The sequence below is a fragment of the Saccostrea cucullata genome, unplaced genomic scaffold (genome assembly GCF_032062105.1).
Source record: "Saccostrea cucullata isolate Sc308-1 unplaced genomic scaffold, CSIRO_AGI_Scuc_v1 ctg6805, whole genome shotgun sequence".
Lineage (NCBI taxonomy): Eukaryota > Metazoa > Mollusca > Bivalvia > Ostreida > Ostreidae > Saccostrea > Saccostrea cuccullata.
This window is the reverse complement of record NW_026933302.1, coordinates 1-55808: the sequence shown is the minus strand read 5'-3', so window position 1 is coordinate 55808 and position 55808 is coordinate 1. Positions and strand designations below refer to the sequence as shown.

Here is a 55808-nt window from a genome sequence, read left to right as displayed (position 1 = left end):
GGCCAAACTTTTGGATTCAAACTTTTCAATAGTTAACCAATTACTACTTTTTCCTAGCCACAATGCTCGGGTGAGCGATGTGGCCCATGGGCCTCTTGTTCTGCATCTCCCCTGCTTAATTGGTGTACAGTGTACATGTAAGTAGAGATAGCTAAAGTACTATTAACCTCCAACTGTCCCCCAGGAAAAGGGATATTTATACCCTACACAACAATTTGCGGGAGGTATAATGTTTTTGACCTGTCAGTCAGTTAGTCTGTCAGTCCTGTTTTTTGTCAGCACTACTCCTCATAAACCACTGCACAGAATTTCGTCAAACTTAAAACACATTTAGGACACAATGTGTAGATGTGTATATTACCAGAAAATTCTGATTCCATGACTTTTTCCGGGATTTTTGGTACTTTTCAACTTAGATTTTTGGCCATATCTTGATTATAGAGATGAACAGTTTGTCAGCGCAACTCCTCTTAAACCGCTGCACAGAATTTCGTCAAACTTTGCAGATATTTAAGACACAAGGTGTAGATGTGCACATTACCAGAAAATTCCGATTCCTTTCTCTGTGAATTTCGGCAGTACACAGTACATGTATGTAGATGTGCATATTGCAAGGAAATTCCAGTTCCTTTAATTTTTCCAGGAATTTCGACAATTTTCAACGTAGATGTTTGGCCATATCTTGAATATAGAGATGAACAGTTTGTCTTCGCAATTCCTCATAAGCCGCTGCACAGAATTTCTTCAAACTTTGCAGACGTTTAGAACACAATATGCAGATGTGCATGCAACCAGGAAATTCCAATACCTTTATTTTTTCCGGGCATTTTGGCACTTTGAGTTTTTGGGGGAGCGTGGGGTATTTGAGCTTGCTCTCTTTTTCTTTCATTAAATTTCAAATACCTATATTTACAAAGGAAAGAATATATTTTGCACAAGCAGGATCAATGTAATTGACGACGATTTTTCCGTATTTCCCGAACATGACAAGGAGCCCACGATGGATGTGACCGGTCGGCAGGGGATGCTTACTCCTCCATGGCACCTGATCCCACCTTCGATGTATATGTTAAAAGGTTTGAAAATTACATTAATTCTGCTTGACTTAAATGTTCTTTATTAAAAAGAGTAAAACTGTTAAACCCTAAAAAATTTTATAAGAAAGATTTATTTACTACGGAATGTATACCATGATATAAGAAATTAGTATTTGTTTCGGTTACTTCAACCAGGGCATTTAGTTTTTCAAAACGTATACATTTACAAGGGTTGATCCAAAAGTAATACCGCAGCTGCTATTAAAAAACACTTTGATAATGGAAAGTTTTCAGTAATACTTCTAACTGTTTTAACTTTTGCCTTCGATTTCATCTCTAATAGGTATATCCAATACTTTATAAACTATCAAAATTAACATTGATGGTCTCCTAGATTGGAGCATGACAAGATTATTTCGAAAAATGTTGTCTTTGGTTTAATCTTACACTTTAACCACTCGGTAGTATCCTCTGTAAACCTTAAAAATGCCATGAGGTTAATTTTCAAGATATAAATGATTGGTTTATAATAACAAATGAATAAAAAAAAGGTCGACGGAGGAAGTGTTGAATTGTTTTTTTAGAAAACTAAAAATGATTTTGAAGTGAATTTCGTCTTGTTAAAGTAGTTAAATGATTTACAAATTAGTGATAAATAGATAAAATACCAGTTTGAAGTGGGGGTATCTGAAATCAAGAAAGGTGCAATGTAAAGAGAGAAAAAGAAGGGAGTGTCCTGTAAAGAAACGAGTGTCTGTTTCATACTGAGCATATATTTGTATTAGTACAAAAAGATATATTTTTTTGAAGTTATAGATCATCCACAAATCTAAATCAGGCTTCCATATGATTTACATTTTTGAGTCAACAAAGATCTAAGAATACATGTAAGTGCATGTATTGATATACTGTACAAGAATAAGGTGACGCACTTCTTAAATCTTCACAGATCATCTTATGAAATCTGTCATTTAAGTTAAGAAACAATATTATTAGATATAGTTCTTTTTAGAGAATTTTCTCTGAACATTACATGTCCTTTAAAAAATGGTCACTGAAATTCTTGCCGTAACAAAAAAAAAATTAGTCGGAAATCTTCACACCGTCGGAGGATTTAGAAGCTGACAATCCAGCACGATTGTGACATCTAATTGTAGAGAAGATGGTTCTATTTTCGAGTACACTGTAGTTGAAATCTTTTACCATGAAGGTTTCCCTATATGGCAATTTTTCGAATGTCTGTAAATCTGTTCCGTATGGGTGATATCCTAAAAAAAAAGACCAACGATAAATAGAAAAAACGAATTTGAAAAAATAAAACAGAATTTGAAACTGAATTTTTATTTACCAATTGCCCATTCGCAAAAATGAATTCCCGATTCCTCGTCGTTTCTCGCAAAATTTACGATAACTTTATTATCTTTCCATGTATCTTCATCATCATCTGAAGCAAAATTGTAAAATTTATTAAAGTTGGCTTTTATTTAAATTCTAATAATACGAATTCTATAAACATTGAGGTATAAACCTACACCACAATCTGCCGTCATAAACGTTATAAAATACCGGTGGCGTCAAGTCAATATAAACAGGAGTAGAGACTAAGCCACTAAGGCCGACAGCATTCGTGGCGACCACTGTCACGTGTATATACGAGTTGTGGACAAGGGTAACATTTGTATTTATTCCAAAATTGTTCAGCCCCACACTGGTAAAACCCTGGATCTCTGTTCCACCTTCTGTATATCCTAGTAAAGAAAAAAAGTTTTGTATCAACAACATTTTTTGGAAGGTCAATCAACAAAGATAATGAATGAATGTATGCTAAAAGGTTTCATTACCTATTGCCCATTGATATTCTACAATAGGACTGACATCTTCGAAGAAACTCCAGGCTCCATGTATGGAACCCCATTGGTGTGTATAAACGATATGAGCAGACACGTGAGAGTCATTACTGTTCTTAAGGATCCTATTTACACTTTGCAGTGTAACGTTGTCAATTAAGAGACCAGTCTTGATGTCTGTGCTGCCAATTTCTAAATCAGTGTTCTCATTTTCTGCTGTAAAATAGAAGCTATGTTTTTGCCAAGAAACAATTTCACGAGTTGCCGATACTTCCTGTTCGTCATGTCTGGAAACCTTTGAATACAAAAGAAACACTTGTTTCTTTTTACCAATGTTAAGAAACACTTCTTTATTGGCCAAGGTTTCCACTTGCGTTGGAAAGTGGCTAGTATAGAAGATGACGCGATAAATTTCTCCAATTGTAAGACCATAAATAACTTGCTTAACGCTTCCTCTTACAAATAGAAATGATTTTCCATCTCTAGCAAAAATCTTCAGGGATGAAACAACAGTAGCACAACTGCCATGCGTCAGATTCCAGTAATCAGGAACGAAGTCATCACCAAGTGTGCATATGTTTTGGTCGTGGATATTCTCAAATGCTAATGATTTTTTGGATATTTCAAAGGACGGATTCAGCAGGAGGTTTTTATCAATGTGATAAAGGTACTCAGGTTCTGGAGGAGTGGTGTCGATCGTGACTCCATCGGAAACTGCGATGTCAGATTTATATCCCACATTGTCCACGGCATAGACTTTGCTGTAGTAGATTTTTCCTGAATAAAAGCAAAGATTTTACTAAGGTATAAATTTGATATGGTAAAATCAAAACAGAGGGATGTACACAATGATTCTATAAAAATGAAAAGAAATATTGAATATTGCCCCTGAAAATTATCGAAATATTCATCATGGCAAATACAAAGAAAACATTTTAAAGTTGTTTGTTTCGAAATGTCAGATGGTATATAGAAATCAAATAATTGTAAATCTAGTTGTTCTATGAACAATGTAGAGAATGCATCACGTTAGCAAATTGAATCATACCATTAGCCAATTCTTCAGAAAGTATTTTGGAAATTGAAGTTTCATTTCCAACATTTTCCCAGACCCAAATATTACACTCGGTATTGGAGTGTATTGGTGATACTGTGGTTGTGTTGCCTACACACCAAAAGTAATTCCTTATTCCAGAGACTGTGTCTAAAAATCCTTGCCAGCTAGCATGAATTGAGGTCGAGGAATTTTGATATTCCAGATCATATAAACCTGTGGAATGAATATGTTACATCCATAATACTTTTAATAGAGAAAAACATATATTAAGGAAAGATATAACATACATCTGAAAAATATGTCTTAAATCAAAATGTATTTTAAGACATCTACATAATGCATACCTATTCCATCCCAAACTACACCGGATCCTGGTTTATCGTCATCAATTATAAATCCGTCAGAAGATTCCGTATGGTGGACACCCGAGAAGCCGTAGACGATGACATTTGTAAAATACTGGATTCCTGAGGGCAAAGAGAGTCCACTTATCATGTATGTGGTCTCCGTATTAGGTAAATCTTCTGTTTCCCAAACAGCATGGCCTGGTATACAGAGGAAAGAATAATAAATACAATTCTGGCTATTTGTAAGAATGAAGATAATTGCATTTCTTATACCATTTGTTGCAGAATAGCTGACAAATTTATTACAGGCACTTGAAGTAGAAATTTATCCTATACCGCGTAAAAAAATCCATGACTAGCTATAATGCTATTACTCTTATCTGCATGTAAAGTGATTTATCTTGTGTATAGTAGCATCTTGAATAGGTTTTCGGACTTTTTAAAAATATTCACAGGTAACTGCCAACCTTTGCTGTCATTTTACTAATTTTATCAGTTATTTTATTACCTCCTGGTGTTGTACTTATGTAAACTTGGTAGGATCTTATAGAATCTTGGTTGTCTGCAAACTTATCTGTCCAATTCAACAATAATGCAGTGCCACTCTTCACAAAATCATCATCTTCTATAGTACTTTCGATCATTTTTTCAGTTATCTACAACATGCATTTCGATAATTTAAAAGCTTGAAAATAGGCACAAACAAATCTTCACTATGTGAACGGTTCCGTAGGAGCTCAAAACTTTGATACACACTCTCTTTTTTTGTACAGCAATGTTTTTGTCGCAGCAAAACATAATTTTGTATGTAAAAGGTAAAAGAGTATCAACTAAGCACAAAAGCAAAACATATCAATACGAACTCAAATTGAATATGAATTTGACTTTCTGAGTTTAAATTTTTTTACTTTAATGTTTTTTCCTAAATAGCATGGAAAGATGAAATACTTTTAAAAAAAATCTGGTTTCAACGAAAACTGTTTTTTGCTTCTGAGAATTTGTAATTACCAAATGGATTCCCATGTTTAGAACAGAAAAACACTCACTCTGCCTTGTGAAATATTGAAGACTACAAGTTCTGCCGACTGGACAGTGACTCCCTTTGATTTGAAGACGGCATATGTAGTTTTGTTATACCAGGCTCTTACAAATACAGAATAGGAGACACTCTCTATTAAAGACTGGCCTATCGTAACAAAGAAGAAAGTACACGTAGTAACTCTAAATGCATCGTATTTAAATTATTATTTCCTTAGCATGCAAATTATATCTTTAAGTTTCGAGATTGTCTTTTTCTTGCTAATTTCTTCCGAGAGAAAATTTTATGTATTTCATATGCATGTGTACAATGTTTACACTTCCCAAATATGAATTTCAAACTGAAGAATATCCCAGATAAAAGTTTTTGGGAACAAGAGTACAAGTATTTTAAAGTCTACCAAGGAATATTTTACTGAAAAGTCTTTATTAAGGAACATATATGATGCCAGTTATCAAATCTCGTCCTATTACACAAAAATTTTGATGTTTTGCACAAAAAGGAATTTCTTTTCAAAAAGTTGCATTGCTTCTTATTTGAACACATTTGATGCATATTAAAAATCTCTCCAGATAATATTATCTGTATAAAGAAAATAATAAATCTATAAATATGATCATTTTTGTACGGCGCCGCTGGAGGGCCAGGTAAAAAAAAATATATTTTATTTGTTCGGACAAATTAGAAATTCGTTCGGACGAATTAGATATTCGTTCGGACAAATTAGAAATCGTTCGGACGAATTAGATATTCGTTCGGACAAATTAGATGTTTGCACACAAATTATCTTGTAAAGAGAGATATACAATTTATATATTCAGGAGGATTCATCCCTTTTTAATACATATAAATAGCTCTTTGGACCATGACATACACACGTTGCAACTAGACATGTGCTATTAAAGTCGGGTATTTTGATTGTAAATATTCTGAAATAATGGTTCTATATCGGTATATATTATAGGCCTAAAGTCTGCCATTCTGAAAGTATATTATCTGAAAGCCCACTAGTAAATTCAAAAGGTCAGTTACTTCTTATCAAACATCTTTTCACTCCCATCCCTGACACACTCATAAGATTTGTCATAAATAAACAATCTGGTTCTACCAGACCAACTTTTGCTGGTGGTGTTTAATTGGTAACACTGTGATGTCAGTGGTCAATTACCGCTTCTTTGAAAAGATGAGATCCACTCCTTAAGGTTTTATTCATACTGCAGGTACGGGAAAAAAGTGGCATTGAAAAAGTAAGCCCCCCCTCTCCACGAAATAGGACTGTCAACTTCCTGTGTCCCCCCCTTTTTTTTTGCTTGTCAACTTTTCAGGTAAGTAGTTTTTTTTCTCAGCCCCCCCCTCCCCCCAATTTCAAAAACGCTGCTACGTGGCTGTATTGTATTATATTAAATAAACTTCAGACTCAAAATATGAAGCCTCTCATTCGATGGGTCTTAATCTTTTAAGGTGGGGCTTACTAGCTAGAACATCTATACCGCTGTTCCCACATTTAAGTATTTTGTGATAAAGGAACAAAAAGAGGGAATCTCATAAGTCCATCTCCAATGGATTCTTTCTAAGATCGTTAAAAACTAGTATTAAGTATCTATATAAATTTTATTTTATATTTAAATATCAGAAAAGCGCATGAATTAAAACATGCAGGTATAATATTGACCAAATTAAACACACGCCCTTTTCCGGGAAAAGGATTTTAAAAAAAATAGATGAATACATGTACGTTCCTAGAAAGTGCAGTAAAAATTAAAAACACATCATAATTTAATGCAAGTTAAGCTTCTCAATGATTAAGACAGTCGATCGTTTTTAAATAGAGGAGGGGGGGGGGGGTACTTGAAAATATTTTGACATTCATTCATTCATGATTTATCTTCCACATAAAAGGGGTTGGTTTCATAATTCCCCTTTCTAGTGAGTCATTGGCCTATCAAACCTTCGAACTGGTGTTCAACTGTAAAAGCGTATAAACAAAATTAAGAAATGCTGAAAGTGAAATTAAATAGTTTGTTCGACATGTACCTCTCCAATAAGGGGAGGGGGCTATAATTTTGCTCTGTAAATCAATGGACTAGGGAATATACCAGATTGACCGGTTGACATCGTAATTCACCAGCTCGCGAGTCATAGGAGCAACCTGAGATCAATACGAACAGGTTCATTTTTGTGAAGTTTTTTTAATTCACAAACAGGAATATTTAATTAAAAACTCATTGAGGACCTTTTTTAATTTTATACACCGCATATGTACCAGATTGATAGATTGAATGTTTTACGCCGAATCGGCATTTCAGCTACATATCGGCGACATATGTATCAGAAATGTATTTCAAAAATTATTTACATGTCATTATTAATAAATTGCAGGGTAGTGAATATGTATATAAAAATTATAAGAAATACATCAACATTAAAATGACTTATCTTCAAAATATTTATTGATAATGTTGTTCTTTAAAGTTATTTTGCAAAGAATCAAATTAAAATGAACCATCTTGGTGCAAATCGCACATTAATCGCGGTGTCCTGACAGTTGTTCACATTTTCTCTAATTCGTCCGAACAAATAACTAATTCGATGGAACGAATTTCTAATTCGTCCGTACAAATAACTAATTTGTCCGTACAAATAACTAATTTGTCCGAACGAATATCTAATTCGTCCGAACAAATAACTAGTTCGTCCGAACAAATACTAATTCGTCCGAACGAATTTCTGATTTGTCCGAACAAATATCTAATTTGTCCGAACGAATATCTAATTTGTCCGAACGAATATCTAATTCGTCCGAACGAATATCTAATTTATTAATAAATTGCAGGGTAGTGAATATGTACATAAAAATTATAAGAAATACCTCAACATTAAAACTACTTATCTTCAAAATATTTATTGATAATGTTGTTCATTAAAGTTATTTTGCAAAGAATCAAATTAAAATAACCACTTGGTGCAAATCTACGGCGCCGCTGGAGGGCCAGGTAAAAAAATATTTTTATTTGTTCGGACAAAATAGAAATTCGTTCGGACGAATTAGTTATTTGTTCGGACGAATTAGATATTCGTTCGGACAAATTAGAAATTCGTTCGGACGAATTAGTTATTTGTTCGGACGAATTAGATATCCGTTCGGACAAATTAGAAATTCGTTCGGACGAATTAGTTATTTGTTCGGACGAATTAGATATTCGTTCGGACAAATTAGAAATTCGTTCGGACAAATTAAAAATGTGTTCGGACAAATAAGTTATTTGTTCGGACAAATTAGATATTTGTTCGGACAAATTAGATATTCGTTCGGACAAATTAGAAATTCGTTCGGACGAATAAGTTATTTGTTCTGACGAATTAGATATTCGTTCGGACGAATTAGTTATTTGTTCGGACGAATTAGATATTCGTTCGGAAAAATTAGAAATTCGTTCGGACGAATTAGAAATTTGTTCGGACAAATAAGTTATTTGTTCGGACAAATTAGATATTCGTTCGGACAAATTAGAAATTTGTTCGGACAAATAAGTTATTTGTTCGGACAAATTAGATATTTGTTCGGACAAATTAGAAATTCGGACGGACAAATAAGTTATTTGTTCGGACAAATTAGATATTCGTTCGGACAAATTAGAAATTTGTTCGGACAAATTAGATGTTAGCATAAAATAATTATCTTGTATAGAGAGATATACAATTTGTCTATTCAGGATGATTCATCCCTTTTTAATACATAAATAGCTCTTTGGACCATGACATACACACACGTTGCAACTAGACATGTGCTATTAATTTCTGGTATGTTGATTGTAAATAGTCGGAAATAATGGTTCTATACCGGTATATATTATAGGCCTAAAGTCTGTCATTCTAAAAGTATATTATCTGAGAGCCCACTAGTAAATTCAAAGGGTCAGTTACTTCTTATCAACCATCTTTTCACTCCCATCCCTGACACACTCACACGATTTGTCATAAATAAACATCATCTGGTTCTACCAGACCAACTTACCGCTTCTTTGAAAAGATGAGATCCACTCCTTAAGGTTTTATTCATACTGCAGGCAATTGGTATGGGAAAAAAATGGCACTGAAAAAGCCCCCCCCCCCCCCCCCCCCCCCACGAAATAGGACTGTCAACTTTGGACAACTTTTCCTGTGCCCCCCCTTTTTTTTGCTTGTCAACTTTTTAGGTAAGTATGTTTTTTTCTCAGCCCCCCCCCCACTTTCAAAAACGATGCTACGTGGCTGTATTGTATTATATTAAATAAACTTCGGACTCAAAATATCGAGCCTCTTATTCGATGGGTCTTAATTTTCTTAAGATGGGGCTTACTAGCTAGGACATTTGTAGTTTTGCTTCTATACCGCTGTTCCCACATTGAAGTATTTTGTGATGAAGGAACAATAGAGGGAATCTCATATGTCCATCTCCAATGGATTCTTTCTAAGAACGTTAAAAACTATTATTAAGTATCTATATAAATTTTATTTTATATTTAAATATCAGAAAAGCGCATGAATTAAAACATGTAGGTATAATATTGACCAAATTAAACACATGCCCCTTTCCGGGAAAAGGATAAAAAATAGATGAATACATGTACGTTCCTAGAAAGTGCAGTAAAATTTAAAAACACATCATAATTTCATGCAAGTTAAGCTTCTCAATGATTAAGACAATCGATCGGTTTTAAATAGAGGAGGAGAGGGGGTATTACTTGAAAATATTTTGACATTCATTTATTCATGATTTATTTTCCCCATAAAAGGGGTTGGTTTCATAATTCCCCTTTCTAGTGAGTCATTGGCCTATCAAACCTTCGAACTGGTACTCAACTGTGAAAGCGTTTAAACAAAATTAAGAAATGCTGAAAGTGAAATTTAATAGTTTGTTCGACTACATGTACCTCTCCAATAAGGGGTGGGGGTTATAATTATGCTCTGTAAATCAATGGAATAGGGAATATACCAGGTTGACCGGTTGACATCTTAATTCACCGGCTCGCGAGTCATAGGAACAACCCAGAGGCGTAGTCACAAACTTAAAAGGGGGCGGGGGGCTCAACTCCGGAAATTCTTTGACAAGCAAAAAAAAAAAAGGTCATCAGACGGCTTTAATGAGGGGGCACCAGCATACAGTACCTAAGTTTTCTGTAGTATTCTATATATTGCCAACCCTCCAACCCCCCAATGCCAAAGTCTTAGGGCCATGTGTGTTAAATAAAAAAATATTAAGATGTACAACATGTAATAACCATGGGCGAATACAGGACATGTAATACGGGGTATGGCATGAAATAATATTAGTCATATCACACTTTGAATGGTGGGGCCTAGGGGGCGAAGCCCCTGGAAGCTCCTGAGTTTTCGTGTAATCTAATAGTAAAATCAGAAACAAAAATAGTGGCATTGGTTAGATATGTATCAAAGTATGGCATTAATAATATTAGTCATATCATACTTAAAAAATTTGAAGGGTGTGCGTCCCTCACGCCCCCTTAAACCAGCTAGCCAAAGTGATATCAAACCCCTGTCTAAGTTGAATGAGAGGATTTCAAATAGTGTTTTTAAAGTTGGTTGACATTCATCACAGGTATACCGAAATCAGAATCTCCAATACTGCAGCTATCTTATAGAAATTACTTATTTTGATGAGATTTGGATTGACTAGAATTATCTAGTACCTATATGTAAAAATAAAAGAGTGCTAATAATCAGCAAAATTAAATAATTAAAAATCCGGAGGTTTGACAAAACTTATTTTGTGACTGTGTTTTACAAGAAATGGGATGCAGCAAATAAATAATGACTTTCAGATGTCAACACAAGGGGTAGCTTGTGATTCTCATTTAATTTTGTTAGATAACAGATGCTGAGTGAAACAGAAACGTCTAAACTTAAATTTATGACCCGCACTCCCTATCCCAAACTTGCGAACACAAGAGGTCTTGACAGATTTACTTACTATATTGCATTACTATATTATACAGCAATTACTTGAAGAGAAATGCTTACTCAATTGTTGCAAATAAAAAAATTGCCATAAATGAGGTTTAATATTATTTCAACATAGCTATGATTTTGTTCTTCATTAAAAAGTGGGGAGTGGGCACAGGCATACTCTTGCCCCCCCCCCCCCGATCTGAAAGTGGGGGAGCTAGTGCCCCCGCTGCCCCCCGTGACTACGCCTATGCAACCTGATATCAATACGAACAGGTTCATTTTTGTGAAGTTTTCTAAAAATTCACAAACAGGAATATTTAATTAAAAACTGAGGATTTTTTTTTTCATTTTATACACCGCATATGTACCAGATTGATTGATTGCATGTTTTACGCCGAATCGGCAATATTTCAGCCACATATCGGCGACGTATGTATCAGAAATGTATTTCAAGAATCATTCATATGTCATGATTAATAAATGCAGGGTAGTGAATATGTACATAAAATTTATAAGAAAGAGATCAACATTAAAAGGACTTATCTTTAAAATATTTATTGATAATGTTGTTCATTAAAGTTATTTTGCAAAGAATCAAAATAAAATGAAACGTCTTGGTGCAAATCGCACATTAATCGCGGTGTCCTGACAGTTGTTCACATTTTCTCTAATTTGTCCGAACAAATAACTAATTCGTCCGAACGAATTTCTAATTTGTCCGAACAAATATCTTATTCGTCCGAACAAATAACTAATTCGTCCGAACGAATTTCTAATTTGTCCGAACAAATAACTTATATGTCCGAATAAATAACTAATTCGTCCGAACGAATTTCTAATTTGTCCAAACAAATATCTAATTTGTCCGAACGAATATCTAATTCGTCCGAACAAATAACTAATTCGTCCGAACGAATTTCTAATTTGTCCGAACAAATATCTAATTTGTCCGAACAAATAACTTATTTGTCCGAACGAATTTCTAATTCGTCCGAACAAATAACTAATTCGTCCGAACGAATTTCTAATTTGTCCGAACAATTATCTATTTCGTCCGAACGAATTTCTAATTTGTCCGAACGAATAAACATATTTTTTTACTTGGCCCTCCAGCGGCGCCGTACAAATCGCACATTAATCGCGGTGTCCTGGCAGTTGTTCACATTTTCTCTAATTTGTCCGAACAAATAACTAATTCGTCCGTACAAATAACTAACTTGTCCGAACGAATTTCTAATTTGTCCGAACGAATATCTAATTCGTCCGAACAAATAACTAATTCGTCCGAACAAATAACTAATTCGTCCGAACGAATTTCTAATTTTTCCGAACAAATATCTAATTTGTCCGAACGAATATCTAATTCGTCCGAACGAATTTTTAATTCGTCTGAACGAATATCTAATGCGTCCGAACAAATAACTAATTCGTCCGAACGAATTTCTAATTTGTCCGAACAAATAAAAATATTTTTTTTACCTGGCCCTCCAGCGGCGCCGTATTTTTTGCCACACGCAAGCCTAATATTTATTCAATTTCATTACCTGAAGTTGTAATATAAGTAATAAATTTGTTCTGTCCTGCATCGTTCCACACAATATCGTTCTGTGGATCAAGCACTCCAAAAGGAACTTCATGGTTTGTAATACCAACACTCCACTGGTATCTGAAGGAAACCAAAATATTAGGACAAATCATTTATCATTTATCTGTACAAGAACGTGTTCGTCATATGCTTAGGCCTAAATTTCTGGTATATCTGAGGTAACATATAAAATGCTAGTGTCAAAAGAAAAATAAGTCTAGCTATTCGAAGACGAAGAAAAAATATTTTAATTCTAGTTTGCTATTTCGATTATGAGACGATTTCTCAAAACTTTAAAGGTAATTATACATATCCATTCAAGGAAAATTTTTATGGTCATCTGAAAGTCCATTTGTCCCCTTTGCATGAACGCATTTTCTTAATCAACGTACAGTGTATATGTTTTTAGTTTACAGTCTGTACAATTTTTTTTATAAACAGATAGGTGGTGGTAAATAGTTATTTACATATGAAAAAAATCTTTTATTTTTCCATTCTTTAACAACACATAGATAGGTCACAATATCTACATGAAGAAGCCTTACATAAATGGCTGACTGCCTTGTCCATCGACTATGGTCCAACGACCTTGCAACACATTATTACTGGGTGTAAAATTTAAATCTGATTTACCAAACGTCAGGTCGGATACATGTATTAGGTTGTTGGTATTTCCTAAAGAAAAATATAACTTTTTTGATATTGCATGTCAAACAATAATTCATTAAAAATTACATTCATACAGATACATGTACAAGTACTCATAAATATCAAAGCAATAAAAATTGAATTGCATAGGTAAGTAAACTTAAAATTTTTAAACAAATATCATTATTCTCTGAAAAAAGTTAATTCATATTACCAATTGTGACGTCATTACAGAGGGACTCATTATGGTGGCAAACTTCGTCTTGAGGAGAACACAGACATTGTCCTCCACATTCCTCAGCCTCACACCGCCTCACTAATGACAGAACTCCACCGGGCAACTTCTTGAATTTTGAGTGAATTATAGGGCTCGATAGTCCTACCTTGAAAATGGGAAAAAGTTTTTGATTTTACAGTATCATTATTTCTTGGTAGTTGTTGAAAAAATACATGTAACACTAAAACCTACCTTATTTACGGCCCACAAACATATGTATAATTTGTCATATGCAGATAGATTCTGAGTAGAAATTCTGTATGCCTGAACTCTTCCTTCGTCGTATTTATCGGCCCCTGTTGTGCTATGGTTAACTCTCAGTGGAACACCAGGCACCTGAAATGATTTTCTCTTTTTTAAAATTCAAATATGACGGATGAATGCATGTATTGGAACTGATCTTGATATTATCCTACGAATTTGATACAAAACACAAAGAGAAGATTAGGTTCTTACAGCGTTTAGGTCGTCTCCCATGTAAGTTGAACCAACATTGACAAAGTAGTGCGAGATATCCGAGTGAGCATCAGAAAATCCCAACCACGCAAGGTTCACCTCACATTCTGACCAGGTCATAAAGCCAGATACATGGCGACTCAATTCTACGTCAACAGCATGGTCGGTCTGTATCGCAAACGTACCTAGCAGAAATGTCATAGTAGCAGTATGATTTTAATCATATTGAATGAATCGTCATATTCAAATAAGATATAAGAAAAATAAATCTGACATTACCTTCACTTGGAGGGGTACTATCCATTTGAATCCCAGGAGAGGTACTCGAAGAACACAAATGAGCTTCATTACAAGATATTAATGTGATAAAGTATGTGACTCCGTCATGCAGTTTAAGTCCATTTAGAATAAAATCCCGTGCAATACCATTTACCTGTAAACAGAGTATTCAAAAACATTATCCTGCATATTGCTACTTAGAATATGGTTCTTGAAAATAGTTACAACATGTTTTAGATCCTTTTATTCTTGCCTTGGTGGAAGACAAGTTAAAGTCACCACCAATATGAGCTCTCAGAGACAGGTACTGCCTTTCAATATGTGACTCTGGATCTGCTACAGTCCACTCAATCTTTACAAGTGATCTGTATATCTGTGTATTTTCAACCAATGCGGAACCATTTGTGAGTTTAGGCCCATTTGATATTACAGGAGGTGTTTCATCAACAAGAAATCCATTAGATATTCCATCAACAAATAATCCTACAGATAAAATGACTGATTTGTAAATAACAGATGAAAACCTAATTATTTTAAAAGCCATGCAGGTTACATTTTATTTTAAAAATACTACTATATACCACCCGATAAAAATGAAAAAGCAATTAATAAAATATTATTGTGCTTCAACACTTCGAAGTGAACATTTCTAGTCATTTGGATGAGACATTTAACGCCTAGAAAAGCACGTCGAATACAGTTATTACTATGAACCCCTTCTCTTGCATACAGTGAAATCTCATGTGGGTAGATTAATCTTGCAAGGGCTGTTAAACTACAAATATCTAATTGATATATGCGCGAAAATATATAGTATACATACGTACCCGCTTTGTTATAAGCTCTAACTGTTACATAAATACGCTTTGATAATGGTATTTCTTGTGAGAAATTATACGCAGTTGCCTCTTCAACCAAGTAGACTTCTTTTGCCGGAAGAATATCGTTACCCCCCGGCGTGGTCCCTACCCACCAAACGTAATGAGATATCCCAGACTGTGGGTCAGTAAAACCATGCCATGTGGCACCAATCCAATTTCTGTCATCAGAGAAAATTAAAAGAAAAAGATGTATATATTTCATTGTATGCATTGAACATGTTGAAGGTTTCTTTTTTATCATTAAAATTATTTTAGATAAGGACAATTTGTCAAATATAATACTAGTATATAACCTTTCAATGTTGACCATTCCATTTCGTATACATCAATTAAATGCTTTTTTTAATCAAATTATTTCAATTATTAATTTAATTTAAGTTCACTCATTGCACAAACAAGATAGGATTGAAAGAAAATAATTGTGCGTTTATTTAATATTTCATAGAAACAACCTAAATGACAAATAGGATATCATCGACGAAAAAATACATTTATGATGATCATCTTAAAGGTGCATAGACAAAAATTTGAAGTTAATATTTTCTCAAATTTTCTGTATATTATCACGACTTATATATTGTATTATTATGCTTCCTGTCAGTTTGTCTCTATATAACCCATACCCTACTATTCTTGCATAGTGTTCTAGGGATTTATATAGCGTAAGCATACTATGCTGAAATAGTGCACGGCTTCCATTTTTGAGGAAAATCCGACAATGCCCATACCAGGGAGCGAACTCACGACCCTGAAATTGTCAGTCCGACGCGCTACCGATTACGCCACAGACGCCGTTATCTATAGTATTGTACTATAATATATATAAACTTAGTTTCAAATATTTTGTAATTGAAATTAAAAATAAACAAAATAATTCTTCTGAAATACTTTCTTGCAACCCCCCTTCCTTCACTCAAATACTATTATCTAAAACTATCTGTAGATTATACCTAAAGCATGGAACGTTCAAAATAAAAGAAAAAGATTATGGCGTACATGTTGCATAAGGTGACGTCATAATAGAGTAGACGAATGTTACAGGTGATGAAACATTGGGAATGAAGAAAATATTGCCATTTTTATACAGTAACAACAGTCAGCATAATAATAACAATAGTGTTGTGTTTTGCGTGCACTATGCCTAAATAGTAGTCAGGGTTTGACACATAGTGCACTCGCCTCCGGCTCGTGCACCATGTGACAAACCCTGACTACTATTTAGGAATAGTGCACGCAAAACACAACACTATTATATAAATAGCATTTCAATTGAAAATACAGTAAAACTTCTCTAAACCGGTCAGCTGCCGGACTGAATAAAACGGCCGGACTAGAGGGGTGGCCGGTTTCCCGAGAATCTAACATACTGAAGAAATGCAGAACTATGTGACAGATGCTAGGAAAAATATGTAATTAATGTCTACATGTTATTAATTATCGGCAGACACGAAATGTATTCTTAAGGTCTGATTAAATGAAAATTATTATTAGTGAGGATAAATTCTACATACATGTTGATTTTTATGAAAAGAAATTTAAAAAAATAAGAACAGAAAAAACATGGAAAGTTACTTTATTAACCATATGCGAAGAAATAAACCAGGTCCTTTACCTTAACTGAAGTCTATACAGAGTACTACATGTGTATTTGTGTATAGCTTACGTCATTTAAAAAATTGTTTGTACTTCAGTTAAAAGTAAATAATTAAAACATTTCTGATCAAAACTTCTGTTATTCTCATTATGAAATTTATGTTTTGATAAACATTTTATTTTATATTGTTTAAACAGTGCCCAATTTTAAGGCCGCTTATGTATATTTTAAAAGATGATGCAATATGGCGTGCAATAATTTGTTGATTCATTCTGTGATTTAAATTTATTAGTTGCTTGATATTTTATTAATTCAAGTTTAATTGATGTTAATCATATGTACACAGCTTAGACCGGCCATTTAGGTAGTCTGGAACGATGACTCCCTTCAAGACGGCTAAACAATAGAAAACCTATTGAGGCCATATTCAGTTTTTCACACCTCTGACTTCTCGTGGGTAGGTTTCTTTTCACACCTCCGGCCAGTAATTATAACCCCTCCGGCCAGTAATTATAACCCCTCCGGCCAATGACAGTTAAATTTCTTGCAATCAAAAAGTGGCCGGTATGGTGAGGGGAAATTTCCTATGTTTCTTAACTTTTGTTCTTGGAAAAGTGGCCGGTGTCCGGTTTTCAGGGGTGGCCGGTTTTATGAGAGTTTATGTGTAAAGAAATGTTAAGAATTTTGCCGGGACTTATAAATTTGGCCGATGTTCAGGGAAAACCGGTTTCCAGGGGGCCGGTTTGGAGAAGTTTCACTGTATATAAAAAAAAAATCTTATTTCATCTAAAAGTTATTGAAACTTCAAAACTTTTGGATGGGTTTGATTGACACATCTTTGAAAATTCACAAATTTTAATTTTATTCTTAATACTTAGGAAAATTGCGATCTTGTTGCGTATTAATGAAAAATATTAAAAATATTATCCAGAAAATTCAGAGTATAAAACATACAGACAATATATTGTCAGCCCGTGCAGTTGTGGTGCTCAGACTTTAACAATTGAACACGTTCAACACACCCAGTGAATCGTAAACTTTAGCAATAACAGAGCTCGTGCCCTGTTTACAAAAAATGTGTACGTTTCACGGGTGTGTTCAATTTGCTAAACTCTGTACACAACACTAAGCCCGGACTGACAATACTTGTGAAGAGGTTTTGCTTTCGAACATTTCTACTTTGAATATAATTATTCTGGGTTAAAGTTTTAATGTTTTCATTTATACACAACAAGATTGCAACTTTTCCTAAGTATTTTAAGAATGAAATTTAAATTTGTGATAGTGGAGGATGTGTCAATCAAACTCATCCAAAAATTTGAAGCTTCAATAACTTTTAAATGAAATAAGATTTTTAATATCTTTTCGTGTTAAATGCTATAATATTATTACAATATATAAGTCGTAATATTATACAGAAAATATTAACCTCAAATATGTGTCTATGCACCTTTAAGATAATATAATTACACGATTGACTTTTCAGGTGAAAAATTTGGTTTTATCAAAATATGTTCCTTTACCCTTCCTTGTAAGGTGTCTTCATAAGTACGTGTATACTTTAAATGATTTAATCACCTGATTGACTGGTGTTCTTTGTCGTTTGAGGATGTCCCATCTGTAACCACGCCCACATTTGGAGGACTATTGTCCATGATGACGCCATCAGAGTAAGCTGTGGTACAAAACTCTGCAGTGTTACAGGCTGTTACTGACGTGTAGTAGGTTAAACCCGAACCAAAGTGGACATAATCCACCGTCATTTCTGCAATGATGTACATGAAAAAGTATTGCTGGATGTGTATACTTTCATATATGACAGAATACCATTTAATAAAAGACGTCTTAATATTATGAAGTCGAATGTTGACTTATGTTTTAAATATATTTTGTTAGGAAATTATTTTCACATTGAAAGTCAATTATATTTTAGTTTGCACGATCATGACAAGGATTTGTGACCGGTCGACAGGGATTTATTATTTATCCATGGCACCTGATCCCATTTCGATGTTTTTAATGGTCTGTGCTTGTTCTACTCTGTATTTCTCGAATTGACTTAAGGGCGTCCTAACGGTTTTGATTGCTTGTTCGTTATTTAACGTCACTCTTGATAATTTTTCACTCATCTGAAGACGCAACCATGCACTTATCGGCTGAGAACTGACCTATGCTCGGCAGGCACTCATGGTTATTAAGCAGAAAGATATCTTTTTCGTGACAGCACATACTGCGATACGGAACCTCAGTTTATGCCTTAGTCACATTTCCCAGCCGGTGGACTTAGACCGGTGGTAATCGGTGGTAATCCGTGGTGTGAGCAATGCCCAAACATCGGTCCTCATCGGCCTAGTAGTCCTTAAAGCGTCAGTCACATTATCCAGCGATGGAGAGTATACGATGGGCAACCAATGCGTTTTTTGATAAAAATGGCGTGGTTGCCGGCCGGACTTACAAAGGCCCAGCGATGCATTGCTAATCATAAAATAATGTTCCAGGGTAATCGACCGATCTCCATTACATCGCTCTTACATTGGTGAACATTGTTCGTACGTTGGTCGAATATGGGCCAATGTTTAGTCGAACATCGACCGATGATCGGCCACTGTTTGTTGCCCACTACTCAAACCCCCGATGACCTCAGATTCAACAGACACTTGATGATGCTCGGCCATACATCGGCCAATCCTTGAAAGAGGTGTTAATGATGGGTTGCTGATGAGGAGCGATTTGGGGCTTCGGTGGAGACGTCGCTGTTCGTTATCTTAAAAGTTTCATTCCATGAAGCAGTCTTTACGGTCAGTTTAAAAGAATAAGGTACAGTCAAAACAACAATCGTTAAAAAAGATTTTCTTACCTTTCACGAGACCTACGCTCTGACGTCTGATGACGTCATCACAGCGACGACAAGTTCCAACAGTCACAAAGAATTCTTTGATTGAAGAATGTGGGTCATAAAATCCCTCCCAGAATATCATCAATTTGTTTATATCAGTTTGGTAATCGATGTCCAATTTACTGTTTCCTGAAGGCGAAAGTTCAAGCACGTAACCTTCTGAAGGAGGGGAAAAGTCTACTGTGTAGGCCCAAGAGGTCGCTGATGTCACAAGGCGGGCTTTATTGAAGGCCTAAACAAGATGTGTTTGTGAAACACTATGCGCCCGGCAGCAACAAAGTTCGAAAAAGCTATTTCTAACATATAGATCACAGTCAAAGTCATAAGGTCATAGACCTTGGTGTCATTTGTAAGAACTTAGTTAGTGGAATAGGCATATTAAATTTAAAGTCTCTATCTCCTATGCTTCAAAAGTTATGGCGGCAGTTTGAAAAAGCTATTTTAGCATATAGATCACAGTCAAAGTAACAAGGTCATTGATCTTGGTGTTATTTGAAAGATCTTAATTAGTGGCATATTAAATATGAAGTCTCTATCTTTTCTGGTTCAAAAGTTATGGCGAAAATTTGAAAAGCTATTTTCAGCATATAGGTCACAGTCAAGGTCACAAGGTCATTGACCTTGGTGTCATTTAAAAGAGCTTAAAAGTATGCATACCAAACATGAAGTCTCTATCTCTCATGGTTCAAAAATTATGGCGAATGTTAAAGTTGACAACAAACAAACAGACACAGACAGGACAAAAGCAATATACGACCCGGATCTATCGATCTGGGCGCATGAAAGAACAACGAAATTCACTTTGAATCTCTGTTGCTAGACATACCTTGACATTAATATAATATGCGTGGCCTTCCTTGATATCAAGTCTGTAATTTTTATCATTTGCTCCACATTCAGTATCCTCACGGGTGTAATCCATGATGTCAGAATACCCGGGCTCGGAACCAACAGACCACATGTAGAAGTCTATACCACTCTCCGGGTCACTGAATATATTCTTCCAACTTACCAGTACATTAAAAAAATAAAATAATCCTGTCTTTATCATATTCACTGTCATTTATACAATTCAATATTTATTTCCAGAAAGCTTAAATGAAAATAATTTAACTCCAAATTCATTGTTCATAATAGAGGATATTTAGGTAAATATTTTTTAAATGCTGAAAGGAAAATAATTTAGCTCCAAAACCATTTATGATTTATCATCAATGAATGTCTTTTTTGAAGTTTATTATTTGAAACTTTTTAGCAGGTTATTTGAAATTAATATTCATATCTTTACCATGCTTCTATTTCCGAGACAGATGTAATATGTCGTCCAGTTAAAGTGATAGGATTGTCAGATTTTGAGGGAGGGCTGGTATCAACAATAATTGGTGACGATGTTTGAGTAGTAGTTCGATTGACAAAATCAGTTGCTGAAATTTGAAGTCTAGAGTAACAAAGTTATTGCACGTAAAAAGGACAATTAAATAAATCTTATAATATTTTACTATTATATCACCTTTTATTGTGGCATAATACTTGTGACCACTTTGCAGGGATAGACCATGTAAGGCTTTATGATTGCTTACTCCAACATCTGTGAATGCAACAATGTCATTCCCACCAATAAAGGTTCCTATGCAAATGGGAAAACAGAAATTACAAAAAAATACAACAAATACCTTTTATCTTTATTTATTTAGTTAATAAAATAATCAAGCACACCAATTCCAAGTTGGTAATTCTGCACTCCAGAGGAGTGAGAGATTGTCTGAATTTCTTCAACATCCTTAAATGAATCCCAGGTTACATACATGTCCGTTGTTGATATCTGAAAGATGAAAATGCAATTAAAAAGACCTTACAAGATGTCAAAAACATAATGCTACTACCTGTCAAATTCTAAACTATCTGATTACACGAAGCACTCTTTTACCCCAAACTTGAGCAACAAATCCATTCAGGAACAATTAACAACTAATGATTTTTTTTTTACTGTCTTTGCAATTTTAATTAAACCTGATATTGTTGTCCACGTTTTCCAATCCAAACACTCCCCTTCGATGGAGGAGTGAGATCAACCACGACTCCATCACTGCACGCATTTATTTCTGGTAGAACTCTACTGGATTGTCCCTCGTGTATTTCAGTGTGTTCCGTATGAATACAAACAATATAACGCTGACCATTCTCAAGTTCCCCTTCTCTAAACTTTATATTGATGAATTCGCGATCTAATAGAGAAATATGGTTATCAAAACGTACAACAAAGTAAATTTGATTAATTTCTCATAAAGGTAATTGAAAATATTGCAATAAACGGTCAATTCTTACCGGTATCAGCGCATCTGATAGAATCCGGATGACTACAGGGATCAGCGAGTGCAAGAGTAGTAGATGGTTTATACATAGTCGTCATATTAATATTCCAGGCTTTAATAACGGCCACGGTGTATGCAATGTATCGAAGGGAAGGCCATACAGCTGATATGTAGTTCTTGTTTGGTGTATAGTCCATATCAGGGTATGGCCATGAAGCATTTCTTTCCATGTAAATTGGTTCTCCATATCCATCTGAAAAGTTAAGAGTTCTTGAATGAAGAGAATACTCCTTTTTCGATCAAAATGTAAACAAATCACAAAACAAACTGTTTTCAAATTTCGAAAATAAATTTCAACAATAAATAATTAAAGTTTAATATTTTAGTAAAAAATTATAGTAGTAAAAGATGAAACCTTTGCTCGGATCCTGTGTCCCTACGGCATCAATGACAACTTTTGGTGTGATCAACAGGGGATTACTGCAGTCTTTGATATCTCCAGAGATGGTAGAGGATAGCCCCGCCTTGTTATAACCCCTTACTGTTAATCGACGACATTTTGAAAAATCCAACTTTCCGGACAGTTTTATGGTAAACTTAATCTACAAGAAATAGTTGAATTTAGATATGTAGTAAATTGTCTCATAAGCTCTGGTTTTTCTTTGTTGATAGGATAATTTTATTTTCATCATTTGATTTTCACTAAATGTAGATTATTCATTTGCCGTTAATACCCGGTATGTATTTAAATATATACATGTGTGTAAGCAGATTTATAATGTCTTTCAAATACTTCTCATAGTTTAATTACTATTCAATATTCTATGCAAGTTTAAAAAGAAATCAAAAATGAACAATTAAATAAGCAAATAAAAATTATCAAAATTACAAAATTATCTTTTTAATATTCATTTGTATTCTTTTAATTCATTTGAAAAAAAATTAAAAGAAGATACTTTGTATTTCCCCGGTATGACTTCGAACTCTGTTAGTTCCTGCCAAATGGTGTGCAGTCTCCCTGTATCCGATTGGTCCGTTATGGCCCATTCATATCTTTTTATAACGCTGTATTTTTCAGTTAGTATTTCTATATCTGGATCCCTAAACATATCCATGGTTACTTTTAGCTAAAATGAAAAGAAGGTTAAAGATTTTTTTTGAATAAAATAAATTATTCATAAGAAAAAATAAAGTACTGACCTCGCATATGAATTTAGAAGGGAGTAAACTTTTAAGTGTTACTCTTTAATAGTCATATTTAACTTTTTTTTATATACTTCAGGTTTATCAAATCGCACAATGACTTTATACTGATGTTGTAAAACTTGACTTCTTAGAATAAAAAAAACTTTTTTCTGTATTCCATATTTATGTCCAAAAGCTAGTAGTTTTTGATTTCGAATTAAAAATGTAGCATACTAATAATTGTATACGACAATTTAATAAATATCGCTGTATTTAGAAGGATAAGGTTTACCTCTTCAGTTAAAGAGGAATTTTCGTGAACAAATGATATATCACCAGGTTCAGGTGGACTGGCTAGTATAACGACACCGTTGCTATGTGTCGGCAAGTAACATATCTTCCCAGCACAGAGTTTCAATACAAAACGATACATTTTGCCAGGTTCTAACGAGAGTCCAGTTACATGGGCCTCCATATGCCCGTGATTGTATGTGAAGTCTTGAAAGATACTCCAATCGTCTAAAAGTATACATGATTATGTTCTCTTTTTATTAGACACATTTCAATTGAAATCATATCATTTAATACCACAAAGTATTATACTTAATAGCAACAGCATATACATACACTTCTTTTCATCAATCTGTTTGTCTTCAACATTTTTATGATTTGAATTATGTCAAACTTTGCAGAAAACTTACCACTGTACGCAGATTTTCTTTCGATCGAATAATACGTATCTGGGACGAAGAATAAAGTTTCTTTAGAGATTGTCCAGTAAGCATTTAGAGTGTCAGTGGAAGACTGAAAGTCTGTATCGTTTGTGCAGTTCACGCTTATATCCTATTCAAAGTAAACAAAAAACAATTAGAATATGCACCAAGATCATTAAATGATTATTATAATTAGTTATCCGCGATATTTTTCTAGCTGCAAGGAATAAAATCAAATACAATCTACAAAACAATAACTTACCCAGTCGTGATGAAGAATAGATTGAGAAGTGTTTTGTTCTGAAATATTCAAAATTATCTTACTTCATAAATTATCTAATTTGTTAAAGAAATTCAGTAAATAGGTTTCATTATAACACAAGGATGGCACAGGCATGCAAGCAAATCTCTCGAATATTTTTTTTTCAAAAGATAAATAATGTACAAACTCGTTTAACTGGCGCGGATCCTTAAAAGTTAGAATGAACAATCATGATAATATAGGTCTATTACATGGAATGCATTTGATATAAAATTTATACATCGTAGATTCATATACCTGACATATTGCATGGTTCTCCATCAAAGACAGATATGCCAGACAAAGTGGCATTTTCTTGAACAACTGTTATTCCATCTGAGGTCACCTCAACGCTTCCAGCAGACGTCACAGCAGTTATGGTAATGTAGTATGTCTGTAAGATTTACATATCTTAAGAGGGAAGACAATAAAAGAAAAAAATCTTTTCAGTGTAAGAAATAAACTTTACCTTGAAAAATTCCAAAGAAAGTCCCTGCTCAGTATGGGAATTATTCTTCCCGACATATTTTTGTGGAACAACGTCCGCAGCACCAGTCGATGTACCTACTTGAAATTTGTACGTTACATCAAGGTATGCGTGAGAAAATCCTGTCCATCTTGCAGAAAGGGTATTTTCTGAGGACGTATAATCAGCATCTTGTGTTTCCTATTTGTTGTTTCGAAAATTTAAACACATTAATGTACTTTTTATAAACAAAAAATTGCAATGTCCCCAGCTGCTTTAAGCATTCTTTATGAATGATATTTATTAATGCCAACAATAAAAATATCAATTAGATACTTACGATAAAAGGATTTTCTGTGTTATTCTAGAAGTGAAAACAAAGCTATTTGATATTTCTCTTTTAAATAGATATGAGAAAATCAGAATTGTAACTTACTATACACTATTTTTATTCTTACTTAAAGCTGACATGAATTCTTAAAAACGCAATATTTTCATCTATGTACGACTTGTTTCATACCAACTATAGCCGTATTCCGCCATATTTCTTTCAGATACATCGTCTCATTGTCACGATATATACCCCCATTGCGGTCGTTACACTTAAATGATTTTTTGGCTTGGGTATCGACTTGTGCACATCTCCGATGGTAAAGCATATGAGAACACATGATGTGATCAAGACATTTCAAAACCACAACAAACAACATAATAATCATATTTCTGAATAATTATTGAATTGAATCAAAAGGAAAAAAGAATGCAAGTTTGGAGGAGAAATTTAGATGCATGAGTACGTATTTTACAGTGCGCCAATTTATGCAGAATAAACTTGAAATGAAAAGCAGTAAATTCTGCAAACACATTTTGAAATTATATAATTTGAATGGAACAAACAACCTACGTCTTTGATTTGCAGGTCCTAAAGATGCCATTGATGCATATCGAGAAAACGCCTCGAACGCTGCAAACGTACCCATACCTGGAAATAAGGTTGCTGCATCGGTTCGAAGATGTGCACAAGTCAAGTGATATACACCCTGAATCCCATTTATTGAAATATGCATCACAAAAAAGAAATAAACTCCATAAAAGCTCAATAGTAAACAAACTGTCATTACTCCGTACAGACTAGCACGTCGATACACTTAGCCCGTGCTGATCACATTTTGGTCAGGGAAAATATCACAAGTGGAAAGAGAAGTTATTTGGTTTTTGCGCGGCTGAAAGGGGGGGGGGCGGTTAAAGTATTATAACTGCTGTTCATAAGCTATGATTGTGAATTGTCTATTTATATGTAGTTCTAATATACATTCTATACAAAGTCATGTATATAGTCTGCAGTTGGTTTGCGTCACAAAATTTATTTGTCAATTATAACTGATTATTCTAGTACTAATCTCAAATCTAAACCAAGTAATTTGAGGTACGGTATTATTTACTTCAAATCTTAAAAGCAATTAACCAGAATATAAATTTTTATGTACATCTATACCTTCTTTAACACACACACACACACACACCCTCCCTCGCCCACCCTCTTCCTCACACACACACACACCCTCACACACACACACACACCCACACACACACACACACACACACACACACACACACACACACACACACACACACACACACACACACACACACACACACACACACACACACACACACACACACACGGAGAAAGGCCATCCCCTGTTCAGATTGACAATTATAGGCATTTGATTTTTTCAGGCGCGGGGGGGGGGGGGGCTGGCATGCAAAAATAATTGACATGACCGTTATTTAAATATTCTTGGAAGACAGACATTTCTGCCGAATTCAATTTTGAGATTTTTTTTAAAATGTGTCACTCCGACCACAAAGTATGTGTATTTTGAGGAATGTAACTGTTTTATGTTGCTACAGAAAGTCTTTCGAGATTTCAGTATCCCTGCCCGATAGTCTACCTATTTTTTTTGGTATAAAAATAATTTCTGTAGGAGTATTTGGGAGATAAGCTAGGGTAGGGATACTTGACACTGGTTGAATACGGATATTTTTTTTAACTCTTTTGTGTATTGAACTCTCTCTCTCTCTCTCTCTCTCTTTCTCCCTCTTCCATCCGTTAGGGCAATAATAGGTATAAGATCCTACACACTTTGTACTGTACCATTTATTAAGCCTTAGAACTGATCAAGGATTTTTTCAGGCAGGATGTCGAAACTTCATAAATTGAATAATAATTTTAATTTGGACAAGAAATTAACCCATTAGAAGAGAAACTAGAGGTATTGTGAGCAATGAGCTCACTAAATGATACCCCGCCTCCCATATGGTTATAATGGCAAAGTCAATATTTTTCATGTTGTCGCTAAACCCAAACTATGTGTCGAATCAAAAAGCAGGCACGTAGCTATAGCATCGTATTTGAAAGTGGTGGCCAGTCAGAGAATTTTTTTTAATTACCTGAAAAAGTTGACAAGCAAAAAAAAAAAAACAATTCAATAACATTATAGTATAAGTTAGGTCGCGGGAAAAAGTGGGTTGCAGCCCCCCCCCCCCCCCGCACCCCTGTTGCTACACCCCTGAAAAAGTAAAATAGGAGTTGCATAATGGTAATATGTAATAAACCTAAGATTCTGTGAAAGTTTCATTAAATTTCACTAAGTGGTACAAGATGATTTGCGGATAAGATATTGGTACCCCAAAGCGTAAGAGAAAGACGCACGGACATAACGATTAATATATACCCTCCCACTTTTCAAGCGGGGGATATAATAAACGTGAAATATGCATAACAGTAATGGGAACATTGGGAACTTTCTCAAATACCTTCTCAAACGTACGTGTCGAACCTGGACCTGGACAACAGACAAGAGAATTTTTAAAAAGCTAATTGTAGGTAGAATGTGGAATTCTCATGGTGAGTTTGCTATCTCTTCCTATATGCTTTTTCTAATAATCATTAATTATTTATGTCTAGAAATTTAATTCACATTAAATTCTATTTTCATTATCATTGCACCACAGAATCAAACTCGTTTATTTATACCCTCGCAATAAGTTGCGTGAGGTATAGTGTTTTTGACCCGTTAGTCAGTCTTTTTTTTTTTTTTTTTTGCTTTTTTTCTTTTTTTTTTTTTCTTTTTTTTTTTGGTCAGCGCAACTTCTCAAAAACCACTGCACAGAGTTTTGTCGAACTTTGAAGTTATTTATAGGAGACAATGTGTGTGTAGATTTGCACATCACCAGAAAATTCCGAATTCTTTATTTTTTCGGGAATTTCCGCACTTTTACATTTAGATTTTGGCCATATCTTGAATATAGAGATGAGCAGTTTGGCAGCGCAATTCCTCATAAACCGCTGCACACAATTTCGTCAAACTTTGCAGATATTTAGGACACAATGTGTATAGATGAGCATATAACAAGGAAATTACGATTCCTTTATTTTTTTCTGGGAATTTCAGAGCGTGAGGTATGTGAACTTGCTCACTTTTTTCTTTCATTGTGCATAAAATTATAAATCAAATTATATTAGGTCTAATAAAGCCTATACATAGTATTTATTGGATAATAATTAATATGTTTCGGACGTTTTTCTTATTTTTTTTTTATGAGAGTGATAATATGCATGTTTTATTACCCCATCCCCCTCCTATCACAGGAAAATATCTTCAAAAGGTGAATGATTCGTAATAATGCATACTTTATTATAAATTTAATGAAGTTAAACCATGTAATCATAAATTATATTTACTACATTTATAGACAAGAGTAATGTTTATTTTTGAAAAAAAAAATTTCAATCAACCCCACTGAGCTTTCAACCTTTGATATTTTCCCTGACCAAATAAAATGATCGGCATGGGCCACGTGTGTCCAAGCATCTTTTACTGTTGAGTTAGCAATGGATTACATGACTTCTGAGATGCATTTTTCAAAAAAGAAAAATAGGATAATTCTTTCGACATGTGCACATCCCTGTAACGATAGCAGTATTCAGGTAAACGTTTTATCATTGCGTTTGACGCGTTTTCTCGACCTGCATGGATTTTTGCTGTACATAATTTTGCTGTACATAAATGTATTCCGTGTTAGTGTACTTTTTATATTGCAGCAAATGCATTCAAAAATAATTTAATTCTCGGTATAGTTCTATTTTTTGTTGAATTTTTACTTTTCAAACATGTATTGGTCAGTTTATGGACTTCTAAAAACTATGCTATCGGAGATGTGTACATGTCGACAGCCAGACTAGAAAATCACTCAAGTAAAACAATTCTACAAGGCTATATATAGCAGGTACAGGTGGCCAAAAAACTTCGATTAAAGCTGACATGAACTCTTAAAAAGGCATCATTTTTCATCTTTGTACGACTTACTACATTCCTGTACGCCTTTGTCCGCCATATTTCTTCGATTCCGCCATATTTACTTGAAAATTTTTGGCCACCTGTACCTGTTATATAAAGCCTGGTGCATTTGTTTCACTCGAGTGATTTTCAAGCCTGGCTGTCGACATGTACACATCTCCGATAGCATAGTTGTCATAAGTCCATAAACTCACCAAATACATGTTTTAAAAGTTAACAAAAACTAGAACTATACTGAGAAGTAAATTATTTTTGAATGCATTTGCTGCAATTTAGAAAAAATAACACGGAAAACAGCAAAAGCCGTTTGGATATGCACGCATGCAGGTCGAGAATACGCATCGAACGCAATGATAAAGATATTTACCTGAATACTGCTATCGTTACAGGGATGTGCACATGTCGAAAGAAATATCCTATTTTACTTTTATTGAAATATGCATCTCAGAATTCATGTAATCCATTGCTAACTGAACAGTAAACAATTGTCACCACATAGCACTTGGACACACGTGGTCCACGACGATAGTCTATTTGGTCAGGGGAAATTTCAAAGGTGGAAAGCTTACTGGTATTTTGGTTGACTGAAAAAGTGCATTTTTTTTCAAAAATAAATATTACTCTTGTCTGTATATGTAACTGTAAACAAAATTTTTAGACATGGCTTAATTACATTAAATTTATTTTATAGCATGCAACATTACGAATCATTCATCCTTTGACGAGATTCTCCCGTGAAAGGGGGGGGGGGGGAATGCATAACGCTCTCTGAAAAAGATCGGATTTTTTTTTACAATCAAATATTTTCATTATAAATAATGTGTATTGGCTTTATTTTTTTTTTAAATAAAGACCTTATATAACTTGATTTAAACTTATTTTCATAATTTTATACACAATAAACGAGTTTGATTCTATGGTACATGAAGAATCAAAATAGAATTCATTGGCGGATCCAGAGGTGGAGTGGGGTTCCAGGGATTGGAACCCCCGGCCTTTATTTTTGTACACACATACAGAGAGAGAGAGAGTGTGTGTGTTTCTGTAATATAGACTAAGAGTATAGATATTTATACATCTAATAATATGAATACTGAGTAATTTGAAGAAACAAAAAAATCTCTGTCCTTTCAGTTCTCTAGATCTGTAGATTTTCGCGGATTTGCTTTCCTCCGCGTACCTTCCATCATTTTTCAATCAACTATTTGAATCTCTTCACCATTTTACAACAGTATACAAAAATCACAAAAATATATAGGTGATTTTATACATAACAGTAGATCTATAAAGCATGCGTGAATAAGAAACTAAACAAAAAAATTGTACGTTGCTATAAATGTGAACTATGGGAATTTAGGCGGGGGCATGTTTTATTTTTTTTCTTTATAAACGAGCACAATTTTCTCAGAAAACAGTGTTTATTGTTATTCATAATGTGTTTAAAATCAATCACATTCTGAAAATTTATGCTTTTTTTCTGTTAAGCCTAGCATTCTTTCTGAAAGTAGCGAGCAGCACTTTAGTATGTAATGAAACTCATCTCTGAGTTCTTTTAAATTACAATGGGGACAAATTCTATCTTGTCTTGGTAACCCTGTCTAAGGGCTTCGACCACCCACAAGTAACATGCAAGGAAGATTCCAGCGAACTTTTTTTTTTTACCATTTTTGGACCATTTTCAGAAGTAACTAACTTTAAGAAGTATGCATGAAATATTTCGATTCGGTAAAGATAAAGGTTTAAAATGTTCCCATAGTATGCAGATGGAGGGGGGGGGGGGGCACTTTATCTGAGGATAATCTTTGCTGCAGTTTAAATAAATTAAAATTTTGATTTGGAAGCTCCCTCCACATTTTTTGTTTGCAGGAATATACGCAGATTCAAGCATTCAAAAGTAATGTACTGAACAGAAAAGTTACAGGAAGCCTCCTTTATCCCCTACCAAAAAGGATTGTATAGAGTGTGGTGCCTAGGTTTTTTTTTTTTTTTTTTTTTTTTTTTGGTGTTTGTGTTTGTTTTGTTTTTTGTTTTTTTTTATGTTTTTTTTATGTTTTTTTTTTTTTGCTTATCAACTGATTTTGGAGGTTACCCATCAATATAAATTGAAGTGGCTGTGTTGTGATTCTATGCATGAGTGCCATGCGCGGATCTAGAGGGGGTTAGGACCCCCCCCCCTCCCCTGGTTTAGCAAGGTTATTAAATTTATTTACTAAAGCAAGAAAAAAGTTACGTAGGAACCCCCTCGGAAAACGCAGACTCCCTGGTAAACGCGAATTTGTGTTAAACTGGTATGAAAAGTCTAAGGTTTGAAGCATTGGAAGTCATCGGCTAAACCCCCACCCCACCCCCCACTCCCCACCCCGAAATAGTTTTTGAAGTTTGGGCGAGTTTACGGGGTATTTTGCATGTCAAGAAATATCTGTGTTGGATATAAATTATTAATAGTCGAAGCATATAGGAAGGGAAAGCAAACTGCCGATGAGAGTTCCACATTCTACCAAAAATTAGCTTTTTTATACCTCTTGTCTAAATAATTTTTGTCCAGATTCCTTACCTGAGAAGGTACATATATTTCAGAAAGTTCCCAATGTTTCCATTCCTATGATGTAGACTTCACGTTTACATGTATTTTCCTTTCAATTTCGGCGTTTAGGTTTATTTTCTTGTCAAAAGTAAAATTATTATTTCAATTTTTGAGCAAGTTTCGACATTCCCGCCTGACAAAAAAAATCTTTGATCTGTCGCAAGATCTAATAAATGGTACAGCACAAAATACATATGATTTTATATCTGTAATTGCGCTTACAGATGGTTACAGGAGGAGAGAGAGCGAGAGAGTTCAATGAATAAAAGAGTAATTAAAAATTATCTGTATTCCACCAGGTTGCAAGTTTCCCTACCAAAGTTTTTAAAAGTATCTCCCAAATATTGCAACAGAAATTATTTTTATTTAAAAAAAAACTAGACTGTCAGACAGGGATACTGAAATCTCGAAAGACTTCCTGTAATAATTATAAAACAGCCACATTCCGCAAAAATGTTCATACTCTGTGGTCGGAGTGAGACAATAAAAAATCTTCAAAAATGTAATTGGCAGAAGTGTCTGTCTTCCAAGAATATTTAGGTAACGGCCATGTCAATTATTTCTCTCCCCCCCCCCCCTTAAAAATACAAATGCCTCAATATCAGTCTAAAAGGGGGATTTTTTTTTCCGCGTGTGTGTTAAAGAACGTACAGATGTACACATAAACTTTTGTATTCTGATTAAATGTTTTTAAGTCTTGAACTAAATATTTACCGTATATCAAATTACTTGGTTTAGATTTGAGATTAGTACTAAAATAATCAGTTGTAATTGGCAAATGAATTTTGCGATGAAAAACAACTGCAGACTATATAAAGAATGTTTATTAGAACTAGATAGACAATTTTCAGTTATATCATGAAGCCGTTATAATTATACTTTAGACCCCCCCCCCCATTTCAGCCGCGCAAATACCACTCTTTTCCACTTGTGATATTTTCCCTGACCAAAATCTGATCAGCACGGACTAAGTGTATCGATGCGCTAGACTGTACGGAGTAGATACAGTGTGTTTATTGAGTTTTTATGGAGTTTATTTCTTTTTTGTGATGCATATTTCAATAAATGGAATTCAGGGTGTATATCACTTGACTTGTGCACATCTTCCAACCGATGCAGTGATCTTATTACCAGGTATGGGTACGTTTATAGCGTTCGACGCGTTTTCTCGACATGCATCAAAGTCTGCATAAAACCTGCAAATCAAAGACGCTGATTGTTTTGTTCCATTCAAATGATAATGATTTCAAAGTGTGTTTACGGGTTTTAGTGCTTTTTATTTCATTCTGCATAAATTGGCGCAGTGTACAAATGCGTACTCGTGCAACTAAATCTTTTCTTTCAAACTTGCATTTTCTTTCTTTTTTTATTTCATTTGATTCAAATCTATAATTATTCAGAAATATGATTATTATGTTGTGTGGTTTTGAAATGTCTTGATCAACCCATGTGTTTTCAAATGTTTTACCATCGGAGATGTGCACAAGTCGATAGCCAAGCCAAAAAATCATTCAAGTGTAACGAGGGCATTCGGGTATATATCGTTACAATAAGACAAGGTATCTGAAAGAAATATGGCTGAATACGGCTATGGTTGGTATGAAACAAGTCGTACATAGATGAAAAATTTGACTTTTTAAGAATTCATGTCAGCTTTAATATGGCGGAATCGAAGAAATATGTCGGACAAGGTCGTACAGGAATGTAGTAAGTCGTACAAAGATGAAAACTAATGCCTTTTTAAGAGTTCATGTCAGCTTTAAAAGGCCATGATGTTATAATCATTCAATGGGTTAATAACTTTCTAACTTAATACACATCGAAGTAAAAATCCCAATAATATATGAATCTCTTTTGCAGAAATTGAAATTATGATATCATATAATAAAATACCAAAATATCCATAACAATTCCAGTTGATGGAAGCTGCACATTATGAATATAAGGTTCCGAGACACCAAATGATGATAGACCAGCAATGTTTTCTGCTTTTATTGTAACGTAGTACGTGTGGTTACCATGGAGTTTCCACTCAGTGTCATTAATTGGGATAGCAGTACATGTTGGTGGTTCTGTCAAAATACAGCCATCACCTGCCTGTAGTGGTGAATAATTCTGAATCTGTGTGCCCCTGGGAATATGGCCTGCAAGATGTTAAAAAGGTTTTTTTTAGATTTTAAAGAAATTTAAACTCGGTATTCATGGTATTGTGGATTGCAAGTGCTTTTAAAGGCGACTTACCGACAGCACATTGAACAGAAAGAGGAAAAGGATCCTCCGCATCTGTAAAACTGCTTGAATTCCAAACAGCTATAAGATGTCCATTATGATAGTTGACTTTTATTGGTGGAAAGAACACTGGCGGCGTTATATCAACGGAACACGGCCCTATAGACTAATGAAACGAAATCTTTACCTCGAATTTTTTATTTTTCCTCCTTGGCACATTATTTCTTATTTTTCTATTAATCTTTGAAAAAATACCTGACCCTCAATTGGGAGCAAACTGTAAACATTTTACTCACAAAGATATTATACTGTGGTTTCATCAATTTCGTTGGCATCAATTTTTGTGGATTTTGTAAAACAGACTTTTGCGAGGACACGTAATTTCGTGGACAAAAGCATTGCCTATACGAAGGATATCATATTTCTTAATACAATGAACATTTGAATTCGTGGATTTGCTAAACAACGAAATCCTCGAAAATTGGTGCTCAATGAATGATGATGAAACCACAGTAACACCTTTGTTAAAATATAACCAAGTGGTTCAGGCTAAAAGTACAAAAATATTTGAGAAAATTTCATAAACCACACAACAAAAGGCAAGACAAGTGAAATAAAGGTACTTTTGGATCTCAAAAGCTCGTGTTTTGCTATAGAATACTGAACATCGATTATTGATCAAACGGTCATAAAACATAGATGTTTACTTGTATGCCCTCAACATTGGACCTGCTGATAGTCTTTATAATGAGGTAAAAAGGTTCCCTTTCCGGTATGTCAGTGTGCATCAGGTGAATACGGCGATGTTGTTGTGTAGACCTAAAAGGAAGTAAATCAGGTGCTGTGCTTCCAGCTACTGTGGATAAGCCAACCTCATAATCATGGATGCTTGTTTCATTGGCATACCAGGAAAGGATGATCTACATAACAATGAAATGTTTCTGTCAAACAAGAGCCGAGTTCATGGCGTAGGGTAAAAATATCTATAGTTTTAATTTCCTTTCGTAGGATCGTTGTTAAATTATCAAATTTATATAGACTTCTCAAAAAGGAAAATGATAAGAAGAAAAAGTTACGTCTAATTCTGTACGTAATATTGGCACATGTGCAATGCAACTGAATAGCACTTATTTAGACTTCTATATTTACACTTTTTGACATATGAATATGTTTTTGAATACATACATGTGCTGATTTAGACAATACAGGGTTCGTTATTCCGGGCGCCGTTGAAGTGTTTGTGCAAATAACTGATCCATTCACTTTAACATATGAACCATTTTTGAATTTTTCAACTGGGAAAATGTCCACGTCAGATAATGGCACAGCCTTTCTCCTGGTAACCAAAGTATTTTAAATTACAATTTATTTCAAAACTGTTTCCCAAGAAAGGACATAGAAAATTGAACTAACTTACAAACAGTCTTCTGTTGGATTAGCGACTAATCTTCTTTGTCTGTTTTTATTGACTATCCAATATGTTGTTTTCCGTATGTCTGTAACCAAACCTTCCCTGACGTAAGCATTGGTTATATCTACCTCTGACACACTTGGTACCGCTGTAGTCACTGTGACGCCGTCAGAACAGACCGGTTTAGAAGGTTCTAGAGCTCGATTGTAGGCGACAACACAAATGTAATACGTCCCCTCAGTGGAGACCGTGTGAGTTGCATACGTGGCATATGTTTCTTTCAACTGTAATCAACATTGGTTGTCATTTTTCCCACAAAGTAAACAAATGCATGAATATGTACACATTATACTTTTAAACAGCATCGTCCAAACTTTGAAATTTGAAATACAACCTACAAGAAGGTTACTGGAATCCAATTGAAAAGCATTTGCAGGTATTGGTTTCTTGTCAAAGCCATACATGTAGAACATGACACCACTCTCTTTGTCAAAGAATCCGTCCCAGTGAGCGTTCAGCGTCTTACTTTGTTGGAAATCCACCTCATTTGTTCCTCTGATACCGTCTTGAACAGTTCCGGTTTGCGGAGGTGAAACATCAATTGTTATCTGACGAAAATTGTTTTTAGGCAAAATTTAATTGCATACATTTTTTTTGAAATTCTAAGCAAAACTCTTCCAAACCTTTTAATTTAAGTGTTTAACTGTTTCCTTTGAATGATAAAAAAGTATTTTAAACGTTAATTAAATTTGACATAATTATTTTTTGAGCTTTGAATTACATTCCAATCCCTACTCATTTATACCTTTTTCGTTAGGATTGTTGACAACAAAGCTTTGTTTGTTGCATTAATCTCTATGAAATAATCAGAATCATGTGCAGCAATCTCTTTTCCAGGTATGAGTCCACCATTTTTCTTTACGTCAGGTTTTACTTGAAAATGTTGATGATAAGCTCCCCAGTAGTTCGTTTGGTAACATTTGGGCCCTCTGCTATAATTGCCATATTTTTGAATGCATTCTGCGAGGTCCTGTTAGGAAATAAGCTCAATTTTTTATACTCTTGCAGTTGAAAAATGTATATGTTTTGAATTTTTCCAATAAAGTTTTAACATGAATAGAAAACCAAAATTTTTTGTACACATTATGTTAAACAAAACTAGATGAAAGGTCGATTTATGCTTGAGCTGTAAGATTACTTATGTAATTTATTTCTCTGATGCTTTCATTCGTTTTGAAACAATGTAAATCTAAAGAATAGATCGACACCCTTGAAATGCACAATTTGTTCTTTCAGAATTGTTTAGCAGCACAATGTAGACAAAAGAATTTTTGCATTGTGTGCTCATACCTGAGAGGATCCTTGGGCAAACATTTCTTCGTGGCCATGAAGAATGATTTCTCCGGTAAAATTATCATACAATCTCCAGTAAATAGAATCTATGCCACTGTGGTAGTCATATGCCAACCATTCAATTCTGAAACAATCAGATGAATAAATTATAAATGAAACACACCGAAAAGCATATACTGGTGTATTTAATATTGAGTCTATCAAGCCCTACCAACACGAAACAGCTTAAAAGCTTTAGTCAAAATAAGTGTCTTGCATAATAACAACATATTTTAAAATAAAATGGTCCTTTACAGTGCAATTCCACATTTCATCGCCAAACTATGATTGACTGTAAATTAAGGGTGTCAATTCACAAATAATACGCATTTTACGTTTGATTGAAATTTTGACGTCAATTTCAGAATGTTCCGTGATACCGGGACTTGATTTCAAAAAGGTGGCGAAGATGATTGGATTTCACATTCCTAGAAAAGCATCTTCTTTTACTGCATTGGTTGCGGGTATTATTTACAATATTTGAAGAGGTGGCAGATAAATAGCAATTGAACATATTTTGCAAAAACAACTATTTCTTACGTCATGTTTCTGAAATCCTCCAAGCTGTGCACGCTAACGTTTAACATGTCCCCTCGAGTTAACCACAGGTTCTCTATAACCGGGGGCGAGGCATCCCGGTAAACTGTGACAGTATCATTCAACGTTTTGTTAAAAATGTCTACAGCAACAACTATAATGACTGCCTTGTCACCATCAGACCAATTCATTGTTATTAAATCAGATTCTGTGGATATATTGTTCACTGAAGCTAAAGGTCTTGAATCTTTTAAGCTTTCTCCATCAAAAACAGAGTATTCTGTTTTAAAACCAACACATCCTGTAAGAAGACGTGCTACAGAAGCATTATCAAATACAGTTATTAGTGTTAAATAAACTAAAAATCGAATATCTAAACGTACCATAAACATTATTGACTTTATTGACGGATCGAGGTCCAGAGTAATCATCATAACCCTTCGTAATTCCATAACTCGGTGAAATTTCATTAAGCCATTTGTTATGGTCATGCAGAATATTCCGAAATCTCTTTGTCCACTGAACATTAACAATCTTTGTATCATCAACAACCCACGTGTAGTTTGTATTTTTTGATGCGCTTTGGACACGGGTTACGTAGAGAGGGTTGTAGGAGACACGAGAGTCACTATCGTACAGAACAAAACGCCTTGCCGTTTTATAGTTTCCAGCGTTGTCATGAGCTGTCAGATGAATAGAGAATAGTCCAGCAGATCCTGGTAATCTTAATGTTTTCTGGAAAAAGGTATGATTTTTATTTAAAAAGTATTTCAGACAGGAAAAGCACATTAATAGTACTTCCCAATTTCGCGCAAAAAGGATTTAAAGTCTTACTAATGATTCATTAAGGTAAATGATGCCAGTTCCGTTATTTACGGGAAATCCGTCCTCTTGCAATATATCATTTCTACTTGATAGGGTCTGTATTTCGTACTGATATTCCTTCATCCCTGACAGGTCATCATACCAACCTTCCCAGCTTATTGAAATTGTGGGCTAAATTTAACAATAAATTAAATTTCTTAATTTTAAGCCACCCTCAGCTGTACTTTAACAAATAAGCTCTCAAAAATTTTCCCGCTAAAACAGAAAATCTTTTTTTTCATAAGATGAATATTCGTACAAAGGGTTTCTTTTATAAACAAGTATATGAATTGAAAGTAAATAGTTCAGTTTTTCAAAGAACAAAAGTACCGACGTAAAACAAACATTTTCAACAACAGTTCTTACACTTTCTGTCAGGTCGGGTGCGACGAGTGGATCTCTACAGTCATCAGTTATTGTCATATTTTCCAAACAATGGTAAGGGGTGACAAAATCCCAACGAAAAACATACTGTAAAGTTTTCGTTGTTCCCACCAGGTAATGGGTTTCACTGATAATTTGTTCTCGATTTTCCATAACAAGATATCCTCCAATTGTAGCCTGTATAGTGAATGTCATTCTAGAAATGATAAAATTACATGTATATTGATAGTAAAATGATGGATAAAATTTTGTCGCAGAAACGCACAATACTATAAAATGTAGAGTTCTTACGTATCTCCAGTGCTGAAGTTGAAAGGTTTCGATCCAGATTCCAAAGAGAAATTTGTTTTGCATTGAAAAGAAGACGTTGCTGGATTCGAAATTGATGCTTCGGAGCAGTTGTATACATCAATGATTTGAGACGCTCTTTGAACTACAATATATCAAATAAGTTTAGTCTGCTTTATAACGCAGAGTTATTGCAGTAGCAAAAAGCAAAATGAAATATGATTAGCAATAGCTGTCTTAATCATTTGCATATTACTATAAGTGATGTTGGAGACTTGTTCCACTGATGAATTCGATTGATCCGTTGTGTCTGTTTCATTTATTACGGTAATCAAGGGATCCAAAACAGTATATGTATAATTCAAAGTAGTGGAGGCATGTACAATGCCATAAACAAACTGTGTGATATAATGATGTTCATCCATATGCAGTCTCTCTTTTATTACGTATTTTGCAGTCCACACTGTTTCTGCAAGATTCCAGTCTCTATAGTTAGACCAAACCACTGGATGGGGTCCAGGGTCTACTGAATGTGACGGATTAGTCAACACATGATGGTTGTGTTTTAGCTTGAAGAGGTTGTCGAGAATATCAGCATATTCTGTCACTGTAAAAAAAAAATAGAAAAGAGATATTACACACATGCAGACATATAAAGAGCTGCAATATACTTGCATTTTAATATTGAATATATGCATTTAATAAGTTTTTTGAATAATAGTTTATCTTTGCAAGAAAAAAATTTGGAACGTAACCAATGCAAGTACGAATTAAGAGAATGTTGCTGTTAACATTTACTTAGTATTTTACATTTTATTTTAACATATTTTCAGAGCCAGTGGCTTTGCAAAATTTAACTACTTTGTTCACAATGCTTTCCAGTAAATCCTCTAGTGCAGTTGCATCTATCAGCGAGTTCTCCATCACAATAACCTGGGAAACATCTTGTGCTGTCTGGCTGCCATGAACAAGCCTCTAGGATACATTATAATTTTTAGGCGTCAATAAATTTAAAGTAATATTTTTCGTGAAATGTAGCCTCTTTTAAGGAAAATAAAACTTTTTTTATTCTGAAACATACATATTCCATGGAGCGGATCAAATGAATAATTATTCAAGAATCAATATGTCAAAATGTAATTATGTATTTCGCATACTCTGACATTGCTTTTGATCATCACTTCTGACGTAAGCTCTATAATAGGGCATATCCATTACTACTCCTTCACAGTTAGCACATATTGTCGACGCTGCAGTTTCTGCGCAGTGCGTCTCAACACAATGTTGAATGGATGGACAGGCTGAAATTGTAGAAAAATTGAAACAGCTGTATTGTAAATCAGTCTTCATGGATGGAATTTCCATTTCATTAATTATTTGAACATATCAATAGTATCAAAAGATCATACTCTCTTATTTCTAAATCGTTAGCATTTGTTGGAAACGGTATTCAGTGATGACAATATTAAAATTTGATTTATTACAATATTATTTTTTAATCAAGTGTAAATATTCTTCATCTTCGCGATTATTGCTGTATTAAAATTTCGATTGTAATACAGCAGTCATAACTGATATCAAAATTTTTATAAATGTACATTACATTGCATTTGAGTAAAAGAGAAATAAAAGATGGCGTCAATAAAAGTATGATGCAACACAATTCGGTCTCATATCAACCGTTTCTTTTCCATTGTTGGGAAAAAAATCTACATTTGACAATTCTTTAATTTTACCCTTTTACTGATTTTTATTTTAAAAACATAAAGATTGAATTAAACTTCCAATCAAGATTAGAAATACAGTTACCTGTACATCTTGGCCCATCGTTATAATAATACTTATTGCAGTTGATACAGTTATCCGGAGAACTACATTGGCCCCCTGATTCTATCCTTTGTAATCCAAATTTCGTGGAAATCATCTGGGCTTCATTACAGGCCCCAGTAAGTGTAGTCCTTCCATTACATATTGCTATATATATAATAATAATATAGTACGATATAATATATGACCTAATATAATATCATATCATATCATATTAAACAATTATTGTTATGCATGAGGTTAATACAGTATTCAAAACATATCAATTTTTCCATCTTATCGATAATGTAGTTTGGAGTTCAACATTCACCAGGCACGACGGGCAAGTGAAATATTATGCTTGGAGGGTGGTCTCATCATCATGTTTACTGAACAGAAACAGCAATAGTTGTTTTATTACAAGATTTTATAATACAAACTTGGTAAGCAATGGAGAGAAAACTATGTTATATTCTTTGACGACCTATTCGAGCACAGACAGAGAAGTGATATAATGATAGTTATAACCAGTTTTATTGTTTGGATATTCTTGTCCTATTTTGTGATATGCAATCATGCCACTTATCTGTACTTTGGAAGGTCGGGCACAGGTGAAATAATTATCATAACTTAGTATTTCGATCTGGAAGATTTTTTAAAGACAAATTAAGAAAAAATACCGTCACGTGCAGGTAAGCAAACGCTTTTTTTTTTTTTTTTTTTTTTGCTAAATATTGAACCAATCAAGAACTGCGAATTATTCAGTTAAATAATAAAACTAATGTAAACAAAAAAGAATATGATATGAATTAATATAAGGTACACGTATATCCTATGCTATATTCTACCACGATTATCGTAAACATCAAAGGAAACCACCGGACATTATTCTCCAATAAATCACGAACGTCATCAAAAAATTTTCATATCAGAAACACGTATCAAATCTTAACAATTCAAATGCATGTTTGGCTGTAGAATGAAATACTTGTTTAGACCGCATCGATGTGTCGTCTTTTGCAGTATAAACACTGTAAATTGCATCAAGTTTCTGATGAATGTCGGTTTTTAGAGCTAAGCGGGGCTATTCCACGGACCTCCCTACACATTACATAACGTGATTTTAGCAGTAAAACAGGAACATGATTTTGTTATTGTATATTCTTTTTAACTGATCAATACATATTACGAACATATTTGTAATTTAAAACAGCGTAATCGAGACATGGTGACCTAATTCGTTTCTCTATAGAGGAAACGATTATCCCTAATTTAGCGTTTGTACCATACTTGGTAGAATAGAAATAAAGTCCTTGTTGCCGTGAATGATGCAGAATAACCTCCTCGGTCTCGAAATGTTGTTTGAAATATAAAAGCCTCGGCCTCGGCTTTTATCTTTCAAACAACATTTCGAGACCGAGGAGGTTATTCTTCAACATTCACGAAAACGCGGACTTTATTTCTTAAATACGAGGGTTGTCCCGTAAAATCGTGGACAAAGCGTTTTTCTCGAAAAGTAATGGGCGCACTTAGCTGAAATTTTCAGTAGATGTTTATTCATCATATTTAAGTGTATCATAATGTTTTTGATAATATATAAACAAAAATAAAGATTTTATTCTGCTTGAAGGTACAAAGGTACGGTCCTACGGCGCACGGTAAAAATAACAAGGTTGTATTAGAGAATATACAAGTATTAATTCAATCGGAGTTCCTCGGATGACTCGTATCTCGCACATAACCTCGGACGTCAACGGTGATCATCCATCTTGCTGATTCAGTCATGTGATCTTATTTGAATTTCATTCAAATATTATACTTTTGAAATCCGAGTTACTTTGATGCACGCCCAACACTCTGTTCTTGCTTTCAAAGAATACTAACATTTGGTTGTAATTAACACGAGGAATTACACTAATAAAGAAACCTTTTCAAAGAACTTTAGGCAGAGCGAAATATGAAATGAGTGACAAGGCAGTTTCCGGCGGAGAAATGTAAGGATCTGTGTTTGAATGGAGCGAAGCGGAGTCAGCCGAGGATTGCCGATTGGTATTAATTCGTAATAAAAGTTTTCAATACATAAGATTAGGATAAGAATTATCCTAATTCGATTCCTTCATCAATTCTGTCGTCTTTTTGAAAATTTCAAGGCATTTGGTTAAATTTGGCTGTTTTCCGAGCATTCAAAATGGAAAAATTGTATATACATACACAATACACGAAAAATGGCGACGTTTCATGACGTTACAGGGCACCGGAGAGCAGTTCAGTTAGATTAGGATGTTCTAATGACACTTTAAAAGATTTTAAATGAATACGGAAGAACGAAAACATGGAAAATATCACCAGATTTTTAGTATACAAATAAAATGGACGTTTTCTTAGCGAAGTCTTCTTGATTGAGTCCCCAGATAGTACAAAACATGCGGACAGACTGCCATTGTAATAGTAAAAGACGCTGCTGTCACTGTCGAGCGTCGATATGAGATTCTAATTTAGTTGACTGTTTGTGAGAATACTGTCCGTTACTTGCTTATAAATATTCAAAAGATCGCATGAGTGTGCCACTTTGGTTCCTTAACTGGTAATAAACACTCACTTATGTAAATCAATAAAATTTCTAAATTTAAGTGGGGCTTATCCAACTTTATTTGAGCAAACATGAAGCGTGACGCTGTTTTAGACACGTCGACGTTATCATCCGTGCGCCGTAGGGCGCTACAGTACATAACATAAAATATCACAATTTGTTTATTTATGCATATATCTATTTGAAATTTGCTATGTATATTTATAATATATGTACTAAAGAGAAGTGAAACTTTCAGAATGCAGTGATGATTATTTTTCAAACTAGACAACTTGTCCACGATTTTACGGGACAAGCCTCGTATATATTCCATAAACAATATTGTCGCCAATCAAATGGTATGGCAGCTTAAAATATTTTATTTTTTGAATTGTTAAATTATTCACAAATGGAAGAAAATGGATATGAATCTTAAAACAGAATCAGGTAGTCATTCCTTCCGCGTTTTAAGATTTTACTTATGTACTAATTATACTTCAGAACAAAAACTAAATTACCATATGAACATCTTTGGTTATTAGAAGTGGTCCATCCGCTGGCACATTTGTATCTAATCGCTGTACGAGAGCTGAAAATAAAATAGAGAAACTGACAGTGTATAAATCATTGAAATCTCAAAAATAGAATATACACTGCATCAAATTAAAATTATAAAATATCAAATTATCTATTTTTGTTCCATTTTTTGTCTACTGTGGCAGGAAATATGAAAAATATTACAACGATTTTCAATACTTGCATGAAGGCATAATGAAATCAACCAATTTTTTCATCCCTTGGGAACTAGGGTATATAGATTATATAAAATAAAGAATATATTTGAAAAGAAAAACTAACAGTGATCAAGCACTAAATCACTATAAAAATAAAGAAATGTGTAAATAAGAAAAGGAAGAAGAAACCTTATCTCATTTCCATGATGAAAAAAAATAAGAATTCAAACATAATCTATATAATATTTACTCTATGAGTATATTTTTACGTATCCGCGCAAAAGATAGGTCTTAATTTCTTTGTTATATAACTGAAAAATTTCACAAAAATAATACCCCCCTTTTGTTCAAAGAAATAAAATGTATACAGAATAATATAAAATGTAATGTTTTGCCTTTGCAACAACTGAAACTATAAATCAGATATGAATGTTTGCAATATCACAAAAATTGTATAAGTATATTTTTATTTACTTTAAGAGAAAATGGGGTGGTATGACATTCCATCTAAAAGGAAAAAGTTAATGTTGTTTACTCAAGGATGTTTTGTGACAATTTAGCTTGAAAATAATATTGGTTTTTTGATCTGGTATCTCTCGTTGTAAACATTCAAATAAATTTGAATGTGGAATTCATAACACTGAAAAAAACTAACAACAAAACATCTATATTGTTATTTCCAGCCCTGCGTCATTGGGAATAATGGTAGGCTTATAGACTAACAACAAAAAATAAGATATTGCATAAGTTATTTAATAAAAGCCGAGTGTCATTGTAGGGAAGATTTTTTAAGTTTGTAATATATTTAGAGGGAAGTTTTTTTTATGTAAAAAGCTTTCCAGAGGGAATTATTTTTTTTTGTAAGCACAGTTTTAGTGTAAATAGGTAACGTATTTTACTTACCTAATAAACATATGAATTTACTTTTTTCAAAAAGAGGGTCTTCAACAAACACTCAACAAAATTACTGACGTAATGTATTCAGCTTGAAGTTTACAGAAAGGACATCAAACGTTGATATAGCATCACATTTTTTAAAATAATAATTGACAGGTAGATTTTTTTAACGAGAATTCTGTATTATAGTGAATGAGTTGAATAATAAAACACGGACCTATTAATAAATAATGATTAACTATCTTATCACCAAGTAGTCACCCAGTGCCTTGGTGTGCAAACCCAGTCCATGCATGGTTCCCACAATTTTAGGAACAATCTTGTCGTTTGATGACCAATTAATGTTATGGCTATTACAATGTAATAGAAAATCATTTTTATGTTTGTTAATCTCTCTGCAACAATTTTTCACCAGAACAACGAAAATTCTTTTAATTCTTTTAATTTTTAAATATTTCTCCAAAGAAACAAACTTGCAGACACCAAACTGACTTCTTTAGCAATGTCTTCTATGGCCAACGCCACACACGTTCGATTTTCATGGTTATTTAAATGTCTTTTTTACACTTTGGTAACATCCCAAAAAACCAAAATGAATTTATACCATACATATATATATATTGGATTCCGATACTTCATAAGAATCCTTATAAACAAAGAAACAAAGCGGGTTCCAGTTAATGTTCAATCAAGCCTCTTTCTATAACCTCACTAAGATATTGACAGTAATGAAGGAGAAACTTCAAGAGTATTGTGCAAAAATATATTCAAGAAGTGGTGTAAGTCAGATGTGGATACTTAAAATTTCCAAAGAACTTTTGGACAATTTGAAATCACAAGATTTAACCAATATCAAAAGCTTAAAAATTTAAGACCTTTCAACTTTACACACAATCATTCCTCGTGATAGATTAAAGTCCAGACCTTTTTTCTATCATTGACAGCTGCTTTTTCAATAAAAATGGAACTTGTAAATTTACATACCTTGTCATTGGTAATTGACATGAGTTCCTGAATGACAATATCTACATGTATATGGTTTTTGGAGACCAGGTCTTCCAATAATCTATTGGAATTCCCATGGGTACCAATTGCGCCCCGTTATTAGCAGACCTATTTTTGTATTCATACAAAGCAGAATTTCTGCGTAAAAGGAAAAAAACTTGTTGTGGACTTCGACTCGACATTTAGATGACTTTAACTTTTCTATCGTCAATCCCCTTACTTATGCAGCAATTTACCTTCATCACCTGCATACGGAGATTATTTACCTCATTTGATTCGATACGTAAGAGCATGTTCTACGTAGGATAAACTTCTTAAACGAGATAAATTATTGACTAACAAGTTGATAAAGAGTTTAAAGTCATCATTTCGCAAGTTCTATGGTCGATACAATGAACTTGTCAGCAAATACAATTTATCATTGTGTCAAATGCTGACTGATGTTCTTATACTGATCGTTGGTTAGTTATTTATATACTTAAGTTACAACGGATTTTTCTGTTATTTCCCGATCATAACAAGGAGCACACGGCGGGTGTGACCGTTCGACAGGGGATGCTCATTCCTCCATGGCACTTGATCCAACCTCTACGTATTGTCAATTAACGATGGTATTTTTCATTCTTATGTCGATACGATATATCCTGGTGTGCTTGAGATAAAAGATACCACAAAGTGTGACACATCTGTTTTAAATTTGGATATTTTTTAAGTAAAGACGTTCATGGCAATCTAAAAACCAAGCTTTCTGATAAACGTGATGACTAACTTTCTATCTTCAACTTATCTTACTTATCCAGCAATTTACTTTCATCACCTGCATACGGAGTTTAAATACCTCAGTTGATTCGATAAGCAAGAACATGCTCTACGTAGAAACAGTTTCATAAACGAGGTAAATTATTGACAAACAAGTTGATAAAACAAGAATTTCATCAGTCTCGTTTAAAGTCACCATTTCGTAAGTTCTTTGTTTAATACAATGACATTGTCAGCAAATACAATTTATCACTGAGTCAATTGCTAACTTATGTTTTTATACTGTTCGTTAGTTATTTATTTGTACACTGAATTGACGACGGATGTTTCCGTTAATTCCCTCTCATGACAAGGAGCACACGGCGGGAGTAACCGGTAGGCAGGGGATGCTCACTCCTCCATGGCACCTGATCCCACCTCTGATATTTTGAAGATCCGTGTTTGCTCTGCTCCATTTTATTGTTATGGACTTTTGATCTTAAATACTCTTTGTTATCTCCATATGTTTCATTTATATATCAAATACATCTTACAAAAGTTTTGAAAAATAAAAAAGTAATATTCTTTAGTGGTTCGTTAGCATTTTTATCTAGTCTAGTATAAAATAATTTCCGGAAAATAATCGTACTCTCGGTGTTTTGTAAATTTTTTCCATTTCTTTCTTTGATTTTTTTTAAAATCACTTTTTGTTAGCAAAGTGAAAATGATTCAGACACAAAATAATATATAATTAATGATTTCAGAAGAATTAATAAACGTTAACAAACGGCTTAAGAAAAGAATGGAAAACAGTGTTTATTAAGGCCATAAATGAGGATGATTTCATTTTAGTTTCATCAATATATTTACTTGAAAAAAAAATAATTAAAAGAAAATTTATCCTGAGATCAATTTTTGTCCGTATTTTTTATATTTTTTTTCAATTTATTATGCAAAAAAAAAAAAAGAAAAAAAAAACTTTTTCTAAGATGTTAATTTAGAATATATATAATTTATATTCAATATTTTTAGTCTTAAAATGCCATGAGGGCAAAAATGTTATATAAACGACAACAAACAGTTATTGTAATCTCAGTGACATCAAATTTTATGCAAAATCAACCGATCTTATGTAAAACAAATATACCAAAAAAGAAAAATTAAAATTAACCATGATCACGCGTTGATGTTTGTTAATTTCAGCTTTATGTGTGTTGATTTTTGTGATTGTCTATTTGGTGAGAAACCCATCATTATCTTTGTGTGTGTGTGATTGAGGGTCTGTGTGTTTGTTTGCAAATGCCACCGTTAGTTGTGCATACCAAATCATTTGTTGCGTATTATATACTTTTTTGCTTTTCGTGTATTATTGAGCGTTTTGCAAAAATAACCGTTCGTTTTGCGCTTTATTATATTCGTTAAGTACGGTAAACGATAGTTACTTTTGATTCTGCATATAATTTAATTTACTTTAAAAATAATTTTTATTTCGTCCAACACTATTTAATGTGTCAACAGTCTTTATCTTGTAACACATATTTCACTTGCACAATTTAATGGTGAGATAGTACATCAATTTTCTTGGTCAAGACACATTGTTTGAAGAGAAAATCAAGTATCGAATTTTTCCATCACGCCAATAAGACCAATTTTTTATAATTAAAAGTTAGTTTACATATGGTTTTCTATTTATCGCATTCCGTTTTTCTGATACTGAAGAATATATTCATTTAGGAGTCACTGTCTAACATAAAATATCCCGTTGATGTCTCTGGTATACTATACTAACTAGACAGTATTTCCTTATATTTCAATGTCATTGTGAAATAAATTATTGAAATTTATATTTCAAAAATGTAGACTAATAGATTCAAATTCCACGATGCCTCCTATGTCAAATTCAGTATTCATTGTCCACTGACATCAAACACAAAGAAAGCCGCACGAGATTATACATATGCATATTAGGCCTCCTTTGTGTCAGAAAGAAAGACAGACGCGCACGAGATTTACATGCATATAAGGTCTCTTTGCCCCTGGCCCATCCATTTGCCTAATTTACATTCCTGCAGAATTAATAAGAAATCAACCCCACTTACTTTTAAATAGTTATCACAGAGAAAACACATAAAAATGGAAATGTTTATTTACGTGTAAGCTCCACATCTGCTCCACCAACCACATGAGTAGGTGTAGTATGTTTTTACATAATGAATCTCCGACATTACGTGGCTCCTGTAATCAGAAAAGGGTATTCAGATTTAACGAAACTAAAATACTTTTTGGGTGCACTTTAAAAAATTCTTTCAGAAAAAAGAATAATTATTATAATTTTATGTTTTTGAAACCTTTAACAAATGATTTGAGCAAAACGAACCAATACCACTGAAAATTACTTATATAGCAAAATATATCTTCACTATATTTAAAAAAAATTAAAAAGCTGCCTAGAGTTATAATTTTATTTTTCTAAATTATTTTAAAACAAAGTGTCCATTATTTAGTTTTCCTTTTTGATATCACCTTTACAGTAAATCTTACCCTTGAATAGAGACAAAGTTCCAAAGAGAGACTAGAAGGTGAAAAACAATCTGTTTTCTCGCCATCTTGCTATTTAAATAAAACATGAAATATATTTTCCAAATTTTAAAGAATTGTTGCATATTTGAAATTTCTTCCCGGATTATTGTTCTAATAGGATTTTAACCAATAGCAATTCAGCTCTTCTTTTCATCGAGATTCTGTGATAACTGCAAATAAGGTTCATTTTATAAAGAAGCAATTTATGATATATAAGTTTGTAATTTTACTTTTGTTAATGTTAGAATGTATTGTAATTTTTTGATATTTTACCAAAATAATTTCAATGGATATTTAAAGTTGTAAAGAAATTTTAGTTCTCTTATAGAATATTATATGTCCTTGTTGAATTTAATTGCTTTCGCTTTCACAGTTAATGCGCATTTAGGCTGGATAAGTATATTTAGCTTTATAGATACATGTAGGTAAAATTTTCTGTCGTTTAGTAACACAGTATTGAATTACGAATTGTGATTTAACAATTACGACAATGATTTGGACAAATATGAAAATAGTCTTGTAGATATAGCATTATGAATACGGTTTTCAATGTTAATTGTTCTTCAGTCACGTAGAGTTTCAAGTTACAAAGAAATCTAGATCTGGATACAGCCTGATATATGGTCAATTATTTGAAAACTAGTTCAAATGGAGAAGTGTTGTAAATATAAGGAAATTATTGTTATTGATCAAACAGTTGATATGAACTAGCTTAAATTACTATAGCATCGGTTCTCTCATTACGAGTATGTGTCTCTAGCTCTAGAATTGCTTTTTAGCAGCAAATAGTGCCTTGACGTGTCCTGGTATGTTGGAAACAATTAATATCAATTAAGTTTACTGATCGCTTGATCGCTTTTTTGTAACTATCTAAAAAGGGTCTGTCATCTGAATCATAAAAAATAAGGAAACGGGCTGGAACAAGTTTTTTTTAATTTTGTTTCCGAATCCTTTATTCTTTTTAATACTTGCCTGTATTTTTTGCATGTCATTTGCAAATTAAATATTGTTTAAACTTACTTATTATATTCAGTAAAATATGATAAATTATATGAGTTATTTATTACTCCTGTAATGAAGGCACCTATATCCTGCCAAAAGAATTTGAAAAATTTAAAGTTAAATCCATCTTGTCTGAGACTTTGTCAAATTTCATATTTTTCACATAATTAAAAACTTTAGAATTGGTCGATGGATCTTCAAGACTTTCTGATTCTTTTTAATTTAAATAAGGGAATCGTATATTCTTAATTGTCATGAATGCTTGCAGATTCCATATTCTCCCTACTTTAATAATCATTTTCATAGAACATCATAACTTCGTTCAAAATATCAAATTCATCAAGATAATTTTAGGTGTAACTTTACTCTGATAGTTACTAGACTCAAGACTTATAATATATTTTGAAGATTTTCTTCTCCTTCTCTTATCCATTTACGGTTGATTAAATACATTGACCCCTACATTTGGATTTTCTCATGTTCTCCAATTCTTCACGTTTATTTTCTAGTTTTTAGTAGATTATTGAGTCAAGTTCTGTTCCAATTTTAAGATTTCTTTTTCTAATCGCAATTCTTGCTTAGCTTTTTTCTTTCTCTTATAAGTTGAAAAAGAAAATGTTTCCTCTTTTTTCATCAGTAGTATCTAGAAACACTTGATCACTTACATTAAATTGAATTGTAACAGTTTCAAAAGAAATTTGTCATTTTTTTCTAATAACACTATTGACAGCTGTTATAGGCAGCGCCGTACATCAAGAAGATATAAAGACATCACAAGAACAAGACAAAGATCCAAAGCAGCCTTACTGACGACAACGTCGACTCAAGAATTCGAAAGGAAATCACCTGTTTCTATTTATAGATATACCTTTTCAATTTAGAATCAAACGATGTAATATCAATATCATCTGTGGACGTGTGTTTTATTTCTATAATTGCAAGTATGTCAACTTAAAATCATTTAACTTGTTCAATACTATATTTCCGGGACAAATGATTTAGAAAATTAATAAAAGAAATAACAATTATGAATTTGTAGAATTTAATAACATAGCTTAGATGCGTCTCCGGCGATACTTTCAAAGTTAATGTGTATATTATAACATTTACTACAGTATATACCCCATACAAACTGGATAATTTTTTATTTATCATATGAAGAACTATTCATATTGACGTATCCTTATCATGTGATTTTGGTCTTACGCATGTATAAACTAAGGTTGCATGACAAAATTCTGGTTAAACAATGTATTTAAAAATAACTACTTGATAAGGCGAAAATTTCGCTATAGTTCTTAAGCAAAATGATATTAATGAAAAGATTATATGTTACGTATACAGTGTACATGTACAAAGTAATTAATTTCCAAAATCATCTTCTTTGACTTCTTTAGTTTGGTTTTACAAATTAATTATACATGTATGTATATCAATTGTACAACCATTAAATATTGCTCAATTTCAATTTTGTTTGAAATTCCATCGCATATAGCATTTCACTATTTTGGAAGCGTGATAAATCCTTTGATGTCTTCGTAAGTTCCACTTGCACTTACAGCCCGCACAAACACATGAACAGACAACTTGGAGAGATTCGTGATCGTTGGCGGTAAACCAAAGGTAATATTGGTTCCTGTGGTTTCTTGCCATTGTAGAACATTAATTCCACCTTCTACCGTTCCCGCGGAAACTTCATAGAACAACGGATGTTGCGAAATAAATACGTCATCCCAGGATACAGTAAACTCTTTGTTTCCATCATGCCAGAACACCGCCAAGGTACTACCTGCTGTTGAAATCAATATAATATTAGTTTATGTGATTTTAATTAATATTTGTATTCACAATTACACTTTCTTGCAAATCAGCAGTCATTTACTAGTAGTTTAAAAAATACGTATCTTTTCAAATTAAGATAATTATTTTATTATAATAGAGTAGAAATGTTTATGAAACGTTATTTTTCAATATAAAGTAAGCTTGAAAAGAAAATAATATCAATATAAGATAGGGTATTCGTTTGTTTGTTTGTTTGTTTTTTATTTTTAGATATTATAGGCACTTTAAATGGTGTTTCGTTATTATAATATCAACCAAAAAAAAAACAGAGTTGTTACTTGATTTATTGCTAGATATTGTTCATGTATTTTAGTTTTGTAATTCCCTTAAAGTTATTTTTGTGGGCCATTCCATTTACTAAAGCCATGAAACATTTTACCTTTTTTCGTGGGGTTAGTGTATGCGATTGTTATGTTGTAAAGAACTTCATCGCTTGTCAGTAAAAGTTTACTGATAGCTTGAATTGTGATATTCTTCAGACCTTCTGTCATATCCATATCTAGAATATTCGCTATTTGAATGTCTTGTCCATTTGGAAATGATATTTGTTCTTCAACTTTCCTTTTTTCACCGGAAAACGTTATCTGTCAACAAATACATGTTTGTACCTACAACATTATCCTCAAACATATTGACTTGCAAATATTTAAGCTTTTTCAATCATCACTTACTACATTATTACATTTGTAAAAGGTACAATAAATCGTAAACATATTTACCATTAGGGGATTGAACGTACTTACATTTCAAATAAAAGAAATTATAAATGATATTTGTACCTTGTATTGCTCAATTCCGGTAAAGTCTTCAAACCCATACCATTGTATCCTCACATTGTTTTTGATGCTCTGATAATGAAAACCTGCCTGATATTCAGTAATTGACATCGGCAACACAGTCACCTCTGCATGAGCTGTAGATGGCGGACGAATTGAAATCTTCACGCCGTCGGACGATTTTGAAGCAAGTAATCCAGCACGATTATGACATCTTATTGTAGAAAATATGGTTCTGTTTTCTAGTACACTGTAGTTAAAATCTTTAAATGCTAAAGTTTCTCCAGGCTCTAATTTTTCAAAAGTCTGTAAATCTATTCCTTGTTGTTGATAACCTTAAAAGAAAAATTCAATTCATTTAAGGAATGACTTTAATTCTTGGCCATATTATCGAGTATAATCTGGTTTGGGTCAGTTTACGCTTTATAATCCGCGAAGCGTATTATAAAAAAGCTTAAACTGACCCAAACCAGATTATACTCGATAATATGGCCAAGAATTAAAGTCATTCCTTATAATTTAATTTTAAAATAATTAAACAACTTTTGATGTAAAATTGTGTTGCTTTTTATAAGTTCAAATTTACCGCGCAATAATACAACCGTAGTAACGGAAGTGATTTGAAGCGAGGGGAGGTAATGACTGATTCATAGATCTAGCAGCCATGATGTTTGTTTACATGAGGTAAGAACGAGTAATTGATTAAAGTTGAAGGTACATTTATTAAATCTGGAATTTTCCATGGATTCCGAGGACTGGAAATGAGGGGATTGCATGGATATGATGATTAAGCTGGTCGTCAAGGGGGTGTGTCCCCATACCAAACCAGATTATACAAAATGTTATGCGTTCCTTTTTGGTAATCAACCAATGAGAGGCGAGAATACAAATAAAATTAAATTATATAGAATGAAATAAGAAAAAAGGTTAATTTTTAATAATACTCAATTTATATTAATTACCGATCGCCCACTCGCAATAGTCAATTCCGGATTCCTCGTCTGTCACCAAAAAGTTCACTGCAACTTCATTGTCTGTCCAAGCATCCTCGTCTCCGTCTAATACAAATATTAACACAGACTTTAAAACATTCATAAAGTTAACATTACAGTTATCTTCACATTATACTCATTATTATACTTACTCCATAACCTTCCATCGTTTACTGTGACAATAACTGGTGACGTCAAATCAACGAGAACAGGAACAGAGTATGATATTCCAAAAAGTCCTGCTGCATTTGAAGCCACCACTGTTACGTGTACACATGTGTTATGGACTAGTGTAACATTAGCATTAATTCCGAAGTTGCTTAGCCCTACACTGGTAAACTCCTGCAACTGTGTACCACCTTTTGTGTACCCTAGTGATAAAAAAAATTACACCATCAATGTGAATTCAAAGAAAAATGGTGATAAATTATTATTAATAGGATTTACATATAATTAAATTACCGATCGCCCACTGAAATTCTGTGATAGGACTGACATCTTCAAGGAAACTCCAGGCCCCATGCATAGAACCCCATTGATGTATATAGACGACGTGGGCAGACACGAGAGAGTCAGTACTGTTATTAATATTCCTTTCCACACATTGTAATGTAATTTGGTCTATAAAGAGACCCGTTTTAATGTCTGTACTGCCGATTTCTATAACTGTATTCTCTTTTTCTGCTTTGAAAAAGAAGCTATGTTTATGCCAAGAAACAATTTCACGGAATTCAGATACATCGTGATCATCGTATCTATAAGCCTTAGGATAAAGAAGAAACACATGCTTGTTTTTCCCGATGTTTACAAACCCTTCTTTGTTGGCTATTGTTGCTACACGCATTGAGAGATGGCTGGAAAAGAAGTCGACGCGATAAAGTTTATCCCTTTGAAGTCCATTGATATCTTGTTTAACACTGCCTCTTACTAGAAGAAATGATTTTCCATCTCTGGCAAAATTCTTCAAAGACGATACAACTGTAGCACAGCTGTCATGCGTCAGATTCCAGTAATTAGGAATGAAGTCATCACCAAGGGAACAGATGTTTTGGTCATTGATATTTTCAATTAATATTGTTTTTCTGGATATTTCAAAGGACGGATTCAGCAGGAGGTTTTTGTCAGTGTGATAAAGGTACTCGGGTTGTGGAGGAGTGGTGTCGATCCTGACTCCATCGGAAACCGCGATATCAGATTTATATCCCACATTATCCACTGCATAAACTTTGCTGTAGTAGATTTTTCCTGAATGAAAAAAAATACTTTCTTATAACGAAAACAAATACCGACGATTATCACAATGAGCCTTGTTGACTTGTACGTAAAAAGGTCAAATGCTCACGCTTCAACATATCAGTTTACTGTGGTTTTATTATTATTCTTTCTCATAATGCATCTGATAATTTTTATGCAACTACAATGCAAAAGTACTGGAAACAGTATGTTAAAAAGATAACTAGCCAAAAGAAGTGCAATATTAAGTCCAGTCTAAGGAGATCTTTTTACATATTTGAAAAAAATTGCTATCCTTACATTCTAATAATTTCCTTAAATATATCTTACCATTTGCTAGTTCAACAGCGAGCTTTCTGGAGACTGAAATGTGTATTCCTACGCTCTCCCATTCCCATAAGCTGCATTCAGTATTAGAGTGCACCGATGAGAATGTGGTTGTGTTGCCTACACACCAAAAGTAATTCCTAATCCCTGATCCTGTATCCAAAAATCCATGCCATCTAGCTTGAACTAAATTTGATGAATTCTGAAACTCCAGATCATGCAAACCTGTAATTAAATATTTCAGTATATTATAGAAAAGCTAATAAGAAATTATATTAAAAAAACCCGCAAGGTTCTTTTCAAGCATGACATACACTGTAAAATTACTAATTGTTGTGGGGACTTTACGTTCGTTGTTAACTCTGTATTAAGGAACCCACAAATT

At 33.6% G+C, this 55808-nt stretch overlaps 1 protein-coding gene across 1 annotated transcript; it reads right to left on the bottom strand.

Annotated features, from left to right (window-relative positions):
* Nucleotides 1-2091: 2091 nt before the first annotated feature.
* On the bottom strand, nt 2092-49277 carry LOC134237945 (uncharacterized). The gene is made up of 49 exons (XM_062720084.1): nt 49213-49277; nt 48851-48906; nt 43816-43886; nt 39798-39897; nt 39369-39529; nt 38617-38811; nt 38221-38382; nt 37770-38121; nt 37390-37687; nt 36808-36934; nt 36263-36487; nt 35856-36065; nt 35464-35741; nt 35232-35382; nt 34754-34966; nt 34059-34212; nt 33711-33961; nt 25210-25233; nt 24873-25070; nt 24662-24797; nt 24365-24402; nt 24091-24232; nt 23682-23908; nt 23161-23331; nt 22620-22806; nt 22218-22457; nt 21903-22117; nt 21609-21714; nt 21403-21519; nt 21181-21316; nt 20719-20899; nt 19854-20124; nt 18575-18761; nt 15349-15560; nt 14775-15004; nt 14522-14675; nt 14243-14427; nt 13979-14122; nt 13724-13892; nt 13407-13536; nt 12821-12942; nt 5335-5474; nt 4797-4944; nt 4286-4486; nt 3933-4154; nt 2879-3661; nt 2570-2785; nt 2386-2481; nt 2092-2305 (listed from the first exon to the last, which is right to left on the bottom strand). The coding sequence occupies exons 1-49, from the start codon at nt 49275-49277 to the stop codon at nt 2121-2123; spliced, it is 8982 nt and encodes a 2993-aa protein (XP_062576068.1). The 3' UTR covers nt 2092-2120.
* Between the last annotated feature and the right edge of the window lie 6531 nt (nt 49278-55808).

What these genes read in the sequence shown, in the direction of transcription:
- LOC134237945 (XM_062720084.1), bottom strand. Translation starts at nt 49,277, where the DNA reads ATGGCGAGAAAACAGATTGTTTTTCACCTTCTAGTCTCTCTTTGGAAC. An exon ending in CAGTGTGGACTGCAAAATAC is followed by an intron (nt 38,812 to 39,368) that starts GTAATAAAAGAG and finishes TTCACTATACAG; the next exon opens with GCTACAATTGGAGGATATCT. An exon ending in CATATTATATTAATGTCAAG is followed by an intron (nt 20,125 to 20,718) that starts GTATGTCTAGCA and finishes CATCTTGTTTAG; the next exon opens with GCCTTCAATAAAGCCCGCCT.